This window comes from Hordeum vulgare, chromosome 4H (genome assembly GCF_904849725.1).
Source record: "Hordeum vulgare subsp. vulgare chromosome 4H, MorexV3_pseudomolecules_assembly, whole genome shotgun sequence".
NCBI lineage: Eukaryota > Viridiplantae > Streptophyta > Magnoliopsida > Poales > Poaceae > Hordeum > Hordeum vulgare.
The window spans coordinates 592,797,779-592,858,726 of NC_058521.1; the positions used below are offsets into that span (position 1 = coordinate 592,797,779).

The following is a 60,948-nucleotide window of genomic DNA, read 5'->3' on the forward strand; positions in this document are numbered from 1 at the left end:
GAGCCTGAGCTGCGTGCGCTGCCGCCTGTGTCGCCTCCTGCTAGGGTGTTGTCGGCGTGCCTCTTCTAGTATTATTGGACGCATTGGAGGGAATGGGTGATTGAGAAGGTGATATCTTATGTGGGTTCTTGATGATGTGCATGATACACTTTGAAGGTTAGATGAATGTTACAGGTGTGGGGTTAGAAATGCAAAATGCACCGACACGAATCTTGGATGTTAAGAGCATCTACAGCCAGATTTTGTAAATCCGGTCCGTCAAACGACCGCGGACGCGTCCGATCAGTGATCGGCTGTGTCCCCTTATTTGCTCGTCCGCGCAGCCATGCTCCTCATTTTCTTTCTCATATGTTCGGTCACTTGCACGTGATTGGTGGGGAGGAAGAGAGAGAAAGAAAAGAATGAATAAATCAAATAAAAAAATGGTCCGGGATGGGGTCGCATCTTATGTGACGGATTGAGCGGGTCGCCCGGGCGCATCCGCGAGTCCTTATATCCTCCCCATATTTAAAATGGATATGAGGGTACGTGAACAGCCCGGGCATATAGGAACGATATGAAGAGTCCGAAAGTCACTTTTTCTTTTTCTTTTTTTCTGTTTGGTAATTGATCGGACATACAATGAGTCATTTGAGGGGTCGATTGTAGATGCTTTAAGGGCCATTGGATAACCAGGGGACGAATTCCCCAGTTTTGCAGCAGTAACATCAACTACGCTCACAAATTAAGGGGATTTGTTTGCATATGGTACATCACCAAGAGCACAAAACTAAAGCAAGTACGTGCAACAGAGAGACCTGACGGTGTAGATCCTACTAGTGTCACCACTCAGACCACCCAATACCACCTATCCTTTGGTGATCTGCCAAGCTTTTTATAGAAAGTTTGAGATGTTAGTACAACAAGATATTCCACCGAATGATCTTGCCTTCTGGCCGGTCTATCAGTTAATGACTAGACACGATCGATATAATTTAATCATGTCAAAGACGAAGAAAATATACAGCAGCAGCTAGCTAGCTAGCATTCTTGCATCCTTTGTCGTTTTGGTTGCGGCCGTAGCATCATGGGAGGCGAAAGCGGCAACACGTTAACACAGGTCCGATGTGATAGGAGTCGATGGCATAATGGCTGCAGTGTCCTTTGTCCACTAGACTTTTCTTCTCTCCCGGGAACTTCTGTCCTCCACTTGACTGGTCCATACCGATACAAAGGGTGACCAGGAGCCATCAACGAGACAACGACGACAACCAATAATCGACGCCTTCGTTTACATGGAGGAGCAATATTCATGGACCATGACATGAGTGGTGATTATTGTTTGGACTGTTCACGGGGGTTTGCATTCTATGCATTAAATGATGACCAGTTGTTTTGGCAGCTTAAATAAAAATAAGTCATTTCTCGGGTGATATCCCCCCCCCTCTCTCTCCTTCATTGGAAATATGCCCTAAAAGTAATAATAAATTAGTTATTATTATATTTCCTTGTTCATAATAATCATCTATTATCCATGCTAGAATTTTATTGATTACAAACTCAAATACATGTGTGGATACATAGACAACACACTGTTCTCCTAGTGAGCCTCGTTGACTAGCTCGTTAATCAAAGATGGTCAAGGTTTCCTGGCCATAGGCAAGTGTTGTCACTTGATAACGGGATCACATCATTGAGAGAATGATGTGATGGACAAGACCCAAACTATAAACGTAGCATATGGTCGTGACAGTTTATTGTTACTGTTTTCTACATGTCAATGTATCTATTCCTATGACCATGAGATCATGCAACTCCCGGACACCGGAGGAATACCTTGTGGGTTATCAAACGTCGCAACGTAACTGAGTGACTATAAAGGTGCTCTACAGGTATCTCCGAAGGTGTCTGTTGGGTTGGCATGGATCAAGATTGGGATTTGTCACTCCGTGTGACGGAGAGGTATCTCGGGGCCCACTCGGTAATACAACATCACAACAAGCCTTGCAAGCAATGTGACTAAGAAGTTAGTCACGGGGTCTTGTATTACGGAACGAGTAAAGAGACTTGCCGGTAACGATATTAAACTAGGTATAGAGATACCGACGATCGAATCTCGGGCAAGTAACATACCGAAGGACAAAGGGAATAGCACACGGGATTATATGAATCCTTGACATAGAGGTTCAACCGATAGAGATCTTCGTAGAATATGCAGGAACCAATATGGACATCCAGGTCCCGTTGTTGGTTATTGACCGCGGAGTGTCTCAGGTCATGTCTGCATAGTTCTCGAAACCGCGGGGTCTGCACACTTAAGGTTCGGTGATGTTTCGGTATAATTGAGTTATATGTATTGGTGACCGAAGTTTTGTTCGGAGTCCCGGATGAGATCCCGAACGTCACGAGGAGTTCCGGAATGGTTCGGAAACGAAGATTGATATATAGGAAGTTGGTGTTTGGATTCCGAAAAGTTTTCGGGCATTGTCGGCAGTGTACCGGGAGTGACGAATGGGTTCCGGGGGGGCACTGGGTGGGCCCACCACGCCCCCAAGGGATCCACGTGGGTTTATTGGATGCACAATAAGGTATAATGGGCTAACAAAGTCATCCAAGGAAAGCCCGTGAGGAAAAAGTGGAAAATCCAAAAGAGGTGGGAAAATAAGGAAGGAGTCCTAATCCAAGTGGGATTGGAGGAGGACTCCTCCCTTCCCCACTTCGGCCGACCCAAGGAAGCCTTCCTTGGCCCGCCAAGGCTGCCCCTCCCCTCCTCCTATATATAGTAGAGGTTTAGGGCTTTTGAGACACAACTTTGGCATGTGCTGCCCTCTGCTCTAGATCATAGTTCTTCCTCTAGATTGGTTTTCTGCGGAGCTCGGGCGAAGCCCTGCAGGAATAGATCATCACCATCACCGGCGCGCCGTCACGCTGTCGAATAACTCATCTACTTCTCCGCCCCTCCTGCTGGATCAAGAAGGCGGAGATCGTCATCGAGATGTACGTGTGCGGGGTGCGGAGGTGCCGTCCGTTCGGCACTTGATCGGGACGGATCACGAGACGGTTCGTTGGACAGTTCAAGGGACGGATTGTGAAGACGTACCACTACATCAACCGCGTTTAATAACGCTTCCGCTTAGCGATCTACAAGGGTATGTGGATCCGATCTCCCTCTCGTAGATCAACATAATCATGATAGGTCTTCGTGTGCGTATGAATTTTTTTTGTTTCCCATTCAACGTTCCCCTACACCCTTCCGCGGGAGGGCTAGCCTTAGCGTCGTCGGGTCGGGCTCTCCCTCTCCTCCCCCTCCCCTTGCCGCCACCGGTGTGCGCCACCGGGCTAAGCCCGGTCGGCGTCGGCGCCGGCGGGGCTCCTCACTCCCCCCTCGAAGACGACGACGCGGACTGGGGCGTTCGGGCGGCGGCGACGCGGGGGTGCAGGGCGCGCCAACATGGTGGCTGGCGTGTGGCGGCGATGTTGCGGACGCACGACCTGACGCGGTGGACCGTCGATGGTGGCGCCCATTGCGGTGGCGGCAGCCTGATCTGGATCCTGTGGGCGCGGATCAAGTCGACGACTGGCCTGGTGGCCGTCGGTGGCTTCCCCCTGCTGCTCGTGGAGGTCCCTCGTGCCTTTCATGGGTGCATGGGATGGTGGCTGCTCGGCTGCAGGGCTGGTGGCGGCGTGCTCGCCCAGATCTGATGACGGGATCGGGGTGTGCGGCGCGGTGGGGCAGTGGACCGGCGTGGCTGGTGCTCCAACCGTGGGCGCCTGCGCGTGGCACGAGCCGTGGCCTCCTAGTGGCATGGCGGCTACACGACAGCTCAGCGGGTCGACGGCTGGCTTACCGACGTCGGCTCGTCTATAGGCGGTCTGTTTCGACCTTCGGTCCCTCTCCTCGTTGTATGGTTGCTACCTTCGTCCTAGGTACGTCCCTCCCCCGACTACGGTCCATCGCTCCTCTCGCGCCCGACGGCAGGACCGACCTCGTCTCGCGCCCGGCAGCAAGACCGACCTTGTCTCGCGCCCGGCTGCAGGACCGAGCTCGTCTCACGTCCGACGCCATATCACGGGTCGATGGAGGCATGTTGGGGACCGCACAGGGGTGTGAAAGGCGGGTCCTTTCCGCTCGTATATGTGGTTGGGGTAGTAGTGGGTCTTGGGTGAGGTGGTGTCCGGGTTTGGGTTGTCGGAGTGGTGGCCCTAGTGGTGGTGTCGCGGTGCTCATGGGCAGAGCCCGTGGCTAGGTGGTGCCCGGTGCCCATGGTTGTGTGGGCGGCGTGGTCGTCAGGGTGTGGCGTCTGATGGTGGTGAGTGTTGGCAGGGGTGAAAACCTGATCCATCTTCGGACGAGCCAGCGGCGGCGTAGCTCGCTAACTTCTTGAAGGCGTTGCCGCGGCTTTCATCGCCCCTCGTGTTGCTCCGGGGGAAACTCTGATCCTCAGGGCGGGCGGTGGCGGCATTCTGGTGTCGTAACCTTCCTAAATGCACCATCTTGGAGCACACTGTTCGTCATTGCGGCTTCATCTCTTCGCGGTGGCGTGTTCGCGGTTGAGAATTCCGGTTGCTCTTGTAGTACTAGGGATAGTATTTGTGCGTTCAGCGCCTAGGTACCCAGTCTTGGGTGTGTACGTGTGTTGTGGTGGCGTACGGTTGTAATGGCATGTGGTTGTAACTGAGCCGTGTTCGGTCGTTGCTTTATCTATAAAACGAGGTAAAGGCCTTTTTCGATAAATAAAAATAAGTTGTCCTCACCTTCTTCTATAAGTGACCTTCACTAATAGTTGGGGGCACAACTAGCTCATATGCTTTAACGAATGGGGAAACGGCTTATGAGAGAAGCCGGAAATGGTACAATAATTGTTCTACGGTTTAGGGTTCGGGAAAAAAAAGCCGAATATTGTGACTTATTTTTAGGTTGTCAGAAGAATTTGGCTAAAAACACTAAAACACGCATTGGTCGGTCTGGCTGCGTGCTCTCGTCTGCTCCCGATCTAAAGAAACCCGTTTGTCCAAAAAGACCCACTTCACATGTTATTTTAATGTGAAAAAGCAAAAAAAAAAAAAAACTGCATGTATAATTGCAAGGATTCCCCTTTCCAGCCAGATGCATTATAAAGAGGACCTCTAAATGACTATGGAGTTTCCAAATAACACGCTGGACTTTCCATAAAATAGCGAGAAAACCCAAGATTTTTTTATTTCCAAATTGTCCCTGGAAAATTCCAACATATCAGGGACCACGGAAAACTAATTATTTTTTGTTTTTTATTGAAAATCATGAAAAAATAATACTATGAAAAATGGCCATCTCATTTCAAAGTTCTTTGTAACATGTTTGAAAAATGTCCGTGTTAACAAAACGTGGCCATGTCTTAAAAAAGCTCAGGGGTTTCCAAAAAATGTTCTAAATTAGAATAAAACCTTCATGTGTACCAACAAAAAGTATTGATACATTTAGATAAATAGTACCTCCATTCCATAATGTAGTGGGTCCGTATTTTTCCAGATTCAACTTTGACCATAAATTTAGTTAATGTGAGCGACTACGGCAGGAACCAAAATTACATCACTGAATTTGTATTCAAAAGAAGTTTTCAATTGTATAATTTTTGCTCCCATCGCAATCGGCTACGTTGGTTAAACTTATGATCAAAGTTAAATCTCAAAAAACGAGGTCGCACTATATTATGGAATGAAGGGAGTATGTTTTTGAAAAGGGGTTCATATAATTCAGATATGTTTGTGAATATTAAAAATGTGTTCACACGGTTTTAAAATATTCATGTTTTCCTAAAATCTTGATATGCGTGAAAATAGTTTCATATGTTTCAAACAAATTGTATATATATAAATGGATCTATTTAAAACAATGATGTGTTTAAAAATGTTCATATGATTAAGAACCGTTCAAAAAAAATGTTGGGCATTTCAAAAAAGGGAAGTAAACCCAGTAATTAACTAAAAATGTGTCTTTCCTGAAAATACTAATGTGGAGTAAAAAGATACAAAATAAATCTAGAAAAGGAGAGGAAAACTCGATGATCTACAATTAAATAAAATAGAGATAAAGAAATATTAAGTTTTCGTTCCATGGTCTGGCATATGTAGCGGTTCGTTCTGCCATACATGTACTGGACCAAAACGGGTTCCACCTTTTTTTTATTTTGACGGTTCCTTGCTTGGTTCTTTAGGGGTTTTCTAGTTTTTACTTTACCTTCCTTATTTTAGTATTATTATTATTTTTGTATTGTTAATTCGAGAATTCTTTTTTTACTTTCCAAAAAACAACATTAATAATTTAAAAATCGTTTAAATTTTGAAAAATCTGGAATATATCCTAAAATATGTAAATAGTTTTTCAATTCATAGAATTTTATTTTAATAAAATTTTACTAGATGTTTTAAATTTAGCAACATCCCTTAGATTCGTGAAAAAAATACTAATTTGTGAACATCATGTTTTAGTTGCAGAAAGCCTTTATCTAGTCAAGTTGACTAAAACTTATAGTCAGTAGGATAATGAGGAGTAGGAGGTGGAGTTTTCGTTGAAGTAGAGGTTTAATCTAGTGATGATTATAAGATCTGTACATAATTTTGAAAGTTCACAAACATTTTATAAAATCAGGAATATATTCGAAATCCACATGAATTTTTCAAATTTCATGTACACCTTTTGGAATGAGTGGGAAAATTTTAAAAAATAATTTACTATTTAATAACATTTATATAACTTTTACCAATATTTGTTCTATAAAATAGTTCGCTCATGATAAGAAAAAATACCAACAAACGCATAGGCTTACTGTAGATGGCCAGTTGACCAATTTTCACTCACCCCTAAACAAACATACGCCATTGGGTGCCCACTGGCAACCGAGTGCGCCATAATACAATGAAGATTTTATGAATACACGATAATCATTTTTGCAAAGGACATTGGACATTTTTAATACTAGATGGAATTTTTACTTATTCATTGGACAGTTTTGAATACACACTACGTATTTTTTTCTATTATGTGCTAAACTTTCTTCTATATACTGTGCACTCTTTTTAATATACACTGAGATTTTGTCAAAACACATATTGAACAATTTTATAAATACTACTCCCTTCGTTTTAAAATAAATGTCTTAACTTAATAGTAGCTTTAATATAATACTAAACTTGAGATACTTATTTTAGTACAAAGATAGTATTTTATGTTTTAATAGGATCTTAACCACCTAGCTCCGTAAAAGACTACAACAAGAGTTTTGGAGAAAACCTACTAAAAACCCAACGAGAAACAAATCGCACGCGGTAGAGTGCGCCATCCAATTGCCACAACTTTCAAAAGGAGCCTCTCCTGTTCGACCCAGATTGGCATCCAGTAGTGATACTTATGCTTATTGAAGGGCGAACACACATGTGTGTACATTCGTGGGCTTGCCCTCTGTGAGAGGTTCAGCTTTAGATTGCGCACTTTCTATTTGGCGTCACACGCGTTAGTTAACGTGCATTTTTGTAAACTGACGATTGTGGCGTTCGTAAATGGCCTGGCTTATCTAGATGCCATTTGACATTTGTTTTAAAAATTACATGAACTTATTTAATTATTTATGAACTTTTTTTAAATTTCATAAAGTGTTTTTTAAGATTGATAGACTTATTTCAATATAGATGAACTTTTTTAAAATTTTGATGAACATATTTTTGAAAATGGATGAACTTTTTTCAGTTCAATGACATTTTTTTAAAATACATGAACTTTTGTTGAGATTTTACGATCTTTTTACAAATTTATTGGACTTTTAAAAAATTTAACGAACTTTTCCTAAATTTGATGAACTTATTTCATTTTCAATGAAATTTTTTTGAACTTGATTAAATTTTTAAAAATTGATGAACCTTTTCAAAGATATGAGATTTTTTTCAAATGGATGAACCTTTTTTTTATTTAAATAAGCAAAATAAAAAAAAACTGGGCAGCACTCCAACGGGCCGATCCATTCTAGCAATGCCGTAGGTGCCGGATCATTAACAGACGCCCGCGGCGGTGCATAGAATCTCCCTTTGGATCGTTGCTTAAAAGTGTTTACGTATAGGGCGCAGACGCAGCTAGGTCTAGTAGCGGCCGGCCCATATTCTTTATGTTCGTCTTTTCTGTGTTTTCCACTAAGTTTTTCTTTACTTCTTTTTTCTCTTTCCTGTTTCTTTTTTTCATTAAATACATGAACTTTTTCAAACTTGGTGAAGTCTTCATTTTATGTGAACATTGTGTTCAATATTCATGAACTCGTTTCAAATTGGATGGATTTGTTTTGAAAATTGATGGAATTTAATGAAAATTGTGCAGGATTTTTCAAATGGATGACATATTTTAAAAATAAAAAAATAAAAACCACCATCAAATTTCGAAGAAAAATATCAGTTTCAACCGGATTCACAAAATAAAATCATCAAATTTTCGAAATACCATGAGCTTGAATGATTGTTCATCGATTTTGAAAAATGTTCATTAATTTCGCAAAAATGTTCCCAAAATTTAATAAAAAATTCATGAAATGTTCAAAATAACATCATAGATATCTAAAATAAGAAAAATAAAAAAAATCAAAATAATTGTTCAATTTTGAAAAACCACTTCATAGATTTCGAAAAATACTTAATGATTTGAAAATAAAAAATAGATAGAACAAAGTAATGAAAAAAATAAAAATAAATTAAATAAAGTAAACCAGGTCGAAAACACAGAAATAGAAAACGAACAGAAAAATATGAACCAGCCCGCTACTAGACCTCATGTATAGGTGGGTTTGGAGGGAACAACTAGTTAGCTAGCACTCTATCGGGACCCTCCCAACGACGTACCGCCATTTGGCGCATTCTCAGCTATCGCCACGTGTCGCGCTATGAGCGTTCCCTTTCGATTTCTTCTTTATTATTATTTTCCGCACGTGTTTTTGACTTTTTAAATTGATTTTTTTATTGTTTCAGTTTTTCACCGGTCTTTCTTAGCTTTTCGATGGAAAAAGATTTAACGTGCTTTCTGTTTTTTCGCGAGAGACACGATGTTGCTTTCGCGGGAGGCATGGTTGCACTTTTGTGAGCGAAAAAACATATTTTCTGTTTTTTTGCAAGAGACACTGTTTTGTTTTCCTTGGAGCAACGGTTTTATGTTCGCGAGAGGGACGACCATGCCTCTTGAAATTGAAAAAAAGACAATTTTTTGCGAGAGGTAAGGTTTTGCTTCCGCGAGAGGTATGGCCGTTCCTCTCGGAAACGAAAAAAATATGTTTTTTTTTATTTTCAGCCATAGTTTTTCTTCTGCCTTTTCTTCCGCGAGAGGCACGATTTTGCCTTCGCAAGAGGCACGGTCAGAATGGTCGTGTCTCTCGAAAATGGAAAAACGCGTTTCTATCTTTTTTTATCGCAAGAGGTATGGTTTTTCTGTCTGGTTTTTCATAAAAAACAGTTCATTGGAACCTATCAACATAAGATCTAGTGTTGAGGATCTCGACACGGGAAACTCAATGGTGAAAATGATTTGCGATTTGAACGCGCGGTTTAAGAGATAAAATATTTTAAAAATATGGATCTAAAAAAAAAAAAAAGTTGCGGCAAGTGACGCACTGCAAGTAATATTTGAAACAAATCTTTACCTAATAATAAAGCAATTAGTGTTTCTGATCGTCCGTCATTAACATTATCCTTAAAGTTGATATAAATTATCCATTATGCCATTCATAGGTTAAGAAAACGTTTCAAATTTTCCCAAAGTCGCCGTCTACTTTGTTATTATAGGGAGGTGATACGAACAATGAACACATATGCTCGCCCGCCATAGTGGCTAAGGCAACGCTGTTTTACGCAAGTAACCACCGTTCGATAACCATAGAGAGCAATTTTTCCTTTTCATTTTCTCAGGCAGTGTCCTCCCTTCATGAGCCTGGCTGGACTCTTTTAATTCTTTTTTCATTTCGTTCTTTCTTTCTTCTTTTCTCATTTTGTTCTCATCCTTCTACGGAGTATAAATTAATTCGGCATTTCCAAATTTCAAAAGTGATGAATTATAAAAATATTTGCAAAATTATAAATTGTATGTGAATTCAATTTGTTAAGGAAATCATAAAAGTTTTGTGGATTCAAAAAATATTGGTGTATTTGTAAAAAAAAAGCGATTTGAAAGAAATAGTCGGAAAATGATCGTGCTCATGATTTTGAAAAAAATGATCTTGTGTTCAAAACATATTCGGGAACCTGAAATAAGTGTCCATCAAATTTAGAAAATGTACAGAAAAAGTAAAAAACAAAAAATTTAAAATTTGTTCCCTGATTTTAAAAAGGTTGAGTGATCTAACATATGTTTGTTGAGTCAAAAAAATGCTCATGAACTTGAAAACTTTTTATGCATTTCAGAAAATGTTCGTAAACAAAAAATTTTGTGCATTTTAAAAGGTTCATGATTTTTTTGTGAAAATCCAAAATTTCAAAAGATGACGATTTAAAAGCTATTCACCAATTCAAAGTCTTTTATGTCTAGGATTTTATGTTATTTTGTTTACATGGGAGTAGTTTTTTGGTCGATGAGATTTGTTTTAAAACTTTTAAATATTTGCTTACACAACATAATGACAAGTGTGGCATGAAGTGGTAAGCTCATTACCTTAGAATTTAGCATGTTGAATGTATTGTGCTCACGTGAACATCGTGACCATCATCAATGAGGATGGGAGAGAAAGTTAAGTGGCAACATGATGAGCCACCTTGTTAAAAGAAAGGGTATTCATATGTGAGGGTATTGAATCAATCCGAAAAATGCTTATATATCTATAGCACATAATATCTTTTTTGTCTCTGTTGCAACCCACGGGCATATTTGCTATAAATACCAAATAAGTGTTAACCATCTCCTCCTAATAATAAAGCATCGATGGTTTCTGTCGTCCGTCGTCGCATTTTTACACAAAAACCCCTCTTGATTAAGCTAATGAACTCGCAATCCCCAAGGAAGTCAATGAATCGGTACGTGGAAGAGAAAAAAATAACCCATCCACCCTCATTACCGTGCCTCTGATCCCGTCTCCAGCCCGCCGCCACCTCCGGCCACACCCAACCCCACCCGCCCCACCGCACGCCGCTGCCACCTACCTCGTCGTAGCTCGCTGCCTTCCACCGTCGATGCACCTCCTGCCACGCCCCGTCCCTCCCCGCCTCACCACGCGTCTCCACCGCCTGTCTCGTCGGCGCACCTACCCCTATCTCCGGATCGAGGCAGCTCAAAGAGCGTGTGGGAAGGCAGACGGCTCTCCTGCTCGATCTGATCGAGTGAGGTCTACACAGGGCGACGGCGGACGGGCTGGACTTGCGGAACGACAGCCGGGTCCGGATCCAGGCGAGCAGCGGCGGGACCTTGCTAGGCGCCAGGGTTGTCCAAGGCGGCGCCATGTTTGCCATGGAAATTAACATGACTGTCCTTTTGTTGCGAATCCGAGCGGCGGCGGCGGGACTTGCCGGCTGCGAGGCGGAGAAGGAGCGCGGTAGCAGGGTGGCTTGAGGCTCGTGGTGTACTAGATCCAGCGAGGGGACGGTCGGATTCGTCGGCTGGTGGCTCCGACAAGGGGCTCACGGGCGGTCAGAGGCAGCTCGCGTACTCCATGGGGGGATGCACAACTGCCGCTTCCGCAGAACGCTGACCTGCTTCCTCCCCCGTGCCCCTCCTCTTTCTTGAGTACAACATGGCAGTGGCAGATTGTTGGGGAACGTCGCATGGTAAACAAAAAATTTCCTACGCGCACGAAGACCTATCATGGTGATGTCCATCTACGAGAATAGATATTCGATCTACATACCCTTGTAGACCGTACAGCAGAAGCGTTAGTGAACGCGGTTGATGTAGTGGAACGTCCTCACGTCCCTCGATCCGCCCCGCGAAACGTCCCGCGATTAGTCCCACGATCTAGTGCCGAACGGACGGCACCTCCGCGTTCAGCAAACGTACAGCTCGACGATGATCTCGGCCTTCTTGATCCAGCAAGAGAGACGAAGAGGTAGATGAGTTCTCCGGCAGCGTGACGGCGCTCCGGAGGTTGGTGATGATCTTATCTCAGCAGGGCTCCGCCCGAGCTCCGCAGAAACGCGGTCTAGAGGTAAAACCGTGGAGATATGTGGTCGGCCTGCCGTGGCAAAGTTGTCTCAAATAAGCCCTAAAACCTCCGTATATATAGGGGGAAGAGGGGGAGCCTTGCCTTGGGGTCCAAGGACCCCCAAGGGGTTCGGCCGAGCCAAGGGGGGCAACCCTCCCCTTTCAAACCGAGTCCAACTAGGTTTGGAAGGAGGAGTCCTTCCCCCTTTTCCCACCTCCTTCTTTTTTTTTCTTTTCTCTTTGATTTTCTTCCTATGGCGCATAGGGCCTTCTTGGGCTGTCCCACCAGCCCACTAAGGGCTGGTGCGCCACCCCCAAGGCCTATGGGCTTCCCCGGGGTGGGTTGCCCCCCCCCCCCCCCCCGGTGAACACCCGGAACCCATTCGTCATTCCCGGCACATTCCCGGTAACTCCGAAAACCTTCCGGTAATCAAATGAGGTCATCCTATATATCAATCTTCGTTTCCGGACCATTCCGGAAACCCTCGTGACGTCCGTGATCTCATCCGGGACTCCGAACAACATTCGGTAACCAACCATATAACTCAAATACACATAAAACAACGTCGAACCTTAAGTGTGCAGACCCTACGGGTTCGAGAACTATGTAGACATGACCCGAGAGACTCCTCGGTCAATATCCAATAGCGGGACCTGGATGCCCATATTGGATCCTACATATTCTATGAAGATCTTATCGTTTGAACCTCAGTGCCAAGGATTCATATAATCCCGTATGTCATTCCCTTTGTCCTTCGGTATGTTACTTGCCCGAGATTTGATCGTCGGTATCCGCATACCTATTTCAATCTCGTTTACCGGCAAGTCTCTTTACTCGTTCCGTAATACAAGATCCCACAACTTACACTAAGTCACATTGCTTGCAAGGCTTGTGTGTGATGTTGTATTACCGAGTGGGCCCCGAGATACCTCCCCGTCACACGGAGTGACAAATCCCAGTCTCGATCCATACTAACTCAACGAACACCTTCGGAGATACCTGTAAAGCATCTTTATAGTCACCCAGTCACGTTGCGACGTTTGATACACACAAAGCATTCCTCCGGTGTCAGTGAGTTATATGATCTCATGGTCATAGGAACAAATACTTGACACGCAGAAAACAGTAGCAACAAAATGACACGATCAATATGCTACGTCTATTAGTTTGGGTCTAGTCCATCACGTGATTCTCCTAATGACGTGATCCAGTTATCAAGCAACAACACCTTGTTCATAATCAGAAGACCCTGACTATCTTTGATCAACTGGCTAGCCAACTAGAGGCTCGCTAGGGACAGTGTTTTGTCTATGTATCCACACATGTATATAAGTCTTCATGCAATACAATTATAGCATGGATAATAAACGATTATCTTGATACAGGAATTATAATAATAACTATATTTATTATTGCCTCTAGGGCATAATTCCAACACAGATTGCTCCAAAATCCTGCTTCTAAGTCCTCTGTTTATAGGACAAAAAGTAGTATGCCTGACCACGGTGGAATTTAGTACGTGCTCTCCTCTATGCCCTACAATCTTCTTGCTATTGAATTGAATCTGGGAATCCACCCAGGGAAGCAGCATCCATCTTTTGATATTTGTCTTGTGTCGAGTGCAATTTCAGTTTGTCAGTAGTGCTTTCGAGAAATTTCTACAATAAAAAATGAAATACTCTGAGATAGGCTACCGATTCGGTAAGAATATAAATATTCATGGATCTGCCTATAACTATTTTACCGTGCACTATAGCCTAACCATGGTCCTGCTTGTTGTTGCTATGCATTTTATATTTCCTGATAGATTACAATTTTTCCCCGTTTTTACCCAGTCCCGGTCTACTTGAGTGGGTGCGTACGAGATTGTATAACAAAAGAAAGTGAATAACCGAATGCAATGGTAGGTGTTGAACTCAGGTTTACACATTGGTGCACGTAATGTGTCAATCAAACATTCCATAGCCCTCATATAAAGGATGCTGCAGTTTGCAAAGTAAGAATTGAATGATGCAAAGAGATTTATTCTATTTAAAAGTTGTATTTTTATCTCTACAGTTTTTGTGTTATGTATGATTTATTCTATCTAAAAGTTGTATGGTAACGAGCGAGCCTAATCTAAAAATATATTAGACTGACAATTGCTTTAATTTGTTAGATAGACATGATGTAGTTGTAGGAGACACACGCCTTCTATGTTCATGTCATTGTTTTATTTAATTTAGAATTTATAGACTTTATGTTCCACAATATCTTTCACTACCATTACGAAATGCCTATATATATGGTTATAAGTCCTCTATGAGTAGATTGGTAGCTACGTTTCGAACATGGAAGCTTAGAAAAAAGCATGTAAGCTGAAGCCTGAAAAAATGTAGTATGAAAAATGCCTTGATATTCAGTAGCAGTAGTGAGAACATGTATATAATTGAAAATAAGTAAAGGAGTAAATTGAGAAGACCATTTTAGTGTAGACGTATAACGAGTTTATTGTTTGTTGTCAAAATCTAAAGGATAGTAGCTTCTAATTTTCTCATGTACTAAAAGATCCAGATACCAAATAAGCAAGTGAATAATTCTGATCCAGAGGATTTCTATTCCCTATAGTTGCAGCTTATATCATGGAACCGAACACCGTTGAGGGTTTGCTAATTATTGAGTGTCAAGTGAATATAAAATTTATCTTCTATATTTATCTAAAGGCATTGCCACAGTCTCATGATACATATCCTCTTGGGGGCATCCTATATAGCTATAATGGGTCCATCCTGTTGTCGCTTATGTTGCCTCAATAAATATAAAAACGAAGGTACATACATGGTTTGCTTCTTTCAAGACAATAGGCAAGTTATATGAACAAATTGCATTTACATGTACTCCCTATAAAAGTGTTTAGATCACCGCTTTAGCAATCTAAACGCTCTTATACTTATCGACAAAGGGAGTATATACTATATATGGAAGTTACACTTGGATTCTATTTCTTGGATGAATTCTTCAAACAAAAAATATGCAGGATGTGTAGCGGACGAGGACCATCAAGCATGCCGCTGGCCGTTTGATCCTATGACGTGCTGGCTGGAGTCGCCTCGATAAGCTTCTTGCCGGATCAGATGAAAACTTAGGACATGATCAAGTTTGCCAATATCGTTTGGTTGCAATTTTTATTGTACTACCAAACTTGCTTGTGTTGAAACTGAATGGAATTCATTAGAAAACTCCAGGATGTTGAGTGTGAGGCGACCAAAGAGACCAAATTGTCGAGGCGACACGGCCTAAGCGGAGGAGCACGACAGATGAAGTTCATAACCAGTGAGAGAGGGTGAGATCAGAACCAGATGATACTTGTGATGTAATGTTACAACTGAAAAATAAAGATTGTTTCATCTATAAATATTCTACTTGTTACACATCAATCTTATACCAGTATGAAGATCTTATGTTTGACAAGATTGATGTGTAACAAGTAGAATTTTTATATTTCGTTTCGACACACCAACAATTATACTATACATGATGACAATAACATCACTTTCACAATGTCAGTTCGATATAAGAAATGGCGCATAGTGGCATGTGGAGCAAGTTATGCGTTTTTCCCCGTTGCAACGCACGGGCACATTTACTAGTACTCCTTAATTAGTGATTTCGGAGTCCGCACCATATACGAAGAGCCCCTTAAGCTCTTAAGGCACTGAATAGATATCTCCTTGAAACTGAGATTTACGTTTTTTAATGGTGACCTGGTTTCCTATTCGGTTTTTTTCTTTTTACAAACATGAATACAGTTGATGAAAAGTGGAAAAATTATGAAAAATGTTATTAAACATAAATACATTTGTGATCATTTTCAAAAATGCAAATATTTTTATAAATATGTGAAGATTTTTTTAAATGTTCACAAGGATTTTGTAACTTTTGTAAAAAATAGAAATCATAAATAACTTCGTTTTGAAATTTATCCAAATGAAACCATTTTCTAAAGACCGCAAACAATGTTTGTGCAATTGTGAAAAAAAAACTAAAAGCATGAATAATTTTTGAAAAATTGTAAACACTTATTAAAAATGTAAACCCTCCGGTAATGAAATAACAGTAGGAATAATTAAAAACAAGAAAATAACATACCAAAATCTTCTAGAAGGTTCGGAAAAAAAATATGTGAAGCAGAAATTGAATCGGCCCACTCGTGGGTCGCTTTTGTGCTATAGGTCGACACTTGTCACACAAAACAAAAAGTACGGATTCCTTGCTCGTGATGTCTAGGGAGCAGAATAAGGGCTTTCTATCGAGAGAGGTGTTCGGCTCCTAGGCTCATACTAACAGGTAGTGTGCGGCAACATGCCGCGCCTCATTGGTTCGTTCGAGAATTGTCTTCATTGAGTTACTGAGAATTCGTTTCACATAATGCATGTGCGTATCTTTGTAGTGTGTAACATAATAGTTGTACAATATTTGTTTCTATATAGTTTCTATATATGTGCTCCTTTGCAGTGAGTAACATAATGTAACATAATAGTTGTGCAATATTTGTTTCTATATAGTTTCTATATATATGCTTTGTTGGTACATTCATGTGCTGGTTTTTGTATTTGGCTTAAACTATTATGCAGGTTGTTTAATACGTTTTCGATTTTGCATGAGAACATAGATATTTTTAGATATAGTTTATACATGGCATCATGGATGATACATCCTTAAGATGAATGATAGTAGGCGGGAATACAAGTCTACAATGGTACCATTGCTTACATATTCTATAGCCTGAGATGTCGATCCTCCAGCTTGATTGGTCTCTCTGATGTAGTGGTACAGCGAAGAAGCAATCACTTCTCATGGGTCCTTGGTGGCTTGTTTCCGGTCTATACCATAGGCACATTCCCCCTAGGTATTCCCCCTAGGTGCTCTTTTTGTTAGGACTGAAATGCGTCGACGCGAACGCACGCGTCTTCTAGATGTCCGCATGTGACCGGCATGGTCTACTTATCACACAACCACCCACACACCTTTATCTGTTTATTTAATTCGCTGGTTTATTCCACCCACATCTTTCCTATTATTTTAATACCACAGTGCTGCTGCACACTTGCTTTTCGTTGGATGCATGTGCCGACTCATTTAAAACAATAGACACGGACAGGCTAGCGATTGACCCAAACGGGTAAAAAACGAATAAAAACATTGTCCATTTGAATCGCCATGTTGGAGTTGCTCTAACAATCAATTGAGCTACTTGTGGTTCTTATTAGTGGCAAAGAAATAAAACATTAGTATACTATTATCGCAAGGTTAAACATTACTACTATTGCAAGGCACCAAGCCACTGACCAGCTGCAATTGCTTGACCCTGAAGAGGCTAGGATGATGGTCCTACAGAGCAGGCCATCAGTGGCGGACGACGGCCAACACAACACAAGAGATGCAGCGAGCGCGCATGTGCGTGTAAAACAGTACTACCTTCTATCACGCGTGTGGTTTTCCGAGCACCGGCATCGGCGCTGCCGTAGCAGCCGAACCGGCCCGACCATGGCTAGCTCCTGCTCCACTAAATCTTGGGGCGCGTAGTCGTGCTCGAGACTACACCACTTCTTCTCCACCCCATCGTCGTAGCCCCAGCAATCCAACCTCGCCTGCATCACAACACGCCGTGCGCCACCACGTCGCCGTGCGTAGAGGGGATGGGGTGGAGGTGGGCGCCGTGAGGAGATGACAGTGGGTCGGGGAAGCACATGCCGACGCTAAGGTGGGTGTGGACGCAGCCAAAATTTGGGACACGAACCAACGACGCAACGATGGCTAGAAAGGCCGTGCCATTTACGTTGCCGTCGTCGGAGCAACGGGCCTCCTTGACTGGGTGGTGTACGGATGACCGGCGGCCATCACGGTGGCGAGGCGGAGCGCCTAGAAAGGACACAGGTGCACCATGCATAAGACCCGGACGGCTGTTCGTGCAGCTCCTTGAGGAAGATGAACAGTGCGGCACCCTTGCAAGGAATAACCGTATTTATAGACCAGAAAACCAGTCCAGAAAAATCCGAAAAGCGGCGCCCAAAAACACCTAGAGCTAGCACTTCACGTGGTGAAAACATGGAAAGCGCATGCAAGTCGACATGTAAGCAAATCAAATTTCGCTAGAAACATCTCATTAAGCATCGACCAAGAGCAGAATTAAGCGGTTTGGGATAACACACCATGTAGCTTGAGCGGTGCACGCAGATGAGTATTTATAGAATCCAGCCCATGAGAGAGAACTGGACACGCGGTGGGCAGGGGATAACAAACAAGATACCGTGGTATGTACTTCGTCCGTTCCTAAATACAAGTCTTTGTATAGACATACTTCAATATGTAGCCTCATTTATTTTGCTTCGTTTGTAGTCCTTTAGTAAAATTACTAAAAAGACTTAGACACCCTCCGTTTCTAAATATAAGTCTTTTAAGCGATTTCACTAGATGCCTACATACGAAGCAAAATGATTGAATGCATACTTTAAAATATGTCTATATACATTCTATGTAGTTCACTAGTGAAATCTCTACGAAGACTTATATTTAGGAACAGAGGGAGTATCAAGTAAGTAGAATAGCCTAGAATGCCCAGTCAAAGTGGCAACATTTGCGAGTCAAAGCGGTGCAGCGGAGACACGTCCAAAATTATTTAAGTCAAAGCGGCAACATTTGCGAGTCAAAGCGGTGCAGTGGAGACACGTCCAAAATTATTTAACCAGTAAAAAAAGTCATGCGCAGGATAAACACGGTCACACGTGTCAAATTAACAAGAGTTGTAAAAAAACTTCAAAAAAAAACAGAAAAAGGGAACCCTTGTGGGTATAGTATTCTTAGTAGGATTTAACTATGCAGCGGCGTCGCATGTTGGTGCTCCCATGCAGCGCCTCGCATGCACATGCATCACGTAAAGATTCTTTTCAATGCTTAAAATTCAAAAAGTTTTATCTTCAAAACCGTTTAATTCAAGCGATGATCTCTTTTCACCGTTGGCTTTGTCGCGATAAGATCTTCGAAACTAGATCCAATGTCGACATGTTTTGACAAACTTTTTTTTCCGTAATTGCCACATTATTTCACTCACTTTCTATATTATTAACCACTTACTTTCTCAATAAAATTAACTTAATTGCCATATTTCTTGATGTCGTTTCGTACAAAAATTGTTGATGCTAATAAATGCAGTTCCCAAAATGTTTTGATGTGCTTGTCATTTTTATTCTACTAAGTTGTCATGTGGTCTCATAAAGCTTGTAGGTGCTTATAAAATCACAGTTTCACATATTTTTTGTGCTTGTCATTTTAATCCTACCTCGTTATCATATTGTCCCATACAACTTGCCAGTCATTATAAAAAAATAGTTGCAACGGTGTTTGCTGTATTTATCTTTTGAATTATATCCTCAATTGTTATGTTGTGTGGTAATAAAAGGACATTTGATTGTTCTGAAACGTAGTTGTGGTAGTGTTTTGTTGTGTCGGTCAGTTAAATTCTACTCAAATAACATGCTTTTATATCATGTATAATGAAATCTGTTACAAGGCTTTTGTACGATTCAACATTAAAAAGTGACAATCAAGTTATTTTTTTGAGGCAAGTAAGTGGTTAATAATATGGCAAGTGGACTCAAAAAATGTGGCAAGTTTGAATAGAAAAAAAAGTTGACGAAACATACCGATACGAGATCTAGTTTCGAAGAACTCGTCGCGAGAAAGTCAATGGTAAAAACGGATCATCGATTGAATTAACGGTTTTAGAGATAAAACTTTTTGAATTTCAAACATAAAAAAGAATCGCACGTTGTCCTTTCGCCGCACGGCAAAGCAGCCATGTGCATGCTATCAATTAGATTTTTCCTTCTTAGTATGAGCCCGGGAGTGAACACAATTTATTTTTCGTGGATTAAGATGAGTTAGTGCTTGAAGCATGGGCTCTGGCCCAGGACAAAAGGGGCGCCGGCCTGGGGCCCGACCAAAATAGTGGACCATATAATCTGATACAGTGTATATGTAAAAAAAAAACCAAATTCACTGGATCAAATTCAGTTTTCATGAAATGCAAACCGGACGTACGACCGAAGTTCTCGGTTTCGGTGAATTCGGATTCAGTGTTGGTTAGTTCGGTTCGGGGAATCAGTTTTCGAGTTATATGCCCAGCCTAATCATACACACACACCCAGCCGAGGCAAGGCATCAAGTAAACCTGCGCAGAACACAACCAGTCGCCCTCATTATAAGAAATAAAGGCCTGAACACAGGAGAATGGCGTTGCAGAGACCGGGCTTCAGTGAGTCCGGTATGTCAAAATGATAATAATATATGTTTAAAAGTTTTAAAAAATATTTTTTATACAAATACATATACATGGTAGTTAAGTATGTAAAAAGTTTAATCAGGTAATTCGGCTGTTTGTGTGCTACATAAAAAAGAAAAAAATCTGGTCCAAAATACAACAAAAATACGGCCCATTTTAATCCGTGTATTTGTTTTTTGTATACGCTACATAAGAGCATAAATATTAGTGAAAATTTATATGCATGTATTACGAATATGTACCTATGTATATACTTTTTTCAATTTTTTTAGTGTGGAGAAATAGTATTTAGCAAAAAATAAAAGGGCTCACTGGAGCCCGCGAGCTCCAATGCTTTAGCGTGAACACAACGAAAGGTTGACGCATGGAGTCCTCGCCAGTCGCCCTCGCCCAGCCGCCCACTTGCGTGATTGGAAATTTGGATCCCTAATTCCCAATCACGCAAGGTCATAGTCTCCTAGAGATTTGGAGACGGAGTCACAGGATCGATCAAAGTCGGCAAGAAATCGGGATCCGGGAAGAGATCAAGATCAACGGGTAATTCTCACTTTTCGGATTGAAATACTTTGCGAGACTATGCCTGTTGGGCGAGTCAATCTATTCTTGATCTCAATCTAAAAACCTCAATCAGGTGTATGATTTTACTTTCTTTTTACATCACTTGCAGCTGCATCCATTCATTTGCTACAACATTCAGGTGTCCAGTGTCCTCTCTCTTTTTATTGTAATCATGTTGCCTAAGAAGCATCTATCTGGTTGTCATAATTACTGGAGGCCTGGAGGTCTGGTTTGTCAGCATGCTATTTCTCTTTATATTTTATGCGCTGTAGCTTTCTATGATACTTAATTGGTTTGGAACACATGCAAGAAATATTATCAGATATTTGATTCTAATGAAAAATTGTTAGTCTTTATGACTTCAAAAAAAAAATTTATGCATTCATGTATCAAATAGGGTGTTTCTCTTTATTGGGCCCATTGGCGGAGCCCGCCCTGGGGTCTTTGAATTCCTAGAGCCAGCCCTGCTTGAAGTCCTTAGAGCATTTGGATGACTCAATAGCTCTTAACAAAAAGGATAAATTTGGGGTCTATCAAAAAGTTTACTGTTTGTGTATTGTTTGGACTCAATTTTGTTATTTTTTTTAGAGTTGTTCAGATGTCCAAATGCTTTAAAATTTGACAAGCACCTCATGCACTCAGTCATCTAAATTTTTCTAGTATTATTTCGAATTAACTGTTCATCGAGCCCTGGTTCAAAATTGGTTATTCGCTTTCTATAGGGTTTAGAGCATCTCTAACAGATACCCTATAATTCAAACCCGTAAAAAGGTCATACAAGCGGCCCATAAAATATTTATGATACGGCGGGGGCTCCAACAGAAATGCCACAAACCAATATCGTATATTTTCCGGATCAGGCATGGAATTCACATGTGAGTAGTTAAATTTACAACAGAGTCCCTCAAAATAGCATAAAGCATTAAGTCCCCTAAAAAATAATATATATATTACAATTCGGTCCTCACCGATGTCATGGTAATTATTATTTTTCTAAAAAAGAAAAAAAACTGCTCGTATAATTGCAAGGATGCCCTTTTCCAGCCAGATAAATTATAAAGAGGACCTCTAAATGACTATGGAGTTTACAAATAACATGTTGGACTTTCCGTAAAATAGCGAGAAAACCCAAGATTTTCTGTTTCTAAATTGTCCCTGGAAAATTCCAACATACCAGGGACCACAAAGAAAAATTAATTTCTGAAAAAATATTCAAAATCTTGAAAAATTAACACTACGAAAAATGGCCATCTCATTTTAAAGTTCTTTGTAACAAGTTTGCAAAATGTCCGTGTTTACAAAAAATGTGCATGCCTTAGAAAAGCCCAGGTGTTTCCAAAAAATATTCTAAATTAGAATAAGACCTTCATGTGTAGAAACGAAAAGTATTCATACATTAAAAAAATACTACCTCCATTTCATAATTTAGTGTGCCAAAGTTTTTACGATTCAAATTTGACCATTAATTTCACCAATGTGGACGATTGCGACGGGAGCAAAGATTACACCACTGAATTCGTATTTCAAGGAAGTTTTCAATGCTATAATTTATGCTCCCGCCGCAATCAAGTACGTTGGTTAAACTTATGGTCAAAGTTAAATCTTGAAATGTGTGGGCGCAATCAAGTACGTTGGTTAAACTTATGGTCAAAGTTAAATCTTCTATTGTGAAATGGAGGGAGTATGTTTTTGAAAAAAAGGTTCATATAATTCAGATATGTTTGTGAATATTAAAAATATCTTCACACGGTTTTAAAATGTTCATATTTTCCTACAATCTTAGTATCTATGAAAATAGGTTCATATGTTTCAAAAAATATTATTTATAGAAATGACTCTTTTTTTAAATCACACATTAAAAATGTTAATATCTTTACGAACCATTCAAAAAATATTATAAATGTTGGGCGTTTCAAAAAAGGTAAGAAAACCCAGTAATACAAAAAAAACATTTATTTCTTCAAAATATTAATCTGGTACAAAATAATACAAGATAAATCTAGAAAAGGACAGGAAAAGCAGATGATTAACAACTAAATAGAATTCAGAAAAAGATATTATATTTTTCGTTCCATGGGCTGGCATATGTAGCGGTTCGTTGTGCCATACATGTACTGGACCAACTCGGCTTTGGGACCTCCTATACGGCGCTGCAGCGCCCCACCTTGGGCCCCAGCAAACAGAACTGAAAATATTCATTAATTTTCGAAAAATAAAGTACACCAATTTTGCAAAAAAAGATCTTCAAATGGAAAAAATGTTCATTAAATTTCAGTGGTTTTGAAAAACATTCATTAAATTTCAAAAAACATTAATGAGTTTTCAAAAAAAGTTCATTGAATTTGAAAAGAGTTCATCAAAAATATAAAAATTTCATCAAATTTGAAAAAAGTTCATCAAAATATTAAAAACGGTCTTTGTATTTGAAGAAAGTTCATCAACTAAAGTTCATTGAATTTGAAAAGAGTTCATCAACTTTGAAAAAATTCATAGACTTTTTTGCAAAATTCATTGAATTTGAATAGAGTTAATCGATTCCGAAAAAGTTCATAGAATTTTTGAAAACAGTTCATCAAAATTTGAGAAAGGTTCATTGATTTTTTTTAAAGTTCATCAATTTTGAAAACAGATCATCAAATTTGGAAACAGTTCATTGAATTTGAAAAAGTTTCATTAAATTGAAAAAAACTTTCACAGATTGGAAAACAATTTCCACAAATTTAAGAAATAAAAACAAAATAAAACCCGCTGAAACCTGACTAACGAACCGGAAAACCCCGGTTTGGGAAGCTTTGAACCTTCCCAAAACCGGGCTGATAAAACTGGGTATATACAGTGATAAAAACGAAAAGGAATATAGATGGTGTAGTGGTTGCTTTGTATTGTTGAATATTCTGAACACAGAGACTGCACACTCGTTGATATTGTCCAATTAAACTTGGTTTGAAAGTTATTCTGTCTGAACTATGCTCAAGATCATAACCAGACTAGTTTAAAAAATACACAAAAATGCAATATTTACTTTTTGTTAGCACACCTTTTTACATGCAACCAAACAATATACTCCCTCCGTCCCAAAATTCTCGTCTTAGCTTTGTTTAAAAATGGATGTATCTAAACATTAAAACTTGACTAGATATACATTCGTATCTAAACAAATCTAAGACAAGAATTTTGAGACGGAGGGAGTACATGTGAAGTGGTTTAGACTATCCATAATAGGAGTAACTTGAGCAGTAGCATAAGGTCCAACTCAACAAATTTGTTTATGTGGCAATGATTTAATGAGGAAAATGATGAATTGAGTAAGATAATTGGTTACTCACACTATGAGTAACATCGCACATATCAAAACAAGATGAGTCTACAAGCTAATAAATAAAGTGTTACATGACACCATTACTTCCCATTATAAATGTAGTAGAATAGACTAGTAACATATCGAATCTACTCCCCACTATGAGTAGTCTTAATGAGAAGAAATTATCGTAATTTACTACATTCTTAGTACAAACACAGGAAGACTGAAATTATGGAGCTAGAGTTTGGAGAGCGTTGCCGGATCGCCAGTTGAGCAAAGGACAAGCAACCCAGTGAAAGTTCATATAGAGTGAGGACGTCATTTTTGTGCTAGGAGCATGTAACGAGATTTTAAAATATTCTTTTATGCCAAAGATGCACAAGTTTTCAAGGTGTATGCGAAATTCCGTGGCAATTTGACACATGGGGAGCTGTGAAAAGAAAAAAGAAAAGTCGGCATTTTGAGAAAAGTTCACGTTTTTTATTTTGTAGTGGTGATAGTTTTGTTTTTTCTGTCCCGTGCTCCTCCGATGTCAAATCGCCACGAATTTTTGCACACCCTCGGAAAACTTATTCATGTTTTATGTACAAAAATTTTAGATTTTGTTTATTGTTTAGCCGGGAACATATGACCTCGTGATCAGCTATGAATTACCTCATATTGACTGTCATAAATCATACTACGATGAGATGGAACTCCACAAAAGGATTGAAGGGGATTGGTATGGGTTGGGACATATTTTGACTTACAAAAAGTTTAAATCCCTCTCAAACCTCTTCAATCCTCTCGGATCCACACTCAACAGAACAAGGCCTAACAAAATTCACACATAACAATTACAAGGACGTTGGAGTACATTGCCCGTTGTGTACCACTTTAGCGGCACATGCACGTACAGTGCGGCCGGGCGAGAAGAGCTTTCAACCAGGACGCGGGCCGTGAGCTAGCTAAGCTAACACAGCTCCAACTACCGTCACATAAATACTTATACCCGATTGATTGGGATTCCATTTCCATGCGTACGGCACGTAAACAGGAACAGTTCGGTGGATCATCGATCCATTTTGCAGCTGGATCATCGTGCATGCGCTCTGCCTTCTCGCGATATGCATGCATGCATATCCGCGCTGATGACGGTGGCTGGATCGTCGCCAGCCCAGCAGCATGTACGCAGTGCCCTACAGTGCAGTGCCGGAGGAGCTTTCGGCCACGACGTACCACGCGATCGAGCTAGGCTAGCTAAGACAACTCCAACCACCGTCACGTAAGTATGGACCAATCTCTTGTTCAATCAGTTTCAATCTCACTGAACAGGAACAGTTCCATGGAAGCTGCTGATGAGTTGTGATGGATCAGGGGCTCACTAGTTTGGCTGGCGGTGCCGGGTTCTCATAAACATTGTCCCTTATTCGCGCCGTGGATGGTGCAATTTTGTTAAAATCCAATAGTGTAGGCTCATTTTTTAGAAAGAGCTAGGGCGAAGAAAAAATAGTGTTTGAATCGTGAGGATCAAGAGATGGTGATTCAAGAAACATATGCATGGGGCCATGATCCAAGGATCATTAACTGTGAGTTTTTATGTCTTGAGGTGACTGAATTTACAATTTAGGCCAGTCACTTTTTTTTTACCTTCGACTAATTACTCTACTCGCGGGATTAAAGGGCCAGCTGCCAGTCAAGCGAGTCTATCCCATAACTTTTTTTTAGGGGAAGAGCCTATCCCATAACTGAAAGGCCACTACTAAATGGATGTATGTCTACTACTCCTTTTGTACCTAAATAATTATATATATTTTTATAAACGATCTAAATAATTATAATTGAAGAAAACTAGTCTAGTTCTCTTCAACTACTAATTATTTAGATACACAGGGAATAGGAATTAAGGTGAATAGTTAATGCATACAAGCAAGCGACTGTTGGTTGTGTTTGACATAACAGCTTTACAAGACACGGCTTTCAGTTCTTTCATTACGCTAACAGGAATCGTTTTACTCTTTTCAAAAGAATATGACGTCACAACTAAAGGACAAAAACAACTTCCATTTTCTAAACTTTGTTGAATTAATATGACCCGTTAACAATGATGGAAGACCGTACTTGTCCAAAGCATAATTAAATAAAAATAATAATGACAAAACTGCATACAATTTCAGCAAAATTTGCACTGTTTTAGAATATACAAGAATAAGCATATATGATGACACATGTGGATTTTTCACAAAAATGAATTTTCTTAAGAAGGAAAGAACTAGTGACATTGTTATTACCATTGATGAAGAAAGAAAATGAAATAAATATTTAAGTAAAATCAAAATAATAAAAAAATTATAAGAACAAATGGATTAGTGATATTGGTATTACCCTCTATGAAGAATGAAAATAAAAATAAAACTTGTTTTAGTCGAGCCTAATTAATACTTGTGGTGGTGTCACCTTGTGTAAAAAATATATAAAAAATGAACTTTCCTAACCAAACATGAATTTGTGGCCTCGGTACTACACTTAAAAGGAAATGAAATATAAAAAATGCCCTTTTTTGCACATAATTTACATAGAAATTGTGTTTTTATAATATGCAAAAATGAAATAATGATGGTGGAATTTCCAAAAAAAAGAAAGAACGAAATAGTGGCAATAGTATTACCATTAAAAAAGAAATAAAAACTAGAAAAATAAAAAACAATGAAGTTTTCTAAGATAGAATAAATTTGTGTCATTTGTATTACACTTCAAGGAGTCAGAAAATGAAATAAAAAACAAAACAAAATCCAAATAATGTATGTTTCTAAGAAACAATGGATTAGTGGCATTGGTATTACCCTGTAAGAAGAAAGAAAATGGAAACGAATAAACGAATATTGATTTTTTTTGGAAAGAGTTTACACATAAATTTTGCATTTGTAATATGCAATGATATGAATATGATAGTGGAATTTTAGAAAAGAAGAAGTTAGATAAGAAGTAAAATATTAGAGGCATTGGTAAGTAGAAATAGAAAAATTAAATAAGATTGAAAATAAAAATAAAAAATTATAATGAAGTTTTCTAACAAAATATCGAATTAATAAAATTGATATTACCTTTCATAAAAAGAACATGCCAAATAGTCAAGCAAATAATAAGAAAGTTTGCGCACAACTTGTGCCTTATTTTAATATTTAAACATAAACATAAAATAGTGCAATTTTCACAAAATTAGAAGAAATTTCCTAAGATGGAATGCATTATAGGGCATTCCATTACAATTAGATAATAAACAAAAACAAAAACAAAATAAACATAAACTAGTTTTATAATATTGAATGAATTAGTGGCTTTGTTAATGCCCTTTAATAACAAGAAATAAAATGAACTAAAAGGTAAAACAGAATCAAAATAATATTTTTTCCAAAAAGGAATGATATATTGACATTTTTATTTCCCTTAAAGAAGAAAGGAAATGAAATGAAAGCTAAAAAGGTTAAAGAAAATATTACAAGGAAGAACGGACTAGTGGAATTGGTATTACCCTTATAAAGAGATAGAATGAAATAAAAATTAAACAATTAGAATAATGAAGGTTTATGAGGAAGAATGAATTATTAGCATTGGTATTACCCTTTATAAATAATGAAAATGAAATAAAAAACTAAAACACATCAAAATAATGAAATTGTCTAAGGAAGATGAATTAGTGACATTGGTATTACCCTTTACGAAGAATAGATAAATAAAAAGGAAAGAAATTATGAATTATTTTTGCATGGAATTTCTACAATTTTTGCAAATTTTCATAATATGCAAGAATAAGCATATAATAGTAGAATTTTTGAAAAAACAATAAGTTTCCTAAGAAGCAATGACTTAGTGGCATTAGTATTTTACCCTTAAAGAATTAAGTAAATAAGATAAAAACAAATACCATATCAAAATGTTAAAGTTTTGTAAACAAGAATGAATTGGTGGCAATGTTTTTACCCTTTAAGAAAAGAGAAATTAATTTTTTAAACAGTTGAATTTTTTACAACATAATTGTGCATTTCAATAGAATACAACAAGAAGCAACTAATAGGGTAACTTTCACAATTAAGAAGTTTTCCAAGAAGGAATAAGTTAATGGCATTAATATTTACCAGAAAGAAGAAAGAAAATAAAATAAAAACTAAAAAACATAATAATTATATTTCCTAAGAAAGAAGGAACTAGTGACATGATGTTAGCCCTTAAGAGGCAATCAAAATAAGGAATTGCACGCAACCTTGCATTGAAATTGCATTTAACAAAATATGCAATCGGTAAACATATGATACTGCAATTTTCACCCTACTATAATTTACCCACATACTCTATAGCACTTGCATGCATACATTTCCACTCATCCATTATGCAAAACATACCTATGTAGAAAAAATAAAATCAACTAAAAATAAAAAACAAAAAAAAAAACCATTAAAAAAATAGGCAATGTGTACCACGTTTCAAGCTTAATAGGAAAATTTACTTATCTCAAACAAGGGCAAGCTAAAATTTTGGCCTAAGGAAAAATAGGCTTACCCCAAATAGGGAGAAATCAAAAAGTCCACGTAAAGTTCTTTTACTTACCACAAATAGGGGCAAGTCAAAATCAGACTAAACACACACAAGAAAAAAAATATGAATCTTGACAAAAGAATCAATGGTTAGAAAAATTGACTTACCCAAATTTATAGCTAAACTGAATCCGTAGCTAAATGCACCGATGTCCAAGTGAGTGGTATTTTGAGCCCTTTCAACTATACCCTTATATTTTGTCAAAAGTTTCACGATATTCATGGTTTCATATTGATGGTTTCTTTAATGAAAATTGACGAGGAAGCTCGTTGCTTAAAAAATGTATGCCCAATTACAAACTTGCATAGCAAAAATTCTAAGGGCATGTCTGAATATGCCCTGGTTATTGCACAACTAAGTGACTCACTCAAATATAAAAAGGGAAATTCTATCTAGAAACGCCGCATCGTGGATATCCGGTGTGGCGGCTTATGTGCTCTCTTCATTATGCATGCATGCATGCAATGATATGATGTCATAAGATCCATTTTAAATGACCGGAATTCAAAAACTTTTATCTCTTAAACTGTTAATTCGATCGATGATCCGTTTTCGTCGTTGACTTTGTTTCGACGAAATCTTCAAAACTAAATTCCATGTCAACATGTTTCGACAAAAAAAATCTTTTTTAGTCATCATTTGTAAATAGGACAACTCGGCATAGTTAAACTAGCATCTTGACAACTAAGTTTTTGTAAAATTGGCAACTATGCATTATTAAACTACTACTAGTAGTACTAGTACTAACCAGATGCATTTAACTAGTGAAGAAGGTCTGCCAACACATGTTTTGTGTGTGATACTTTTTCTACCGATTTTCATTGCGACGCTTTGCATGCAATGCATATTTTTGTGATGCCATCTGCATATCCCTCTAGTTCACGTTGCTGTGTGCTGCAATACGGATACATGCGGCACATGGCTCACATCGATAAAAAAATGGCAATTAAGTTATCTTTTTCGGACAAGTAAGTGGCTAATAATACGATGAGTAAGTCTAAAAATGTGGCAATTATGGATGGAGAAAAAAAGTTCTCGAAACATGTCGACATAGGGTCCAGTTTTAAAGATCTCATCGCGACAAAGCCAACGGTAAAAACGTATTGTCAATTAAATTAACGATTTTAGAGATAAAATATTTTAAATTTGAAGGCAATAAAGAGAATCTTAATAACGGCATTGCATGCATGTATTATAAGAAGATGAAATTAGCCACTGCATGAAAAGACTCACATGCGGTGCCGCTGTGTAGTTAAGCCCAATATAAAAAGGAAAAGGAAAGAAAAGAAAGAAAATGCCCACATGAATCTTCACATAAAAAGAATGACATATGATTTAGATATACAATACTAATGACACATCTAGATGTGCTTTAGCAAAACCAAATTTCTAATGCCCAAAATAGCTCTGCTTGATCTCGATCTAACGCCTTATGTGTGATATTTATCTGACTCAACTTATTCTCGATGCATGCATGTGCCCCCATCTTACTCGGTGCACCTTCCTTAGTGGCACCACAATGATCTTGACCACCAAGTGGCTCAACGGGGATTCCTTCATCGTAATGGCCAACGCCATTTCCTGCTTGCCATTCTCAGCTAGTAGGCATTTTTGGTCATCCCTCTAAGCCCATAAACAAGATTCCAATAACCACATGTTACCACTTTGAACATCCCATCCATAACAGGCAAATATAGACCCTCAGGCCACCGCCAATAAGATGCGTGCCAGCGAAATATCGCAAGAGGAATAATAACAGTGTCCCTAAAAAACAAATAATAACAGTGTACATATGATCCATCATACAGATGCCCATGCTGATAATAAATGGGACACGTCACAAGGGAACCTACATTACCCTCTTATCATTGCAGCCTAAGTCACGCACCACCCTTGACCTCGGCTGGTACGCGCATAAACCCATTCCCATTGTACTACTGGCTAGGGTTCGTCGCACGAAACCCTTGTCCCTTGCTACTGTTCCCTAGCATAACTAGCCACTCTGCCAACCGAATTGAAGTATGCTGTACACATACCAGATATGCTAACTACTAACTGCTACTACCTTTGCTTAGTCAAAGTCTCTCACGAAGGCCCCCCAGGAAACCCTAGCCACCGCCGTCAGTCTCCCCTCCCTCCCACCCTTCCCTCGCCACTGTCGGATGGAGTCGTCGGGCAAAGCCCGCGCGATGTCGGCCGTGGCGAGGCCATTTTCATCGGTATCAAGCCGGGGGATGGGCATAGCGGGATGCTCTTCTCAGACAGAGACGAGGGCCCGCGCGGCGACGTGGATCAATGACGGCGGGGATGCATCTTGTTGGCGCACGGCTGGCCCACGGTGGCGCTCTGGTGGAGTTGGCTCGGGCTGTGGTGACATACCGCCTAGATCTCGGCTCGTCTAGCAGCCTACGGGGTCCGCTCGGCATGAACGACGCATCGGCCGAGGTGCGACGGCCAGGAGGAGGTCTTTGCCGGATGCGACTTGGCGCGAGATGGGAGCGGAAGATGCTGGCCGGGGGACGGCGACTTGGTACGCCGGCGACGGCCTGCGGGGAGGTTGATCCTCTCTGTTGCCGCATGTAGGCAGTGCAGCGCTACGGTCATGTGTGAATCTGGCACGGGCGAGGGTCGATGGCGCGGGGCTGTGCGGATCTGGCGCAGTCGTCAGATCACGAGGCGAAAGGAAGGTGTGTGACGGAGCGGTCGCAGGTGGCTCGCTGCTACAGCGAGCGCACTTGGCGGTGGTGGGCCGGATCTGGCGAGCTGGTGGTCGGATGCAGCGGTCGACGGAGGATCCGGTTGCGGGAGTGCGGCGAGCAGGGTATTATCCGGATCTGCGCGGGCGGCGAGCGGGGCTGCAGCCGGTTCGCGGGCACGGGCGGGGATGGCAGGGCGAAGACGGTCGTTACGATGGGCGTGGCGCAACGGCCAGGCGGTTGGTGGTGCCCGGATGCTGTTTGGTGGAGCGGGGAGGCTCCGGCCATGGTTGGATGCAAGGTGCATGACTTGTTCTGATCTCTGCATGGCCGTCGTAGAGGAGGCTGGCTGCACAGCGTTGAGGCGCTTGTTGTGCGGCGTGTACGTGATCCAGTGGAGGCACGGGTCGACCTCGGCCTGCTGCGTGGAAGTTGTTGCCCTGGGTGAAAACCTAGCTGGTGCTGGCCGGTCGGCGGTGACGGCGTCCGTCGGCGTCGTTCATCCTCCATGTAGGCATCGTTGGGATTGTTTATAGACTCTGCTCCTGGATCAATTCTCTTCGGATGAAAACCAAGATCGTGATGTAAGGTGGGACGGTGGCATCGTCTTCAACGTTGTTCCCTTCTTTAGGACGTCGTCTTGAAGATTTTGATCCCTCTGATGCTTCCTACGTGTGGACGTGCACGGTGGCTTCTGTGGCAACGATGATGACGGTGTGCAATGTCGGAGGCATGCTCTTCGTAGTGGTAGTCGGCCTTCTTCTCCGGCGTGTCCGTGGGAGTACCTCGACTGGTTGTTGCTGCGAATTCGAAGCCACGGTAGGGGCGGTGGTATACGATGAAGCATGACTCGCGGTTCGTTCAATGATCCTTCGTGACGACAACCTGGCCTAGTTCCTTTCGTTGTAGATTGTTGGAGTCGGAGTTGCGATGTCTAGTATGGAGTGTTATGTTCTAGCTCTTTGGGGCGGGGTTTTTTTTCTTTGATCTTGGGATCTTTGGTCCAAGGACCTTTATTATCTTGTTGTTTTTCGTTACTTCCTGCTATTATCATTGAATGTGAGCAATGTCGAATCTTAAAAAAAAATATTCCTACTACCTTTAATCGAAAAATTCCCTTTGTCCTTGGTGACCACATTCATCCTGTTATTCCGGCTGATAGCTAGCTGTTGGGAGTGGATGGAGAATTAATTAGCCAGGGACGTGCATGCCCCACGCAGCGCGCATATATATAAGCACCACCATGCATCTCCATGATCAGCACGTACGATTTACTGCTAGCCATCCCGTGCGTCCCCAGTGTGTTGCATTTGCACCACTTTCTGCATGCACGCTCGCATGCCTTGTGGTGCCATCGACATGCACATGGATTGGCTCTTCCTCCTGCAGCTTCTCATGTCGGCCGCCTGCCTCCTCGTGATACTGTTTCGTTATCGGGCTGCCAAATCCAAGAAAACGCGACGCCGGCGCTCCCCGGGGCTCACCCAGTGGCCGATCGTCGGCATCATCCCGGCCATCGTCTCCAACATCCACCGGATCTTCGACGGCGTCACCGGCATGCTGGCCCTCTCCGGCCTCAACTACCAGTGCCGCTTCTGGTTCGCCGGCTTCCGCTACTTCATCACCTGCGACCCGGCCAACGTCCGCCACATCTTCACCTCCAACTTCGAGAACTACCCCAAGGGCGACGTGTTCGCCCAGATGTTCGACATCCTCGGCGGCGGCATCTTCAACTCCGACGGCGAGCGCTGGCGGCGCCAGAGGACGAAAGCCCAGATGCTCATGACCACCCCGCGGTACCGCGCCTTCGTGGCGCAGTCCAGCCTCGACAAGGTGGAGCAGAGCGTGCTCCCGTTCCTCGCCCACGTCGCCGACTCCGACACGACGTGCGACCTGCAGGACGTGTTCACGCGCTGGTCCTTTGACACGACGTGCAACCTCGTCTTCGGCGTCGACCCCGGGTGCCTGGCCATCGGCCTGCCGGACGTGCCGTTCGCGCGCGCCATGGACGACGTGCTGCGTACCGTCTTCCTCCGGCACATCATGCCGGTGACGTGCTGGAAGGTGATGCGCAGGCTGGACGTCGGGCATGAGAGGAAGAACGCCGCCGCGCGCCGCACGGCCGACGAGTTCGTGGCGGCCACCATTGCTAGCCGCAGAGCCGCCTATAACAAGCAGGGCGCGGACAAGTCGGCGGCCGACCTGCTGTCCTCCTTCATATGCGACGAGGAGATAGCGGGGGACCCGGATGCGGACGTGTACATCAGGGACATGACGATGAACCTCCTGGTCGCCGGCCGCGACGCCACCAGCTCCGCCCTCTCGTGGTTCTCCTACCTCATCGCCACGAACCCGAGGGTAGAGAAAAAGCTCCTGGAGGAGCTGGCCCCCATAGCTGCCCGCAAACCCGTAGAACCCGATGGCATGGTGGCCTTCGAGGCCGGGGAACTGAAGAACTTGCTGTACCTGCACGCGGCGGTGTGCGAGTGCCTCCGCCTCTACCCGTCGCTGCCGACGGAGACAAAGGGTGTCGTCGCCCACGACGTGCTGCCGAGCGGGCACGAGGTGTGGCCCGGGGACAAGATCCTGGTGTTCAACTACTCCATGGGGAGGATGAAGCGGGTGTGGGGCGCCGACTGCCGGGAGTTCCGGCCGGAGCGGTGGATCTCCGAGGAGGGGAAGCTGCGGTACGTGCCGTCCAACAAGTTCGTGGCCTTCAACTCGGGCCCAAGGACGTGCCTCGGGAAGGAGATGGTGCTGGTGCAGATGAAGGTGACGGTGGCGGCCGTGGCGTGGAACTTCGCCGTGGAGGTGGTGCCCGGGCACGTCGTGGAACCCAAGCTCTCCATCATACTCCACATGAAGAACGGCCTCCTCGTCAGGGTCAAGAGAAGATCCGGTAATCCAGCCCAGCCATGATCGGCAAGCAGCAGTAACCTATGCTATGCGCGCGTACTTGTATCGTTGCATATGCACGTACTGATGTAAGTGTCTATATTCCTTCATTTTTATTCGTCCAGTGTGTTGTGTGTGTGCAGGTGTCAGCAAGCAGTACTACACTGTAAATCATGGTGGATATACATATATATGTTTCCTCCATTAGTTAATTGTATCAACTCGTTGATTGATTCGAAGAGATATTCGCACCGAAACCTATTGTCTATATATCGGTGGATTCGGGCCGGCATGCATAGTGCAGAGGCTAGCTTTGGTTTCACTCCCATCTCAGCTAACAAGACTGTATAAGTAGGGACAATGCCGGCAAGCATGCATGGTTGGTTTGGTTGCTTGCGAATCTTTGGTTTGCATGCACGCATGACAGTGTTTTAATTCAATGGCATTCAATTTCATTCCTTGATTCATCATGCTGTCATGCATGTGTTCCATCGAATTATGCTATGCATGCCATGTTCGTTCGTTCTGTATTGGTGTACGTGCAACCGGAGCTTATTGATTGAGCTGCCGCCCTGCCCATCATCACCGACTGATCGATCGCTTTCGCATCTACTCCCTCTTGTTCTCAAATACTCCAATAAAAGCTACATACAAAGTATAATGAATAAATTCACACTTTAAAATATATCTATATACATATGCATGTAGTTTAATAATGAAATTTCTAAAAAATATATATATTTAGAAACGGAGGGAGTCTAGAGTATCATGCAGGAATATCAAAGTTAGTGTGACGAGGACGTACCTCCCCTTTATCTTATTATTATTGCTGGAATGGAAGGACGGACACGGCTTCCTTGAATCTACACTCCCTCCATGCCATCAGTATGGAGAACCCACGTTCTTAGTGGTATTTTCACAATAAAAATACAGATTTTGAAACTACTTATGTACTCATTTGGGATATAAATTCATCGACCACCCATTGGTGACAGAATTGTCCTCGCCACTATTTTAAAAACGGTTTTGCTAATGCATATCTAGATGTGACACAAATATTGCACATCTTAATCATATATCATTGATCTTATATGGAAATTCGTGCGGGTATTTTCTTTTCCTTTTTATTTTTATTTTTCTAATGCTTGATTTAGTTATTTAGATCTGCAAAAACTATATCACATCTAGATATAACCGCAGATGCGCCCTTTAAAAAATAATCAGGATTTCAGATTTTTTTTTCCCCTTATATCCTTGACGAAAGCCATGGCTATTGGCTCTAAAAACAAATCCTTTTGCACAAAACATAAGTACATTATTGGTTTAGTTATGGGCTTGGTCATTCTTTTAGCCGCGGGATCAGCATTGTGTTGCCGCTCTGCGTTGTGTCGTCTACAGAGCTGGGCTATGTGGGCTTTTCTTCATTTTTATTAGCCAGCCAAAAAAGAAAAAGAAGATATGACCCAATGGTGTGAATTGTTGCTAGCTGTTTGCATTCCTCTTTTTGAATCATGTACAGGGGGTGTCCATGTGAATCGTTTCTAGCTGTTTGCATGTTATTGTCATTTGTTTTACTTTCTAAAATATTGTTATTGTCATTTGTTGATCGTAATTGCGAGGGTCAGCTCTTTTGTAATAACTTTCAGTTTTAGTTTTTTCTTTCCTGATTGATTGTTGTTTTCTTAATTAATTGCTGTTTCTTATTTTTTATTTTATTATTCACTATTAAGTAGAAATTTATTCCACTCTTTTCCCTTTTCCTAATTAAGTGTATTCATTTAATTTAATATTTAAAAAATCTGTTTAGGCTTTCATTATTTATTTTATTTTTACCTTCTAGGCTATTTTTGTTTTCTATTTTTGTTTTTTACTTTTATTTTATTTTTCAGTCCTTGTTTTATTTAATGTTTTGGTGTCTTTTTTTCCTTCTTATATCAATGACATCAATATTCAAAGTCGGGTTACAACTGCATGTTTTTAAATATGGTCGCAACTGCAAATATCTAGAGTCGGGTCGCAACTAGAAGTATTCAAAGTCGGGTGGCAACTAGAAGTATTTAAAATTGGATCACAACTGCAAGTATTCAAAATCGATTCGTAACTGCAAGTATTCAAAGTCGGGTCGCAACTGCAAGTATTCAAAGTCGGACGCAATTCCATGTATTCAAAGCCAGGTCGCAACTATAGGTATTCATAGTCGGGTCGCAATTGCAAGTATGCAAAGTTGGGTCGCAATTGCAAGTAGTCACACTTGAGTCGGAAATGCAAGTATTCAATACAAATTTTAAACTAGGGTCGCAACATAAAGTTTTTAAAGTGTTGGGGTGCAACTGCAAGTTTTAAGTGGGTCACTAAATCTTTTCAAGTTGGGGTCACCAAGTTGTAAATGGGCTCGCAACTACAAATTTTAAAATGATATCACAATTGCATGTTTCAAAACGGTTCACATTTAAAAAAATATATTCACTGCTGAAAACAACTTTTTTCTCGTCAGCTTTTTATCGGGTCGGACGACAAAGATATGCGTTGACATGAGTGGCTAACGGCAAAGACCAACTAACGGTGAATATTTGCTTCGTCATTTGTTTGGGCTTTAGCTCACGACAAAGACCCAATATAGCTCACGCCACAGATTGGCCCACGTCAAATATTGGCCCTAGACCTGGACCTGGATGAGTCATACATGATTTGCCGTTTGTTTGGACTTTAGCTGACAGCAAAGACCCATGAGAGATGACGGCAAAGACTGGCTCACGACAAACGTGTGTTATTTCACGGTGGAATAAATGGGAGCCAATCTTTGTTGTCTATCGTACTCGGACTGACGGCAAAGAACCTCTCTCACCCCCACATATTGTCACTGTTCTCCCCTCCCCCCCATGCCCCCCACCCACAGCGGTCTCCCCTCTTCCACCGCGTCGCCATCGGTCCCTCCTTCACCGCGTCGCCAACGGCCCCTCCACCATTGCACAGCAACAGGTGCCTCCTCCACTGCGCCGTCATCGACCCCTCCTCCACCGCGTCGCCGTCGGCACCTCCTCCACCGCGTTGCCAACGGCCCCTCCTCCACTGCGCCACCGTCGGCCCCTCCTTCATCGTGCCGCCGTCAGGCCTTTACCGTGCCCCCACCCTCCTCCATCGTCCCCGACCCCCCTTCATTGTGCAGTCATCGGCCCCAACTCCTTTGTGTCGGGCCTTTACCGTTCGCCCACCCGCCTCCACCGCCCCCGCACTCCCCCTCCCACTGGTGCTAGACTGTTGTTGGCCGCCCCTCGCGCTGGCCGTCCCCGAATCTTCCCCGCGTCGTTGTCGTGTCGTCCCCGATCCGTCCTCGCGTCGTTGTTGTGCCGTCGCCGAGGTCCTCCCTTTCATCTCCTTCTCGGTGATGATCCCCTTCTCCCCATCCCGCTTCGCCATCTCCACCATGGTAGCATCGCCTGTGTTCAGCTTTGCCCCCAAAGAGCCGCTGAAACGACCACGATGACGCCTAGAGGGGGGGTGAATAGGCTATTTAAAAACTTCTTCGGATTTGGCTTAAACCTAATGTGGAAATAAACTAAGAGGATACTTTTCAAGCACAAATCCTAAATGCAATAGGCACCGCAACGTGTACCAACAACACGATCTACCAAGATGGACACAACACAGTTACTAACAAGCACAAGTAAGTTACACAAACTTACTTGAGCTATATCACACGACAAGTAGGTGAACGACACAAGATACTAGATCACACTATAGCACACGATATATCAAAAGCTGCAAGTGTGAACGTGTGGATATAGAGGGTATGCTTAAATGATTAATCTTGTACAAAGAAATAGCCAACACAATATAATGAGCACAAACAATATGCAATGTATGTATGCTCAAGTAACACAAGTAAACCACAAGTAAGGAGTTAGGGTTAGGGATAACCAAGGTCACTGAGACAAAGATGTATCCCTATGTTCACTTCCTTGGAGGGAAGCTAGTCACCGTTAGAGAGGTGGATGTTACCACGAAGGCACACCAACGCCACGAAGGCTCACCCTATTCTCCCTTTGAGATAACACCACGAAGGCGTTTCTCAACCACTAGTGGTAAGCCTTTGAGGTGGCTTCCAAACCCTCACAAACTTTTCCAGGGGTAATCACACGGATTGATTCCTCTCCAAAGAACTCCGACCGCCTAGGAGTCTCCAACCTCCAAGAGTAACAAGATCACGGGGAATGCTCAAAACTTGCTCAAATCTCAAATAGCTTGGGTTGAGAGGAGGAGAGGGAGACGATCTATCTTTTGATTGGAACGACTCTCAAAGGGGCTCACAAATGCTCTTGGGATCTAAGATTTAGTGTGAGCAAATGTGTGTGAGGTAGAAATGTGTTCCTATGAGGATATGGATGTGTTGGGCACTCTCTCACGAAGTGGGAGAGGGGTATTTATAGTGGAGAGGGGAAAGTGACCGTTGGGGTCACTTAAGTCTGATAGTGGTCGGACGTCCGACAGTTCTCGGATGTCCGGACGCCCACAAGGGGTCGGACGTCTGACAGGGGTCGGTCATTCGAGGGATGTATATATATCAGGAACCACTGTATAGATATCATGAATCACTGTATAGACGAACAGGGACCGGACGTCCGGAGGGAGCCGGATGTCCGAGACTTTGGCTCTGTTCACGGGCACCGGTTTTTCGAAAGCAGTCGGACGTCCGGCCCTCGGACGACAGGGGGAGGCCGGAAGTCCGAGTTATTTGACTCTGGATTTCTCTGGTGCAGGGTTCCGGTTTTCCAAAGTGGTCGGGCGTCCGGCCCTCAGACGTCCGGAGGGAGCCGGAAGTCCGAGTTATTTGACTCTCGATTTCTCTGGTATAAGGTTCCGGATTTCCGAAGTGGTCGGGCGTCCGGCCCTCGGACGTCCGGAGGAAGCCGTATGTCCGAGGCATTGGTTATGTTTTGAGATAAAAGCAGAGCAGTGGAGATGTGGTATGAGCAGAAAAGTAGAGATGTAGTTTGAGCAAGTTCATCGCAAAACCTGTGATCCCCTCTTAATAGTGCGGGATCCCTAAAGACTCAAGAATCATAAAAGGGTACTGATGATCCATACTTGAGTGTATACTTTTATTCGCTGATCATCACTCCGCACCACTAGCGTCAAAGGAACTGATACCTTTGAGTTAGCCCTTTCACTTGAGCTTGATGTTGTTGTTCCTTCTTGGCTCAAGTTGAAAGCAAGACATGATCAAGTCTTCAAGTAGCTCTCTCATACACAATGTGGAAAGCCTAGCTTATGTATTCATCTTCATTTGTCCACCATGTGAACATCCACAAGAATCAAGCATGTAGTGCTCAGGAATGCTTATCTTGATCTTGTCCTTGTTAGCACATGAGCTTGTCCTTATCAACACATGATCATTAACAACAACCTAAAGGGGATTAGTGATTAGTTATCTATATGTGTGTTGTTAGCAACACCAAAACACGATTAAGGGCATGACTGCACTTTCAGCCGCCTCCCCCCGACCATATCCACCACAAGACCCACGCTCCCTCCGCATCATGGGTTCTCCATGGCCATCAGTTGTCTAGTTCATTTTGATGTTTTTTAGATTATGGTGTACGTGGTAGTAGTTACGTTTGAGAAAATTTATTGTTAGTGCACACAAACTACTTTGTGTTCCATATGAAGTTCATCTGTGGTCAGATCTTTGGAACTGGAGCTTGCTCACCTAAGCACATAGAGTTCCTTTTAGCATATATGTTGGGCTTCTCTATTAATTTTCCTAGTCTAATTGATGACACCTTGTTGAACCTTCCCTTGCAAGCATGACCTCACGCCAGGAGGAGTATTATTCTGATAAGAAGCTCCTATTTTTATTTTTATGAATTTTGCAAGTTATCTGTTTCCTACCACACATTAAATAAACTAGCATGTGGTGCTTTTAATTAAGTTGTACTTTCTTAGAGCATGGATGTGAGTAATTTAGAGAGTCATATAAACTTGTTTGCTTTGAAGACAAAAAAGATATCCACATGAACTCTGAAACGTCCAAACTGAAAGAGCGAACTCTCAAAACTTCCGTATATCACTGTGTGACTGGAAGGTCTTAAATGTTACACGAAAAAAAGACAAAGTAACCTAAATATGTGGGCATCGTATTTTTTTCTTTAGATTTGATCGTTGAACTCCAAGATGGTGTTGATTAGATGCACTCGTAGATGTTGTTAATTAGATTTTCGTGTGAGTGCTTATGTTGGTGATGTCGTTGATTTTCATGTGCAAGGATCTTCCCTTCACCTCCAGGAGCACCTTTGGACCCGTTGTCGTTGTCGTCGTTGTTCGACTAGAGGTGAGCTCGGCTATCGTCTCCTTACCCTCCCGTATTTTGCACTGTTTCGGTCATCGTTCCGATGCGACTAGATTTTACTTTCATGTCAAGTCTCGTAACCTAGGCGTCTCCCGTTCGAAAGGGCGACATCTATAAATATGCAGGTCTTTGCTTATTTATAACAGTCATCCTTTCGGATTGTCCACGTTATTCATGGACAGCCCGAGTATGTGTAGATTGAGTTTCGTTTCCCGTGCTCTATTTCGGTCTCACGAAAAAATTTGTCAGCGCCACCCTATTGTTCTCTAGGCATATATTCTCTCGGCTTGTTGTCGAGACATGTATTTGAAGAACAGCGGGAAGGTGCTGCCAAAATTTTGCCTCAGACCGGAGTAGAGCATGTTTCCCTTTTGTTTCGGCCTTCGAGGCTAGGTTACCTCGCCTCTTCGGGTAAAGTATGAGCTCGGTTAGGTCTCATTTATAATATACCGCTTCTTATGAGAATGGTTCGGAAGTTTGGAACTCGTCGGTCAAGCCAAGGACTTCGGATCTGAGGTTATCTTCATGAAGGGAATCGTCCTCGTCATAGAATACCAGTTAGGGGGCTACTGGCGGTGTCCTGGACTAGGGTACCAGCCTAGTCGGCCCATGCTATTCGGATAGGGTCGATGGGCCCTCATTCTTCTCAAGATGGACTCCCAAAACTGTACAACGCGGTGTTATCAAGACTACATTTGCCGAAGGCTTGACGTATACTCCTCGACTTCTCCTGCCGCCTCCACGCCAAGATACCGACCTTGTAACCCTAGAAACCCTACATGGCGTGTATGTAAGCCACAGGGTTTAGCCTGTAGAAGACACATCAACACAATATCATTCACCTAGTCCTAGAGTTTGAACACATCTGGCGATCTCGAAGTAGATCAACCCTGTATTTGATACTTCCCCATTGATAGAAACAAGAGCAGGATGTAGGGTATTACCTCCATCAACAGGGCCTCGCCTGGATAAACGTTGTCCCCTTGTTCCCGTTACCATCCATCCGAGATCCGCGGCTCGGGACCCCCTTCCCCGAGGTCTGCCGGTTTTCCACCCACAAAGGTGTAGTGTCAAGAAGTTATATTGATCTTTATATCATGAAGATTCACACAAGACCTTGAATCCCTCTACCAAATCTTGCTCTTGGACGCCTAGATATCAAAGAAGAACTCAATTAAAGAGGAACTCAATTGAAGATAGAAAAAAACTTTACTACCCTAAACTATTGCTATTCATGTATAAGTTTAGAGGAGTGATTGGTAAATGGTCGATTTTTCTAGCTCCTAGTTGACTTATGTTCGACAAAAAGTGTAATTTACACTTAATAAGAATTGCGACTAGGTGAAAAATTGTAACCGACTAGGACTTAAGAAAAGAATAGTTGACTCGGGCATTGATGGGTACAACTTCAATCTAGTAAAAATGCAACTTGCACTTTTTAATATTGAACAAAATACCCCTTGAATTTTTACACTTAGTTCTTAATAGACATCTCAAATAAATGGAAAGTTTAACCATGCCTATTATATGCACATATAGATGTTACAATGGTACGTAAATGCGAGCTTATCAGGTAAATAGATGTCACACGTCCCTAAAATGCACCATGTTTTTGTTATAATTAGTAAATTAACCTTGGAAAATAAAAAATATAAATCATGTTTAGTTTGCCCAATTTTACTACTTTGGAAAAATGAAAATGTCAATCCATGTAGTGTTTAGAATAGATCTCTATATATTATAATTTTCGGGCAAATGACATAACAAGAAACCATCATATTATGATTTGACAATATTTACACTTCACCGGTTGATTCTTACATGTGGACAGGAAACTTGTTCGCAAATGAAGGGTCCCTATAATAAGCGCTTGGGATATTTTGTGGTTAGATGTCTTGACACAAAAGATGTGTTATTATTTCCAATGTAAAAAATGTGTTTTCCATAATTAAAAAGGTACAAATCATGTTTAATTTGCATTTTATATGGCATAGCATCCGCATGGAAAGCGTGAATTCGGCAATAGAGACACTATTGAGACTACAAGTTAACATGAGCCCATGACATTTTACAGCTTTAGCCCTTCTTTATATCTTCATTTCCCTTTTTCCCTACCTCTATCCCTAGCCTTCCTATCCCTGGTGCGGCTTGGTTGCTCTTCTATACTCATCTGGTACTTCCTTCCCCATTGCTCAATGTATGTAATTTGGTGTGAAATCACTCAGTTACAATAATCACATGGTAGTAATCAACGTATGCAATGCAATGGACATGCGTAAATAATTCTCATATCCATTGTGTATCATACTTGTATCTAGCTAGAACCTAACAATGCCTCATTTGGGCTTGTTATATGGACCGGTGTTTGCTAGCTGGCTTTGGAAGTTGATACCAAACTCCTTCCTCACTTTTTGAACATATATTATGATAGTCATTTTCTTGGTATTATATATTTATATCATTGTGTGTGATGTTACTTTTCCAAAATAAATTTCTAGTGACATAAACGTACAATTTGGCCAACCATCTTGCAGCTACCCCTGCCTCTTGCACACACAAAAAACCCATAGCTCCAAGAAAAGGGGAGAAAAAAATCAACGCATGGAGATCTAAAATTAGAAACCATGCATCATTGACAAAAAAATCGGGAGAGCCAGCTCCACGCACGACTTCTAGCAACAAGCCAAGCGCCCTTCGAGCTAGTAGTGTTTGTTCACCCCTTCCCCTTCATTTAGGTCTAGCCGTCGGCACACAACATTAGTAGGAGTTCCCATACTTTTAGTTCATTAAAATTTAGATTCTCCTATGGCACAACTATTCGCATCTTCGGATGGTTATTTTCATTCTTCGGTTGTTCTGTTTGAGGTGTGGCCTTTTGGATTTGGTGGGTCTCACATTGCCGCCTTTTTTCTCGCAGGCATGAACAACCACCCCCCTCCCCTCCCATTTTATTAGAAATTCCTCGGTATGCTCTACCACTAGATTTGATCACCAAACACCCATTGATTGGTGGGAGATCATCAGAGCTGGAGGCCTTCCTCGACAAGTGGTGTGTCGTTAATGGTCAATTACCTGCTAATGTCGTACATGTGGTCGATATGCAAATTATTCTACCCCCGATGTATATTAGAGGCCATATGCTTGTTGTTGCCAAAAGTGGCCATGTATGATACGAAGTTGTGTACATCTCGGACATGATGGTAGAAGCCCCCTAGTTTTCGTTGGTAATATATTCTCTTGAAAGGTCATCTGCGGAAGGACATGACTCGCAGATTCGAAATTGTAAACTGGTAGATCACGAGAACTACGTCAACTGAGAGGTTTCGGGTCAGACAAGGTAACAGTGAGCTTTGCATGTTTGTTTGTTACAATTAGGATAGAGATAACAAGACAATAGAGGATCGATATTTCTGAGAGGATTTGGCTGGTTAAGATAACATGCATCCTTTACAAACCTAGGAACATATATGGAGAGAGGAGGAGATAGGTGCATGGAGCCAACTACGCATGACACGGTAGCAACATGTGGAAATGGGTGCATGGTAATTTATGGGCTAACTCCATTTGACGAAATAGGTAATACTAAAAAGAATTATCAAGTTTGGTTTTCTACCTTCATTTAAGATTTATTTTTTGTATCATAGGTCCTTTATGTAATATATTAAAGTTCCTCTATAAGTAATGTATATTTTTGGAGCTACTATGTAAAAGTGTCATGTCTCTAAATCAATTAATGAAATCTAACACCTTCTAGGGCATCATTTTTGCCTAAGAAAGCATAGGTGATACCTTCTATTCTTTTGCCTCCATTTATGATCTCAAGGATCATCACATCGAGAAAGTAGCACACTTCCACATCCCCGTTAGCTTACACTCTCCATGCTGCTATCATCCATACGGCGGTAACACTCTCTTTTTAAGGGATTGCGGACGCACTAGGAAGCTCATAAGGTTAACCTAACATGCTTCATTCATTCATTTTGAAAGCATATTATGATATTTTAGAGAACTTTGGGCATGGAGTCCTTTCCATGGAATACATGGAGGCAATCTAGTATCGGATCCCAAAGATCATCGTCAAGGGAATCTAGAGAGCAGTTGTTACTGTTGTAGATACCGAAACCGGAGAGTAGATATCGATAAAGAAGACAAATGGTGTGCTTTAGTATGTCTCATATGCCACTTGCGTTCAACGGGAAATCAAGCTTATTCATCTACTTCAAAACATAGTTTTTTTAGAGAGAGAACTCCAAAACATAGTTGAGATCAAACACATCATGCTTCCCCATACCCGAAGAAGATAAATGATGTGTTTGAGCATGCTTCATATGTCATACACCACTTGCATTGTAGCACAAGTCAATTTGTGTCGAAAGTGTAAGTTCCACATATTTTCAAAATGTGTGAAAGTTACGCTTTCACCACTTTTAAGTTGCACTTTCATAAATTGATCGGATATGTCCATGTGTGATTCGATTGCTCTTTTTTTACCTAGAACTATAATCATGTGTCCTTAATGGTTCATTGCCTGCTACTCTAGTTCATGTGGCTGATCCCAACTTCGTCTACCCTTTATGTGGACTGGACGCCATGAGCTTGCTATAGCTAAAAGCGGTCATGTATGGATGGAAGTTGTGTATGTCTCAGACATGATTGCAGAAGCTCCATGGTCGTCATTGTGATAGCATCTCTTGCAAGGTCGTTCGTGGAAGGACATGATTGGCCCATTTGAACTTTTAGACATGTAAATCACGGGAACTACAACAACCAAGAGGTTTTTGGTCGGTAAAAGTAACAAAGAGCTTTGCATGTTCGTTTTTACGAGACCACGAGAACTAGAAAAGCAAGAAGTTTTGGGTCATTCGGAGTAATAGAGAGCTTTGCATGTTCGCCTGTTACGATCAAGCAAAGAGATCGGGAGAAATGAGGGGATCGGTATAACCGAGAGGCTTTTGGTCGGTCAAGGTAATATGTGGCCATTATGATCTAGGAATATATAAGGAGAGAGAGCAGGAGGGGAGGAGGATATAGGTACATGGAGTCAATTATGTATGATGCAGTAACAACGGGTGGAAATGAATGCACAATAATTGAAGGGGTGAGTCCATTTGATGAAAAAGGTATTACTGAAAAGAGTTATCATGTTTGGTCTTGTGCCTTGGTTTGGGCATTATGTTATATATCAAAAGTCATTCGTGTAATATGATGAAATACCTCTATAATTTATGTCTAAATTGTGGGCCTCTCTTTCACACTATGATGTCCCTAAATTATTTGATGAAATCTAACACATTCTAGGACATGAGCTCATTTTTTTCTAAAAAAAGTGTAGGCAATGCCTTTCATTCTTTTACCTCTCTCGATGATCTCAAGCATCGTCACATCGAGAAAGTAGAGGTCCTCTATATCCCCAATGGCTAGGTTGTCCCGTCGTCATCCCCCATCCGGTTAACACTTCCTTCGTTCGAGTTTGTGGTTGCACCATGCCGCTCATAAGGCTACTCTAGTATGTTTTTAATGCATTTTGAAAGAAAATTGTGATCTTTTAGAGAACATTGGGCATGGAGTTCATCACGGGATACATGATATAGATACCCAAATGGAGGAACGTATATCGATACATAATTAATATAAATTATGTGTTTGAGTATGTCTCAGATGCCACTTGCATTCTACAAGAAATCAAGCTTCTTCAGTCACTCCAAAGCGTAGCTTTTTTAGAGAGAGAACTCCAAACATAGTTGAGATCAAACACATCACACTTCCCCTATCAAAAGAGAGTTCAAAGACATTAATATTGTTTATGAGCTTAGATATCCATCGGATTATGAGCTTAGAACTCCCTCATCATTTTGGTGAAACGTATTTCATGGGCTATTTATTTGCTATCAACTAGATTTTCTGTTATAGTTGTGGTTTAATTCAAATGAAATGTCATATAAAACTCACCGTAAATATAAAGTTCAGTTTGTGTTTTTTGTTACTCCATCCATAACATATTGGTCACTATTTTTGTGAAGTATGTTTTACATGTTGCTTGTTGGCAGTGGAATGTAGCTGGTGTTGTACCAATAGTTTCATCAAAATGTAGTGTTGTACATAAGCTTTTTTGCGAGGGGTGGCATACATAAGCTTGGCCACACATACAAACGCGTACCTCTATGTATGACTATTGTGTGTGCCAAAACCAGTTTTAAAGTCCCAAGTGCTTCAGAAAAGTGTAACTTGCAATTTTATAGAAAAAATCAGCTAGGTGAAAATGTCAGGAAGTTACTTTTTCACTATATTTAATTTGCAGTTTCATAGTTTTTCGCTTTGCTTGTAAATCGGCTCTTATTTGGCATCCCACTTCTGAACTTTTTCATCTCGTGAGTGGAAGTTGAGACCTTTTCCAGTATCTTTATCTAGGAAGCAGGACTGGCTAGTGGAACTTAAGACTTTTTCCAGTATCATTATCCAGGAAGAAGGACCTCATGGGCTAATTGACGTGGTTCTCGCTAGTGGAACTTGAAACTTTTTCCAGTATCATTATCCAGGAAGAAGGACCTCATGGACTAATTGACGTGGTTCTCGCTAGTGGAACTTGAGACTTTTTCCAGTATATTTATCCAGGAAGAAGGACCTCATGGACCTAAGTGGCTACTTCCTAATTCTCTCCTTTTGTGTAAAGATTCTATTGATTCCCAGCCAAGGAAGTGACCTGCTTAACAGAGCCAATAATAAAGGGAGGGAGGGAGTCGGTGGACCAAGAATCGAACCACTTATCTCTCTATTGAGAGCTAACTCCACTAACCACGACGTCACAGCATTCGCGGGTGTCTACTAATCTCCTTTTCGGCATTTATACTTAAAAAGGGATATCTACATTTTTATACTTAACTCGCTAGTGGAATTAACTTCGCGAAAGGTGCCTCTCAAAAATTGGAAAAAATATGTTTTTTATTTTTTTCATGAGAGGCACGGTTTTGCCCTTGTAAGAAAAAAATATTTTTTGCTAGAGGCACGGTCGTACTTCCACGAGAGGCACGACCATGCCTCTCAGAGAGGAAAAAGAACGCGAATAAAACTTGTTCTTTTTTCCCTATCGCGAGAGGCACTGTTTTTTTGGTTTGGTTTTTTCACGAAAAGAAGTTTGTTAAAACATATCAACATGCGATCTAGTTTTGATTATCTCGACGCAAAAAATACAACGGTGCAAATGGTTCAAAATTTGAATGCACGATTTAGAAGATAAAACATTTTGAAAATATAAATCTAAAAAAAAGGAAACTTTCGGGTTGTGACAACTGACACGCATGCAGTGCGCCACTGGACGTAACCTGGAAAGATGCGAATGATCCTTAAAAGGTGTACTCTTCATTTTTGTGATTTAGTGTTTTCCGGTGCTTGAAAACCCTTGCAACTACTTTCTTCGTTCCTAAATATAAGATCTTTTAGAGATTTTATTAAAAGACTACATACTAAGCAAAATGAGTGAATCTACATTCTAAAATATATCTATATATATCCGTATATAGTTTATAATGTAATATCTAAAAGGTCTTATATTTAGGAATGGAGAAAGTAGAATCAAAACAGGCTCTACGATTTAGTCCACTACAATCCTTACTGGGCCCACAACAGCAGCCCATTCTTATTCTCCTTCATATTCTCGAGCACCACAAGCCGTTCAGCCCGCTCCAAACAGGCCGTAAGCACCACCGGGCCACTCACGCTAAGCAATAGAGCATCGTGGACTGAAGGGTAGGCGACTCCACTCGAAAAGAAAAAAAAGGAATGGTAGGCGACAACACCGACAGTATACACATCTCGGCTGGCATGCATACGCCTACCAAGAGGAAACAAATTTTGCATTCAAACACATCTTGTGATCGGGCCATGCGACTCTGACGATCCCAACCCTTATCCCTACTACACATTGGCTCCATCCAGCGGCAGGTTCCGAGGTCGGCAGTGTGGACGAGCAGTAAAAGTCAGCAGCACTGAACAACAAAAACTAAGTGAAAGCCCTGCTCTAGAAGATACTACTCCCTCTGTTCCTAAATATAAGGCATTTTTAGAGATTTCAACATAAACTAGATACGGAGCAGAATGAATGAACCTACACTCCACTCGAAAATATGTCTATATAAATGCGTATATAGTTCACATTGAAATCTTCAAAATGGGTTATATTTAAAGAACGGAGGGAGTAGTAGTTTAGAAACGTTACCATGGAAACTATCCAACCAGGTCAGATTCTAAATCTGCGGCTAGCTGCAAACACTTATCAGATCACACAGGAGACTAATCTAAGATTACTTTCTGCATAGAAGGACTACATGTAGTTTCCTCTCAGGAAAACAAGAGAATCAATCAATGTACTCCTAGAACCCTACCTAAATTAAGCAACCAAGAGAGGGTGGTAATAGTGCAGCCCAAAGACAAAAAACCATCTTGAATTCCAACCGATTCACATGAGCCCCAGCCAGCCAGCCAGCCCCAAAGGAAAGAACAGTTTCTTTTTCTGAACTTGCCTCCTCTCCTTTACCCCTCTCTCTCATCTCTCATCTCTCATCGTGCATGCGATGTGGGTATGGCACCCCTCACACCACATGGCCAGAGAGAGGAACAAGAGCCAAAAAACAGTCCCCTCTGTATCCCACTCACCACCGTCCAACGCCCCTATCGAAAATGCACACCATGCCCCAATGCTTTCCCTTGTCCAGTTGCTACCTCCTCCTCCCTCCATGCCTCCAGGTCAGTAATCTGCAAGCAAGCACACAAATTGTTCAGGATAATATATATGCAGGAGATTTAGATTTTGGAGCAATGGTTGGTTGCTGCAAACTCAACACTGGCAAAATGAACAGTGTCGACTCACCGTCCTTCTTCTTGACCAGGCTTCGGGCGAAGAGCAGGCAGATGACCAGGAAACCCAGGGCCAAGGCTCCACCCAGCACGATGGCCACAGTCTTGGCCGTCTGCTGCCCTGAGATGGATGCACAAGGAGGAGAATGAATGGCCAAAGTTCACAGATCAAAATAAAAATCAAACTAGGGATGATGATACCACGTCTAATCATGGGTACAATCATACAATGCCTATCTCCAGTAAATCCAGAAAAGAAAAGGTCCTGGCATCAAACAATGTACGAGTACTACTGCTACTAGGTGCTAGTGGAAAACAGCTTTTCTCAAAGACCGAGCAGACAGATGCATAAAGAACTCGCTAATCTAGGCACCTGCTGCCATACGCTACTTCTAAGCTCAGAAACGAAGTAGTATAATGGAGTTATCAGTGATGATGGACTAAACAGTGCAAAAAACAAGCATAATTGACAAAAGAAAGCTGGAACAAGATCAGTTGAACGCTGTCCCTCAAATCTTAAGCTGACCAACCAAGAAAGAAACAAGATCATGCCACTGTCTGCATCAGAGTTCCACTTTGACATCGGGAAGATACGCTCATAAATCATAACTCCTACCTACCAAACACTGGACCATCCAATGCTTGTTTGTAATCCAAATGGTTAGCACCTGAGAGGGCACTAATCCATATTTAATAGTACTACAAATTCGTCCAGACGAGTGGCCAAAATCCACCAAACCAAGGAACACAAGGCGCTCCCTCAATCAATCCCCATCAATCGATTCCAAACCAGAGAATCATGCCAGGATCTCACCTACACATGTACTACAAACAAATCCACCGACAGCAGTTCACATGCTTAAACTAGCCAGTACTAGCAAGAATCATGAAGCAAGCTACACAATCCTACCACATTTTGCCCAAAGTGCTGAACACATGCAATCTAATATTCGCTATTCAGATTTCAGATTGGATCACTGCAGAATGAAGCGAATCAATATTCTAAGTGTGGTTGGAATGGAATGAAATGCGCCGGCAGAAATTAAATGGAAGCCAGGAGGAAAGGAAAGGAAAGGAAAGGTAGTATAGAAGTACCTCCGAGGCCGCCGCCGCCGCCACGGGGCACGCCGTGGGGGTAGTAGCTGTAGGTAATGTAGCACTTGTCGAGGTAGACCTGGCCGGAGGGGGCGCCGCCGCACTCGACGGCGACGCGCTGCACGGCCTGGGTGACGCAGTTGCTGCAGTCGACGTTGGAGAGGTCGCCCTCGCACTGCGCCAGCGCGTAGACCTGCTGGAAGCTGGTGGCGAAGAAGCCCCCCGCGCTGGTGCCCGCGCCCCCCTCGAGCTGGCTGAAGGCGGTGCCGCGGCGCGTCTCGAAGTCCGGGGCGCCGCCGTCGCCGCCAGCGCCGGAGCCGCAGGTCTTGAAGAGCATCTGGACGCCGGAGACCTGGGGGAAGCCGGAGATCTCGTAGAGCGCGAGGCAGCCGTTGAGCTGGACCCGCGCGGCGACGGCGGCGCCGCAGAGGTCGCGCCAGGAGGACATGGCCCGGGCGACGCAGGAGGAGCAGTCCGGGCCGGACAGGTCGCCGCGGCACTGGAAGAGGCCGAAGACGGAGGCGGAGGCCGAGGAGGCGGAGGCCGAGGAGGTCTTGTAGAACTTGGCGGAGGCCGACTGCGCGGCAAGCGCCGAGGAGAGCGCCGCGACGGTGGGCGGCGGGCTTCCCCCCGGGAACGTCTGGTTGGCGCAGCCCTTGTAGACGACGGCGTACAGGTCGGCGCACGACGCCGGGCGCGGCGCCGTGGAGAGGATGAGGGCGAGCACGGCGGCGGCGGCGAGGAGGAGGCCGCCGGCGCCCATCTGGCCGGGGGTCTGTGTGGTTGCCCTCGGTGTTGCGCCGGAAGCAGAGCTCACTCCACCACCCCCTGTTTTGGCGCTGGTCTGGCGGTGGTGGTGGTGTGTATGCGCTTGCGAGTTGCGGCCTGCTGCTGGTTGCTTCGCTTCGTTCTCTTTCTCTCTCGCTCTCCGCGTGTCAGGTCAGGTGGCTCCACACTTGTTTTGTGTGTGATTTATTTGGGAGGGGGCGTCCGTTTCAGCTGACGATGGTAATGCCGCGCAGTTAATGGGGTGGCAGAGAAAAGCACGCGTTTTTTTTTTTTTTTGGAACGGGGAGAAAAGCACGCAGTTTGGGTGAGCAGTGCTGCGCAAATCTGTTGGTTTGCTGTTGCGTTGCGTGCACAGGCCATGGACCGGATAACTTCTTGGCTCTACTAGTACGGCTCAAAGCTTGCAACGGCAGGAGGGAAACACGGAGGAGGGGACGCGAAACTGCTCTTTCGATTGGATAGGTATATGAACCATTTCTTTACTCTGACTCCATCGTCCGACCCCATCCTGTCTGTGGTCCCGTCCGTTCGAGGTAAAAAGGACAAACCTTTCGGCCCATCGCGGGACGGTCCGGATCCATCGTGTCTGTTTTATGTACGTAACGATCCATTTTCGAACGCATACATGCTCCCCAACGCTCGTACCGTGGAGCGACGTCCACCTCCCCAACGTCTGACACATCTCCGTCGACCGGGTCCCGATTCCGCCGGTGCCGACGAGCGGTCGTGCGCGCCGAGCGAGATCGAGCGCCGCCCCGCCTCCTTCCCGATGACATGTACTACGACAACAGCTACGCCGTCGACTTCACCCTGTGGGACACATGGCTCAGGAACGAGCACGACGTGCAGCGCGCCTCCTACTTCGCCGGCACGGTGTCGGGGTCGCGGCGGCCACGGGAGGTGCGCAGGCGTACACGGGTGCGCGGCCTCATGCCCACGTCGTCGCCTTCCCCATCTCCGTCACCACCTCCACCTCCTCGCATGACAGCGCAGGAGGAGGCCTGGCTCATGCAGCGTGTCATGGAGGACTTCATGATGACGCATGATGAACGCCAATGGCCGGGCCTAGAGGACGCGATGGCCCTCTCTGTGTCCGGCGACGTCGTCATCCACGAGCTGGTGAAGGAGGAGGAGGTGATGGAGGACGCCCCGGTGGTCGCGTTCCCTCCGGATCTAGTGGGCCAACAATGAAGCTGGTCGTGCACGGAGCCGGAGATGGCGCACGCAGTGGGGGCGTGAACTGGTGCCCCACGCCACCGCGGTCACCGGAGCGGGATGTCTCGCCACAGGAGGAGGTGTTGCACGCACCTGCCAGCTTCCAGCCCGCCCCCGCGCACCACGGACCCCGGCACATCCCTGGACGCCACTGGCCTACGTCGACCTCGTTAGCGACGGCGACGACGACGACACCGACGACCAGTGAAGACGTCAACGGTTACGGCATCAACGGGCTTTTTTTATGTTAATTATGTTAAACTGGGTTGTTTTTGTGGCCGTGAAAACTGGGCCGTTTTTTTATGTTAATGTTATGTTTTAAGTTTTTTTAAGTGCGTTTATTTACTTTTTAGTTAAGTTTTTCTATTTTTTAATCAAGTCCAACACGGACATGGTTTGGGATGCGGCCGCGTGGTGGGCACATGCACGACCCAACAGACAAAAGCGGACATGGACGAACCTATTGTTGTCTCAAACGAACAAAATCCGGTCAAACCGGACATCCGTTTCGGATCGTGCGGTGGATTTGGCCTAAGTCTCCCCTAATAATAAAGCGCGCAACGCTTTTGTTGTCCGTCGTCGGTCATTTTGCAGAAAAGTCCTCGCAGTTTTATATAATTAACTCGCAGTCCAATTTTAAGTCACAACGACCCGTTTTTGTCATTTTGCAGAAACACCCTCACAGTTTTAGATAATCAACCCGCAGTCCATCTTTTAGTCATAGCCGAATCGTTTTTTGCATTTTTTAGAAAACTTTCTAATGTTTCACGTATTCAACCCGTCCTCCCTATGTAAGTCAGCCGAAACGTTTTTTTCCGTTTTAAAAAAACTGACTTTTCAGTTAATCTATCCATATTTTATCTAAAACAAAATTATCCATATCTTTTAAACCGTAACTCTGATTTTAACATGTTATATATGAAATTTGATTGAAAAAATGTGTAGAATCTAAATAGAATGTTATTTTTAACTCTTGAATACTTCTTATATATTATTTTTGATGCAAATTTAATCTGTAGTGCACGTTCCTTTTTTTTCTCTTTCCGGCGATCAAACGAATTGCAATAAACATCCATTAAATTAAAACCAAATTGAGAGGAAAGAAAACATCGTTAACCACACATGCACACCTTTGTAAAATCTCGTAGGGAGAAACAACATATTTTTCATCTTATTCCGACTGACTGTACATTCAAATGCATTTTCGTTATGTGTGCACTGAGGTCATCGTCGGTAACACAAATGTGATGTCATGTGAAAATATATTGCGTTCAGAACGTGTGTTATTTTTTTCTTTCGTTGCAACGCACGTGCTTATTTGCTAGTATACATAAACCATTTTCTTAGAGGACAATGTCCATCTCTTACTCGACTTGTTTTTTTTTTTTTTTTTGACTTGGTAGTGAAGCACCATGATAACGATAATGATACTCGATAAGTAAAGATGGCTTGGTCTGGTGGAAAGGGACGCCGAAGCTTTGCCGATGGAGACGACGGGACTGCGAGGGGTGGTGAATATGATGGCAACCTTTTGAATAAACTCTTCTGTCTTCAGATCGGCACGAGAGCGACGCTGGCGGCGAAAAACAATCCATCTGCTACCGCTAGCAGTCATGGTAATAAGTGCAGTGCGTACGGGGTTTGGTGAGCAAGACGACCATGTTTCCGCGTACGGTGCCTGGAGCGATGCACGTACGGTGGCTGCGGGTGGGGGTTTTTGGGTCCCGGGCGTCAAGGGTTGCGCCGTCTTGGCATCTGCGCAGAGTCTCTCGCACACGGGGTTGAGGGAAATTCCAACCGGGCGAGCGATTTCGTTCTTTTTTTTTTTTCCGTTTGGTTCGGTCAACGGACACGAACGTCCGTTTTCGTAAATGTGTCGGCTCGTGCGATCAATATTGGTCGTTTCGTCCGCGAAAAGAAACATATACATAATTAAAAATTAAAAACGGGCCACAAAAGTCGGCGATACTCCACGTGTCGCGTCCGCATTACATTAAATAAAAATTAAAAAAGAACATAAAACTGCGTCCATGCAGCCCTAGGCGGCGTCGGCATCGGCGTCGGAGCCGGTGAGGCCGACCAGCGTTGGTGCGGGGCCGGCCCAAGGGAACTCCGAGTTCCAGAACGCAACTGCCTACGCCTTCATCGTCTGCCCCGTCGGTGCAGGCTGTGGTGGTGGTGGTGGCAGCGCAGCAGCACGAGCACGCTCATCCTCCTCCGTCTTCCGTCGCTCCTCATCCTCCTCCTTCTCCAGCTCCATGAGCCGCAGGCCTTCGGCATACTCGGCCTGCAGGTGCACCAACCTCCAATGCTCGAGGTAGGCCTGCTCCTACAGCGGGGTCGCACCCAGCCAGATGGGCGGCGCACTCACGAACTCCTGACAACGTCGGTCCACTGGTAGACCTCCCGCGGCAGCTCGAGCTCCGGCGGAGGTGGCACGACGCTGTCGCGAGCGGCTGATAGTGCCATGGCCTCCGCGAGCTGCTGCACGTCGCCTCCTCTTCGGCCATGCGTCGCGCTTCTTCCTCGCTGTCGCGGAGGACACCAGCGAGCGCCGCCTGGTAGACGGCCTCAGCCTCCTGGTCCTCGTCGCTGACGACAGACGGGGGGCGGCAGAGGGCCTCCTGGCTGCACTTGGCGCACGCCATGTGCGGCGCTGCTCCTCGTGCTCCACCGCGAACCACGCCTCCCATTTAGGGGAGTCAGTTGCGTATGTGGGATCTCGCCGCTGCTCCGCCATCAGCATACGCCCTCGCTTGGTCACCTCCTATGCATGCACTCGCGTCGACCGCGGCACGGCCGGCACCGGAATCCTCTCCGGATCCAGATGCCAGTCGTGCGGCAACGTGACGTCGGGGTAAGGGAGTGCCACACGGTGCTCCCAGTGCCACCGCGCTTGGTGCACCGGGACTCTCACGGCGCTTGCAACGTCGGTGGGAAGACGATGGCGAGGAGGTGGCGTGGGGGAAAAGCAGGGCCTTGCCCTTGTTTGGGAACTCGCCGGCCATGGTGGGCTAGGGTTTGGTCGCTCGGTCGCCGAGGAGGTGGCGAGATGGGGACGGGGGGCGGCTTCTGGAAGCAGATGGCGGAACCCATCGCACGCTCGGATTAAAAAAGGCCGGCCGCGGTCGCCGACGCGTGGGCCCGAGGATGGCGGCCATCATAAATTATGTTGACCACGGTGGTTGGGGGGCGAACACCGAGGGGGTGCGCGCGCGTCCGCGCCGACGCATTTCAGTCCCAAATTTGGGCCGGAAATGGGTCGGCGCGGACGCGTTTTGGCAATGGACCGGCACGTTGGGCCATCATTTTTGTCCGCGCTGACCCAAACGGACGACGACGGACAAAATGGATCGCCCCATTGAAGTTGCTCTCAAAGCTTGCAATGGCAGGAGGGAAACATAGAGGAGGGACGCGAAACTGCTCTTTCGTGTGACAGTGGATAAGTATGAACCATTTTTTTATGTAGTCCTTGTCGACGGCGGCCGACATTTCGTCGAACGGGTTGCATGCGTCTGACGGAACATCGGCTGGCATATGCCGCACACGTTTCCTCGCGTTTTCAGATGACGAGCCACCGGCCACGGTGTTGCGTTGAGGTCGATTGGCAAGGGCACGAGCGTGGAAGGCGCCACCATGCTCACCTCCGCCGAGCACTCCCCGGAGAGGTGGGGAGGCCTGCGGGTAGACGTAGAAGCCGGGCATCGGGGTGCAAGCCGACGCACGGGGCGAGTCGGGCAGCGCGATCCGAGGGAACGCATATGAGCCGGTGCTGGCCACAGCCACGGCGGCGTTCACGAGGCCGTGTTGGTTAGGGTTTAACACTAGCATATAAAACACCTCCCTCGTTGTCGCCGCAACGGGGGCGTATGTGACTTCCTGCTGCGCGACGGCGGCGATGACAGCCGCCGCGATGGCTTTATCCCTCGCGCCCGTCGCGTGCCTGCGGCCCTTCCTCTTGGCCGTCTCCGTTGCGCGTTGTTTAGGCGTCAGCGTCTTCTTCGGCTTGGGCACGACGACGGTCTTGCACTTGCCTTTGCTGGCGGGGGTAGTCGTCAAGCCGGACGAGGCGAGGGAGGCGAGGCCGGCGGCGACATCGAGGTCGTCGCCCATGGCGGGGGGGTGGGCGGGAGTGTTTTGGATGGAATGGAGGGAAATGGTCCAGGCTACCACCGACGAGCAGGCCCGGGGGGAGGAGAAAGTGAGCGCGTGCGCGTCCTTCTCGTGTCCGCGCCGACGCAAATTCGGCTCAAAAATTGGCCGGGAATGGGTCGGCACGCGGACGCCAAGCGAACGCGCGTCCATTTGGGTTGGCGCGTTTGGCCGACTTTTGTGTCCGCGCCGACACAAACGGACATCAGCGGACGAAATGGGTCGCTCCGTTGGAGTTGATCTAACTCCAAGCCGCCGACCCAAACAGATGGTCATTTTATTTGTTTTTTGTCCCTTTGGATCGGTCCAACGGACACCAACGTCCGCTTTGGCGTTTGGGTTGATGCATGCGTTCAACGCTAGCCCGACCCATCTTTGTCAGCATGTGAAAATAAATAAATAAATGAGCTTTAATTAAACATTAAAAATCAACCACGAAGACCGACGAGAGTCCATGCGTCTGATTACATTAATTAAAAGTAAAAAAGACCTAAACTAGGAGGCAGCCCTAGGCGGCGGCGCCGTCGTCGTCGGGGCCGATGAGGTCGACTAGCGTAGGCGCACGGCCAGCCCAAGGGAAAGTCGTGTTCGATAACGCAACTCCCTCCACCTCCGTCAGTTGTCCCGCCAGCATGGGCGGTGCTGGTGGCGGTGGCAGTGCAACACGGGCACGTTCTCCTCCTCCATATCCCGTCGTTCCTCCTCCGACTGCTTCTCCAGCTCCATCTTCCGACGGCCTTCGGCGCGCTCCGTCCGCGGGTGCTGCAACTTCCAGTGCACGAGGTAGGCTTCCTCCTGCTCCAGTGTCAAGTCCAGCCACATGGGCGATGCACTAACCCACTCACGGACGCAACTGGTCCACTGGTAGACCTCCCGCGGCTCCGTGGGCTCAGTCTTCGACGAAGGTGGCACGACGCACTCGTCGACGGCCGACAGCGCGATGGCCTCCGTGAGCCGGTGCTGGTACGCAGCCTCCTTTTCGTCGGTCTTGCGCCGCTCTTCCTCCTTGCTCTCGCGGTGAACAGATCACAGCGCCGCCTGGTAGGCGGCCTTAGCCTCTTGGTCCTCCTCGCTGACGATGGGGTGGGGGCGGCGGAGGGCCTCCTGACTGCACGTTGTGCACGCCACATCGGCGCCGCTCCTCGTGCTCGACCGCGAACCAGAGCTCTCAATGGGGGGAGTCGACCGCGTAGGCAGGGTTGAGGCGCTGCTCCGACGTCAGCGGACACCGACAACGACTCACCTCCTTCGCGTACAACCGCGTCGACCGCGGCACGACCGGCACCGGGATCCTCTCCGGGTCCAGATGATAGTGCCATTGTGCTTGTGCATGAGGATACGGACAAGCTGGCGAGGTCGGTGGGAAGATGGTGCGGGGGTAGAGGGGGGCGTTGCCCTTGTTTTGGAAGGAGACGACCATGGCACGCGGTTAGGGTTTGGTCGTAGACGAGGTGGCGAGATGAAGGCGGGTGGGTTTCTGGAAGCAGATGAGGCGGAATCCACCGCATGGGCGAATTAAAAAAGGTCGACCGCGGCCACTGACGCGTGGGACCAAGGAGGACGGTCGTCATAAATTATGTTAACCATGGATGATTGGGGCGGACACCGAGAAGGCGCGTGCGCGTGCGCGCCTACGCATTTCAGTCCTAAATTTGGACCGAAAATGGATTGACGCGGATGCGAAACAGACGCGTTTTGACAATGGATCAGCGCTTTGGATCATCTGTCTTGTGCGTGCGGCTCCAAACGGACGACAACAGACGAAATAGATCGTCCGTTGCAGTTGCCCTTAGAAAAGAGTGTCAATCGATGAACTTGGTAAAGTACCACAATAATGATACTACTATACTTTTTTTTTTGACAACAGCATGATAATGATCCTTGCTACTTTTATTGACAACAGCATGATAATGATCCTTGCTAGTAGTAAGTAAAGATGGTTTCGTGTGGTAGATTAGAAAGGGACGTGGAGGCTTTGCCGATGGACACGACGGGACCGAGAGGGGTGGTGAATATGACGGCAACCTTTTGAATAAAACTCGTCTGTCTTTTGAAGAGAAAAACAATCAATCTGCTACTACTGCTAGCAGTCGTGGTAATAAGTGCAGTGTGTACGGGGTTTGGTATTGGTAAGCACGGCGATCGGCCGAGTGGGCGACCATGTTTCGCGGATGCACGTACGGGGGGGGTTTGGGTCCCGGCCGTCCCGGGGTTGCGCCGTTTTGGCAATCTGGGGAGCGTCTCTCGGAGTCGGAGGCAGGCTCTCCTTTCCCAACACCCACAAAACAAAACGTTAACAACGGCTACAGACCCAGCTGAGCTCAACAGTCGACCCCAGAACAAATTGCTTTCACAGTGCCTTGCCTTTTTCCCAACCTCCTTTCCGGAAAGAAACTCTCGCTACCATGGACTTTTTACTGGGGGTACCATGCTTGGAATGGATGTATTGCAATACGGAGGTGTATAATTTACACCTGTAATTTACTGGCCGCTGTGCAAATTCCAACCGAAAGTGAAACAACGGACGCAGGTCTGTATTTTCCGCAAATGTATTTTAAAGATAAACGGTGATCCAAACACGGTCTAGGTGTGGTGCGCGCTTCGGTAGTCAGGCCACGCAACGAGGCGGCCTCTAGCCGTTTTTTGGATGCGTTGGTCGCTGGTCTTGCGTTCAACGTACGGACTTATCTGGTCTATTATTTTTTATCGTATTTTTTTATTTCATCAACAATAATTTTTTTTAATACAATGAAATGCATTGACCAATTCTTTACTAGAAAAGTAAGATCAAAAAACAAAAATCATAATTGAACATTTTAAAAAATATTCAACTTTTAAAACTGCTCTCACTAGTTGAATTAATATATTTTTTAGTGTCTTTATTGTGGATCTATTGTTTCTTGAAATTGCATACTTTTTCCTTTTTTGATTTTAAAACAGTAGACGTTGCTTCCTCTTTAGTCTCTTTTATAGTTGGTCGGTCCATGGCAAGGTATAGTCGCTAGGGGTTGGATGCGCCAAATCCCGCCACCGCACGATCTACCCGTTGGCCGTCGAAGCTAGGGCAAGAGAGGTACCGCATATCTATCCGTTGTCGTTGTGGGTAGCTGCTATGGATAGCTCGACGATCGAGAAAATGACAATGAAAGCTATGACGGAGGGGGGGGGGGTAGGGGCCAGGGACAACGGGAAGGGGAAGGAGAAGAGAAAAAAAGGGCAATTGTGTTCCACATAGACGCGCGAGTAAAGGACATAGTCATGCGCCGCGTCCGTCCGCACGTGTTGCGCTCAAAATGAATCAAAATCAGACATAAGAGCAACTCTAATGGGCGATCCATTTCGTCCACCGTTATCCGTTTGGGTCGGCATGGACAAAAGGGATGGCCCAATGCGTCGACCCATTTTCAAAACACGTCCGCCCCGACCCATTTTTGATCCAAATTTGAGACTGAAATGCGTCGGCGCGGACGCGCGTGCGCCCTCTCGGTGTTCGTCCCAACCACCGCGGTCAACATTATTTATGACGGCCGCCATCCTCGGGCCCACGCATCAGCGATCGCGGTCGGCCTTTTTTAATCCGAACGTGCGGTGGGTTCCGCCATATGCTTCCAGAACCCGCCCGTCGCCATCCTGTCACCTCCTCGGCGAACAAAACCCTAGCACCATGGCCGACGTCTTTCCAAACAAGGGCAAGGCCCCGCTCTACCCCCTCGATATCTCCCCCCTCCCCCGCCGTCTTCCCACCGGCCTCGCCAACGTGTGAGCGTCCCGATGCACCAAGCGTGGTGGCACTGGGAACACCGCGTGCCGCTCCCTTACCCCGACGTCACCCTGTCGCACGGCTGGCATCTGGATCCGAAGAGGATACCGGTGTCGGCCGTGTCGCGATCGACGTGGGTGCACGCGGAGGAGGTGAGCCGTCGTCGGCGTCTGCTGACGACGGGGCAGCGGCGAAATCCTGCATACGCGGCCGACCCCTCCCCCATGTGGGAGCTCTGGTTCGCGGTGGAGCATGACGAGCCCGAGCCGGCGGGATAAACGACGGAGGC

At 44.1% G+C, this 60,948-nt stretch overlaps 2 protein-coding genes across 2 annotated transcripts; one reads left to right on the plus strand and one right to left on the minus strand.

Annotated features, from left to right (window-relative positions):
* The first annotated feature begins 32,822 nt into the window (after window positions 1-32,822).
* LOC123447381 (noroxomaritidine synthase-like) lies at window positions 32,823-34,691 on the plus strand. Its single transcript, XM_045123979.1, has one exon. The coding sequence runs from the start codon at window positions 32,884-32,886 to the stop codon at window positions 34,474-34,476; it is 1,593 nt and encodes a 530-aa protein (XP_044979914.1). The 5' UTR covers window positions 32,823-32,883; the 3' UTR covers window positions 34,477-34,691.
* A 14,381-nt stretch (window positions 34,692-49,072) lies between these two features.
* Window positions 49,073-51,624, minus strand: LOC123449855 (plasmodesmata-located protein 3-like). Its single transcript, XM_045127206.1, has 3 exons — window positions 50,744-51,624; window positions 49,662-49,769; window positions 49,073-49,546 (listed from the first exon to the last, which is right to left on the minus strand). The coding sequence occupies exons 1-3, from the start codon at window positions 51,504-51,506 to the stop codon at window positions 49,539-49,541; spliced, it is 879 nt and encodes a 292-aa protein (XP_044983141.1). The 5' UTR covers window positions 51,507-51,624; the 3' UTR covers window positions 49,073-49,538.
* Between the last annotated feature and the right edge of the window lie 9,324 nt (window positions 51,625-60,948).

Bases quoted from the DNA above. Each gene is read 5' to 3' on its own strand.
- LOC123447381 (XM_045123979.1), top strand. From the start codon at position 32,884: ATGCACGCTCGCATGCCTTGTGGTGCCATCGACATGCACATGGATTGG.
- LOC123449855 (XM_045127206.1), bottom strand. From the start codon at position 51,506: ATGGGCGCCGGCGGCCTCCTCCTCGCCGCCGCCGCCGTGCTCGCCCTC. The intron at 49,770-50,743 runs GTACTTCTATAC...CATCCATCTCAG, and splicing joins CGGCGGCGGCGGCCTCGGAG to GGCAGCAGACGGCCAAGACT.